At 33.9% G+C, this 71,718-nt stretch overlaps 8 protein-coding genes and 1 long non-coding RNA gene across 11 annotated transcripts; 4 read left to right on the top strand and 5 right to left on the bottom strand.

The window, feature by feature from the left end:
* Nucleotides 1-4,896: 4,896 nt before the first annotated feature.
* Nucleotides 4,897-8,615, top strand: LOC141684461 (stromal cell-derived factor 2-like protein). The gene is made up of 6 exons (XM_074489448.1): nucleotides 4,897-5,310; nucleotides 5,942-6,082; nucleotides 6,180-6,320; nucleotides 7,552-7,601; nucleotides 7,697-7,826; nucleotides 8,233-8,615. The coding sequence occupies exons 1-6, from the start codon at nucleotides 5,197-5,199 to the stop codon at nucleotides 8,314-8,316; spliced, it is 660 nt and encodes a 219-aa protein (XP_074345549.1). The 5' UTR covers nucleotides 4,897-5,196; the 3' UTR covers nucleotides 8,317-8,615.
* Nucleotides 8,616-9,982: 1,367 nt separating this feature from the next.
* Nucleotides 9,983-11,476, top strand: LOC141684860 (putative CCR4-associated factor 1 homolog 6). Of its 2 annotated transcripts, none has more exons than XM_074489996.1 (2): nucleotides 9,983-10,287; nucleotides 10,403-11,476. In XM_074489996.1, the coding sequence occupies exon 2, from the start codon at nucleotides 10,508-10,510 to the stop codon at nucleotides 11,324-11,326; it is 819 nt and encodes a 272-aa protein (XP_074346097.1). In that variant the 5' UTR covers nucleotides 9,983-10,287; nucleotides 10,403-10,507; the 3' UTR covers nucleotides 11,327-11,476. The 2 variants fall into 2 exon arrangements, with proteins under 2 accessions (XP_074346097.1, XP_074346096.1); XM_074489995.1 differs by having other exon boundaries at nucleotides 9,984-10,292.
* A 19,417-nt stretch (nucleotides 11,477-30,893) lies between these two features.
* Nucleotides 30,894-31,664, bottom strand: LOC141685602 (protein FAR1-RELATED SEQUENCE 3-like). Its single transcript, XM_074490694.1, has one exon. It carries the CDS (start codon nucleotides 31,662-31,664, stop codon nucleotides 30,894-30,896), a length of 771 nt encoding a protein of 256 aa, XP_074346795.1.
* Nucleotides 31,665-37,750: 6,086 nt separating this feature from the next.
* On the top strand, nucleotides 37,751-39,930 carry LOC141683096 (uncharacterized). Its single transcript, XR_012560110.1, has 2 exons — nucleotides 37,751-37,817; nucleotides 39,671-39,930. It is a non-coding gene; the product is annotated as an uncharacterized LOC141683096 (long non-coding RNA).
* Nucleotides 39,931-43,739: 3,809 nt separating this feature from the next.
* Nucleotides 43,740-45,203, bottom strand: LOC141687326 (F-box protein CPR1-like). Its single transcript, XM_074492562.1, has one exon. It carries the CDS (start codon nucleotides 45,048-45,050, stop codon nucleotides 43,905-43,907), a length of 1,146 nt encoding a protein of 381 aa, XP_074348663.1. The 5' UTR covers nucleotides 45,051-45,203; the 3' UTR covers nucleotides 43,740-43,904.
* A 313-nt stretch (nucleotides 45,204-45,516) lies between these two features.
* On the bottom strand, nucleotides 45,517-47,911 carry LOC141685349 (flotillin-like protein 4). The gene is made up of 2 exons (XM_074490457.1): nucleotides 46,892-47,911; nucleotides 45,517-46,202 (listed from the first exon to the last, which is right to left on the bottom strand). The coding sequence occupies exons 1-2, from the start codon at nucleotides 47,816-47,818 to the stop codon at nucleotides 45,669-45,671; spliced, it is 1,461 nt and encodes a 486-aa protein (XP_074346558.1). The 5' UTR covers nucleotides 47,819-47,911; the 3' UTR covers nucleotides 45,517-45,668.
* Nucleotides 47,912-48,543: 632 nt separating this feature from the next.
* Nucleotides 48,544-55,696, bottom strand: LOC141684491 (BRAP2 RING ZnF UBP domain-containing protein 2-like). 2 transcript variants are annotated; one of them, XM_074489499.1, is made up of 12 exons: nucleotides 55,391-55,696; nucleotides 54,420-54,535; nucleotides 54,214-54,322; nucleotides 53,951-54,065; nucleotides 53,002-53,099; nucleotides 52,492-52,598; nucleotides 52,090-52,339; nucleotides 51,916-51,969; nucleotides 51,553-51,696; nucleotides 50,123-50,187; nucleotides 49,175-49,229; nucleotides 48,544-49,086 (listed from the first exon to the last, which is right to left on the bottom strand). In XM_074489499.1, the coding sequence occupies exons 1-12, from the start codon at nucleotides 55,661-55,663 to the stop codon at nucleotides 48,925-48,927; spliced, it is 1,548 nt and encodes a 515-aa protein (XP_074345600.1). In that variant the 5' UTR covers nucleotides 55,664-55,696; the 3' UTR covers nucleotides 48,544-48,924. The 2 variants fall into 2 exon arrangements, with proteins under 2 accessions (XP_074345600.1, XP_074345599.1); XM_074489498.1 differs by having other exon boundaries at nucleotides 51,916-52,339.
* Nucleotides 55,697-60,630: 4,934 nt separating this feature from the next.
* On the top strand, nucleotides 60,631-61,260 carry LOC141685601 (secreted RxLR effector protein 161-like). Its single transcript, XM_074490693.1, has 3 exons — nucleotides 60,631-60,634; nucleotides 60,733-60,827; nucleotides 60,877-61,260. The coding sequence occupies exons 1-3, from the start codon at nucleotides 60,631-60,633 to the stop codon at nucleotides 61,258-61,260; spliced, it is 483 nt and encodes a 160-aa protein (XP_074346794.1).
* A 1,509-nt stretch (nucleotides 61,261-62,769) lies between these two features.
* On the bottom strand, nucleotides 62,770-68,548 carry LOC141686632 (3-isopropylmalate dehydrogenase 2, chloroplastic-like). Its single transcript, XM_074491670.1, has 11 exons — nucleotides 68,238-68,548; nucleotides 67,827-67,956; nucleotides 67,562-67,673; nucleotides 67,398-67,473; nucleotides 66,941-67,029; nucleotides 66,162-66,248; nucleotides 65,372-65,488; nucleotides 65,147-65,254; nucleotides 64,957-65,010; nucleotides 64,672-64,824; nucleotides 62,770-62,904 (listed from the first exon to the last, which is right to left on the bottom strand). The coding sequence occupies exons 1-11, from the start codon at nucleotides 68,452-68,454 to the stop codon at nucleotides 62,830-62,832; spliced, it is 1,218 nt and encodes a 405-aa protein (XP_074347771.1). The 5' UTR covers nucleotides 68,455-68,548; the 3' UTR covers nucleotides 62,770-62,829.
* Between the last annotated feature and the right edge of the window lie 3,170 nt (nucleotides 68,549-71,718).

Here is a 71,718-nt window from a genome sequence, read left to right as displayed (position 1 = left end):
AGATTATCAAGAACAATGGTACTTCAAATCAATATCAGGGTTTCATAAAATAAGGGTTTCATACTTAAACAGTTCAATACTCTACATGGTATGAACAACATTCTCTTTATAACCATTTACACAAGTAATCGGAGTTACTTGCCTGGATTTGCTTTCCTGAAGGTTGAACTACTGCCACCTAGTAAATCCTTTCCTTTCCCAGCCTGAATGCCCTCACGCTCCGAATCTACAATAAAACCAAAACCCTAATTAGATTCTCAACTCTCGTTCCCGGAACGATCACTCTATACGATAACTCGATTATATCCTTGACTCGAGCATACGAATATAGCTTATACATATAAGCACATAGCACATAGCATATCTCTTTTCGTAATTTTTATATCCTTATATACTTAATAATCGAAGCGCACTTGCTTATTCTTAGCTATTTCTCAAATCACACTATTATAACTCTTATGAGTACATGATTTATTCACAACCAAACATTTACGTCCATAACTATCACTTATATCTTTTAAAATCAATCAACTTAGTTCCCCTTTTCTTTTATTCCTTAATTCGAACCACATACTACAATCAAGCAAACAAATTCATAGATATTCACTTATACACCTTCAATCATCCTTTTGATCATCAAAACCAGGTTTTTGACTTTTAATCCCTATGACCTGTTCGGCATTATCACACAAAATCAACCAAATACTCACTTTAGTTCACATAAACACATAACTCATTCAAACACCATTAAAGAATCATTCTCCTTTCTTTTAATCATAAAAATTCTAACCATAATCATATATATACAATCAAATTTCTCAAAATTACACCATGCATCTTTAATCTTAGCATAATCCAGCATTTAAACTAACACCCTTTTCTTTATCAACAATAATTCGAACCAAAACATACATACACGCTCACATGCAATTCAAATTCATCTCTTCATTATATCAAACACTCATTTTCATCGATTAAACCAACTAAATTTCTTAACACAAATACAAGAATTCGAATTTCACCTAAATCACAACATGCATGCATCATCTCAAGTTTATAAATCACAAATCAATTGTAATTATTCTATACTATCTATCAACAACTATCCACCAAAATTTCATTATCAAAAATCAACTTGATTTCCTAAAATAGTAAGGGCCATTCGGCCTTTTTATCAAAACACTACATGCAAACACAAATATTTGATTTTAAGGTTCTAGAGCTCAGTTTTTAACATCATGGCTCACCACCGGTTCACCGGAGTTCATCACCGGTGGCGGTGGCATCTCGGTGGTGCCCCCATTCGGGGGTTTCCAACCATCAACCACCCATTTTCACAAGTAATACACACATGCAAACACATATCCTTATTCAAAACACAAACCTCTTTTGTTTTCATGAAAGCCGAACTCAAAAACCACCAAACCCAACTTTGATCTCTCTCAAAAACTTAAAAATAGCTACATGCATGAATGAATACAAGTAGATATCTCTATTTCTCACACAATCAGGGTTCTATACCCGAAAATGAATGAAGAACAAGTGAGAGAGAGTGAAGAGAGAGAGTGTACCGAGAGGGAGAGAAAAATCCGAGAGAGAGAGAGAGAGAAAGAAACGAGAGAAAAGAGAGAAGGAAGAGAATGGCTCGGAAAGAAAAAGAAAAGAGAAGGAGGTGGGGTGGTTTTATATTACCAAGGGAGGGTAATATGGTAATTAGGTTATTGTATATTTTGATTCTTTTTTTGTCCTTAAAAGAAAATAGAGTTGATCTGCAAATGCTTCTCTCGGAAAGATGAAATTGCATTGAATAAAAATCTTTAACACGTAGATCTCGAAATTAGCTTTCCACCCATTACTCATAATGAATTTTTGAGCGAACGATTGATTTTATATGAATTTCGCAAACTTGCTTTAATAATAACATTTTTCTCATAAAATCAATTTAAAAATGCAAAGACCATCACATAAATTCACTTATCATTTTTAAAAAGTCTCTAGGACCACTACGAAGATAACAGAATAAATCCCATATTTTTATCTTACTCGAATGATTTTATAAAAAAGCGCGAAGGTTAATTAAACCTTTATTTAAATCATGTAATTCCTTTAAAATTCACAAAAACTATCACATATCACATAACCATGCTTACAGACAACAATCTCACATATATAATCACATAACGACTCAAGTCTGATCATAGAATATATCCCTCTTTAATCTTTATCCTCTTTTACGCGTACCAGGTCACGTTCAGCCTGACGACCCGACACTCAGCGTTTCGATTACGCTTCTCATTATCTTTTCCAATCAACACGTCACTTAGGACGAAATACTTTATTTAAACATTCATTTCATTCAATCACACATAATTCACATTTTATATTCTTTAACTCTTTATTAGGACGGGTTCCGTTCTACCTGACGGCCCGACACCACAACTTAACTTTTAAGCTGACTCTTTAAATTGGAACGTTTTTATCCACGCTCCTAAACTCTAATATACAGATAAGACAATTAATCATCACGTAGTCACATAATTATAATCACATCACATAACACATACTTTATTGACTTAATTACGTCGCATAATTCTCAGTCGTCACAGCCAGCGCGCCCGCACTGATCAAGCGCGCGGCCGCGCCAGGTCGGGTTTCAAGAATCCTATTTTGAATAGAAGATTGATTTCTGGACTTCTCAGCTGATTAGGGCTGCTGTATAAATAACTTTAGGTCGTTTTTAATAATATATCAAGCCAGAGACTTATCAAGGAGAGCTGTAAGAACACCGTTTTAGCACGATTCAACGAAGATGAAGAAGATCTTATTTTTACTTGTGAATCTTTGTTCTAAGTTGTAACTTGGATGCTAGTTTTCTTATTTGTGAACCTTACTCTTGTTTCGTACTTGGTTTTATTTATTTATTATAAAGACTACGTTTATTAAACCATGCTTTCATCGGAACCCACGTTGATGATGAGTCCGATTATGGGCTAATCGTTATCGTGGGATTCTAGCGGATTTATTTATGGATTTTTTTAGTTAAATTGTTTTGATGCCTTAGTATGTGGTGATTGTATGATAGCCTAGTATTGGTTGTGCGTATTCGTCTTATGAGCGTCGCGAACTTATAAGATAGTGTGTTAATTCTTAATAAAGTGAAAGTGAATTTAAGGATTTTAGACTTGCCATGCTAGCATAGGTTCATGTAATTGATATGCATGATTCATAGGTAATTTTAACCATCTTACTTGCCCTATGTAATCAAGATAGATAACTTGTGCTTAAAACGTTATGTTGTCAAATTTTATAGACATATAGGATCTCAATATAATTGGTGTCTATTCAGCTTATATCTCTTTTGTGGATGTCTGATAGTATGGTATTTGTGCAACGAAAGTTGGCTTTTATCAATTTCGTGTTATCTGATTAGTGTCATCACCATTGCATGCTAAGTTTAAGAACAATAAGGCTATTGAATGAAGTATTTTTTTTTGAATAAGAATGAAGTATTTAATGAAGTTAGAATCCCATGTTTGTCATATATATTAATTCAGTCAATCTTATTCTCTTAGTTATAATTGTTAGTTTAATTCTTAGTTATAAACACCTCAACTTGTTATCGTCTTAGCATTGAATAATAATCATATATTGTTGCTTAAGTGTATAAATTAATTAGTTAACCAAAATTAGTCTCTGTGGGAACGAACTAGAAAAGATTCTATACTACTTACGAACTCGTATACTTGTGTGTATTATTAGCGCGTGTTTAGCGACTAACACCTGCTACTGGTGTCAGCTACATGTAGAGGATGCTATACACGTTATCTTTAACTACCAGTTCGCACATGAGGTGTGGAGTGTGATTGTGATTCAAGATATGTTCACAGTGTCTCCAAATGAGATAGTAATGAAGGTATTACAAAAGGTATTTTATAAGAATAGTAAGAACACTTGTCTTATTGCAGGACTGGTTTGCTGAGGACTATGGCACAAACGTAATAAATGGGTGTGTGAACGGGCGAATCAATCAGTGTTTGGTGTGAAGATCATGACATTAATATGTTGACATACTGGCAAAAAATAAGGGATGAAAATGGTAAAAATCGAGTACAACAACATGCGAATGATCGAGTGTGGTATAAACCACATGTAGGTTGGATAAAGATTAACATTGATGCTGCCTGCAAGCATGGGTCAAACTTTATTGGAGTTGGTTGTGTTATCCGTGATGACATGAGATGTTTTCTTCGAGTAAGAAGCAACGTGATTCTAAGTAATGTGCAACCACGAGAGTCTGAGACCGTTATTCCAAAGGAACCGCTGGACCATGTAATCGAGGAAAATCATGTGCATTTTTTAGTCTGATGCTAAGACATTGGTGGAAGCTGTTAATATAAATATAGGGCATTCCTACTTTGATACGGTTGCTACTAATTGTAATGAGTTAATTAAACAATTTGATAAAGTGTTATTGGTTATTTTTTGTGCATAGATCTACGAATAATGTAGTTCAGTTGTTAGCAAAGGGACTTATTCTACATCAGGTCTGTATGAGTGATTTTTTGTTGTTTTAGAGTTTATCACTTGTAATCTTGCTTACGAGGAGTTTTAATTTTTACAAGTACGATATTTTTAGAAATAAAAAGAACTAGATAAAATCCGGTTCGGTTTAATGTGGCTTCACCAGCCGAGGACCAAAAATAAGTCTTACACCTATATTTAAAACCGATATTCATAAATATAGGATAATCCGATCCGGCCTATTTTTAAAAAATCATAAAAACCGCAGATTAAGCCCGACCCACGACTTCCTAATTCCGACCCTCCTGTGCTCCCACCTCATTCAGAAGCAACAAATCTCCACGTCAGTTATGTATGATGGACTCCCTCTACACGTGGCACAAATTGATTCGTGAAGTTATGAGTATATACGTGGAAACGAAACCCAAAAAGCTCGAAATAAATCAAGTCAGTCGCGCTCTCATATGATCTTTAGTTTACACGTTTGTTTCTCAGATTCTCATCGGAATTCCAACCGTGGCTTCTACTTCCGGCCAAAACCATCCTAATCTCTCCCGCAGAAAAACCCACCAGTCGTCCAACAAACCCACTCCACCTTCCAACCCGACCCGAGAACCCAGTAAAACAGATCTGCCATTTTGGCTAAACACCTGGTTTATATATTTTCTATACGTAATGGCATTTTCTTGTTTTGGGGTTGCTATTTTTTTCTTTCTGTTTCTTGATTCTGATTTTAGTTTTAATTCTCCCCCCGTTTACGCATCAGCAGCTGCTTCTGAAGGTGTTGAGGTATACTCGTAGATACATACATTAGTAGTATTTTTTTCGATAATTTGATAATCTTGATAAATTAATAAAATTTTCCGATCCCGACCCTAATGTGGAGAGGTTTAACTGTGTATGTATTTGATTTTAGGTAGAAACTATTTATCTGTGTATACTGACTGATATATGTTTTGTCAGCTGTCCAATTTGGTTAATTTAATTGATGAATGTAGGTTTCCTGAGCCTAGAGGCTTTTGTAGGTATTGTTAAGCTTTATATCAAGTCAGTGTTTGATCTCTGTATACTGCTTAGGAGAGGTTTCAATTTCGGGTTTTGGATTTCCGTGAAGTGTCAATTTAGCGTCCCCCTGGAACTTACTGAGGTTTCATACAAATTAATGTGTAAAGAATAAAACTGAAGGAAAGGGATATTAGGTCATATTCAGGATAATTGTGTGCTGTCGTGTTAGGATATTGTCTTGGTGTTGATAATGGATTCGGGTTCGGGTTTAAGTCCTGTCAGTGTTGGAAATTGTTATTTTTATGTAGGATTAATATATTGTTGTAATTTCTTAGATATAATGTACATGATGTAGTTATATTTTTATATGTTACTGACTTGCACTATTATGAATCTAACCATTTGATGGTTGTAGGTTACTTATGGGTCTGTGATCAAGCTGATGCACGAGAAAACAAAATTTCGATTGCACTCACATGATGTGCCATATGGTTCTGGTAGTGGACAGCAGTCAGTTACTGGTTTCCCAAATGTTGATGATTCTAACAGCTACTGGGTATGTTTTCTAATTAATCCTACTTGTCATTTCAACGTTTTAAACATTGAGTTATTCTTTACTTTGTTTCATATGTTTTCTTGTTTATTCATCTTAGATTGTTAGGCCTATTCCTGATACGAATGAAAAACAAGGAAACACGATTAAAAGTGGAACAATCATTCGGTTGCAGCATATGAGGACCCGAAGATGGCTTCATAGCCATTTACATGCATCCCCTATATCTGGAAATATGGAGGTTAATGAACTGACTTCTTCTATTAGCTGCTCTATAGACTTTACTATTTTTGATAGTGGTCACTATATAACTGCATTATCTGTGAACCCTCTAAGATGCCCTGTAGTGTTTTTGCATGCATTATCCACATTTATATTCATGGTTACAAAAGGATCTGCTAGATGATATTTGATCAGCAATCTTTCTGGATTATATTCATTGTCTTCTGTCCTGTACATGTTGCTATCATTCAGTTGATGACATTATTACTATCTTTGCTACCAATTGCTTATATATTGTGCTTGTTCTGTTGGTCTTCTACAACACGGGCATATGAATTATGACAAATAAAGTTCAATATGTTCAACGATGACTAAAAGTTTTTAGATACTTATAAGTTTTCATGCTTGTATCTGTGTATGGTGTATGCCCTATTAGGACCTAGTTTCTGGTTAGCATTGTTAATTCAACAGTCCCCTCGAGCAAAGTTTGTGTTCGATTTTGGAGCTTCTCAGCTTCATTTAGATGTCCTATATTAGTTTCTGGACCTAATTCATCACTCTTGTTTAAACACACCCTAGTGAGTTTTCCTCGGATCTGTAAGAAATTTAAAACCAGAACAGAGTGATTGGAATCTTTTGATATATCAAAGTATGTATATTTATAATGTTATCACAGTAAGAAGCACGGTTGAGCAAGGTTCTTAAGTCCTTGCCACAGTTAGTGGACCTATAGAAATACATACGAATATGTTGCCCTGCCTGCTTCGGTGTCCATAGAGCCAATGTGATTTATATGTAAAGTATCATTTATTTATTGGTTTTCCCTTGAGCATCTTCACAGACATGCATGTATATTATATTAATCTTTATTATAGAATATATCATTGCAATTTATTTGTTCATACTTTCACTTTTAAGCTTTAACTTAATTGCCATCATATATATTGTACAAAAGTTTTAAATTAATAAAGTTATTTATTGTATTTCATATACAAGCAATCAATTAGGTGTTATTGTGTTTGTGGCATCAATGCTGTTTCGAGTGCATGTGGATGACATATCTTGAATTTTCCATTCACCATATGGCAAAAATATGTCGTTGCCATAAAAAATATATTGAAGAAAATGTTGGTCGAGAGTTTTAGGTTACCGCAGTTTGGAGCTTGCAGTGTTTTTTGAATGGGGAAGTAGAAACTAGCACTGTTACAGTTTATTGAGGATCTTGTCATTTAGGCTTCATCAATATGCAGGTGAGTTGCTTTGGAGACGATGGAAACTCTGATACAGGGGATCACTGGAAGTATGCATACATTAATTTTCTTATAGTGCTGTGTTGACAGTTTCTGTGAGTGCCTTCACTGACAGATTTTCTTTCCTGCTGAAATTGTTGTTTAGACTTGAAATTGAAGGAAGTGGCAAAAGTTGGAGGCAAGATCAGAAGGTCAGACTTTTTCACGTGGACACTCAAGGCTATCTACACAGTCATGACAAAAAATTCAGCCGGACTGCTGGCGGTCAGCAAGAGGTAAGAACTTGAAATATGCAATATATTTGTACCATCAAGGTTTCTGAAGTCCCAGCCGACTAGGAATTAGTATCTTAACATAGAATGTAGCACAAAAGAACCCCGCAGAAAAAAATTGATAAAAATAAGAACCCTCCAAAAAGAGAAAACAAGAAAAGAAGTGTGGGGATGAATGGGAGTTGGGACTATAGGCACTTTTGTGTGGCCCAAATTTCAAACACAATTTTCTAAAAAATTTCATGTAATAACTCTAATAAGCACCAGGAAAAATGCATTATTAGATCTTAGTTGGTTTTATCACACCTTTCTGATCTTGTTTAATTATTTTAGCATTTGCCTGTGGCCATTGGAGTTGCTAAACTTCCTTTTCCAGAGTTGATTAAGTTGAAACTTCTATATTATGCAGGTTTGTGGCGTAAGATTGAAACGTCCAGATAATATTTGGATGGCATCAGAGGGTGTATATCTCCCAGTTACCGGAAGCAAGTAGTGTGAGCGGTGAAGCCTTCCTCAGACGCTGAATTAATATTTCCTTGTACCTTAAATCCTGTGGCGGTTTTGGCAGTCAAGCTGCTTTATTTTAAAATCTAGTAGCACAAAAACAATTTTGGCAATTAAGTATCTTTTCACATCAAAATTCTGAACTGCATATGTATAGATTTGATTAAACAATCATAATATCTGAACTGCATATGTATAGATTTGATTAAACAATCATAATACTAAAAGAAACATTTTGCAGTGCATTTAAGGATATCAAATCAAAAGAAGTACACCGTTTCAAGTTTCGCTTGCTTGTTAATCAGACCAGTCTTTGGTTAATGCTTAATAAACCTGGTTTAAGGGGTATTTTGATCATTATTAGTGTTTGGAACGACAATTTGATTGAAAAGTCTGTTTACTCCCTCGTATTCATTCACATTTTATCAATAATTCAATGGCGATGATGAAATGCTTGTTAGGGGTGTACACGGTTCAGATCGGTTTTTGGGTAAAATTCAAACCAAATCGCTAAGAGCGGTTTTAAAAATTTGTTAACTTGCGGTTGCGAATTTGTGGTTATTACGGATCGGTTGGCGGTTAAACCACTTATTTTAAAATAATTATTAATTTGTAAAAAAATAAATTCGAAATATTAATAAATTCAAGTTTAAGTTACGTAATAAATTTACATTCAAAAATAAAATATAAACTAATGTTACGTATGGAGCAAGAATATTAAAAACATACAAAAATATGGAGGCTTGAGAAAAAAAAAGCATAAAAAAATTACACGTTAATTACATTTTCCATTTGTTTGGTTATATATCTTATAATGATTGTGAATCTTATGAACGAAATCCTAACATTAACCTAAGATTAGTTAATAAATGTGTATATTTATTAATTTATATGATATCAACTATATTTTTAAAAATATATTTTATTATAAATATATGTTGTGATTTGCGGTTGCGATTTTACGATTTTCAATAATTTAAAACCGCATCCAAACCGCGAATGAGCAGTTTTTAAAATTTAAATTCACAACCAACCCGTATTTCGTAATTATTCATAAAATGCGATCGGCTGCGAGCGATTGCACGCGGTTGAGCGGTTCATATATACATACCTGCTTGTTTTATATGGACCACTTTTGTTTGGTTTTTGTTTTGATGAGCTAAATATCAAGGCATGTATACAGATATTTTATGGCGCATGGACAGATACACACAAAGCCATGAAATAATATCATATCATAATATCTTGAGAGGCCAGCGACTACAAAATATTGTTTCTAAGCTTTTGCATTAAAAAAAATAAATTAATATAGTAATAAATTCAATAAGATGACAACAAAAAATGATAATAACGTCACCCCTTATCTTGTGTTTGTATTCCCAATCACACATATATATACATAATTCCTAAATAAAAAAAAATATATTTCTAAAATTAAAAAAAAAACTTAATTAGCATTTTTTTAAATATCTCTCCCAATCTCTCTCTCGCTGTTTCTCGATCTCTCTCCACTAGTTTCTCTCTCCCTGAATGGGAATGTAGAATTGAGATAGGTGTTTGTTTCGTTTACAAGAGGTAAACAGAAAAAGGGACCCCCCTACCTGCTTTTACCCTCGCCCCCATCGTCCCTTTTTCTCCCCCCCCCCTTTTCTTCTTTACCCCAATATCCCCTTTCAATTTCATTTTTATATACACACGACACAATCAAATCTGTATCTGTATTTTTTACAACAATTAAAATCGTTCTTTTTTATTTTTTACAGCTTCCCCCCTCTATCATTGACCTTATTTTATTCTCTTTTATTCGCCGCCTTTATTATCCCCAAACCCTAGCTCTCCTTCTCTATATATATCCCTCAAACACATATATATATGTACGTATATATATATATATATGTGTTGTGGTCTGATTGTGCGGTGATTCTTAGCAAACGATTCAAAGATTGAATCTTTATTATATGTGAGGTTCGTTTGTTTCTTTAATTGATTTGATTTCATTGGTTTTTGAGTTTTTTTTGTTGGTTTTTGTGAAATTATTGAGTTTTTGATTGATTTTGTGGTTTTTTGATGTGCAGATCTGTTGGAAATCAGAGGATTTATCAAATTATTCGTTGCGGTTTCGAAATTTGTTGCGAATTTTGGTAAAGTTCTCTGCTTTCCGTGAAATTTGTTAAATTTATATGAAAGAAATGTCGCTGTTGCCGAAAAATGAATTGATTGAAATTCGTGAGGTGTGGAATGATAATTTAGAAGAGGAGTTTGCTTTGATTCGTGACGTTGTTGATGGGTTTCCATATGTTGCTATGGATACTGAATTCCCCGGAATTGTTATTCGTCCTGTTGGTAATTTTAAAAATAGTAATGATTTTCATTACCAGACTTTGAAGGATAATGTGGACATGTTGAAAGTTATTCAGTTAGGGCTTACGTTTTCGGACGAGGAAGGAAATCTCCCTAAATGTGGTAGTGATAAGTATTGTGTTTGGCAGTTCAATTTTCGTGACTTCAATGTTAATGAGGATGTTTTTGCTCATGATTCGATTGAATTGCTGCGCCAGAGTGGGATTGATTTTAAGAAGAACAATGAAAAGGGTATTGATGCGAAAAGATTTGGCGAGCTTTTGATGTCTTCCGGGATTGTTTTGAATGATAATGTTTATTGGGTCACGTTTCACAGTGGGTATGATTTTGGCTACTTGCTTAAGATCTTGACTTGCCAGAATTTGCCTGATACTCAAGCTGGTTTCTTTTCGCTGATTAATATGTACTTCCCCACCATTTATGATATTAAGCATTTGATGAAGTTCTGCAACAGTTTACATGGTGGATTAAACAAGCTTGCCGAACTGTTGGAAGTAGAGAGAGTTGGTATCTCTCACCAGGCGGGTTCAGATAGTTTACTCACATCTTGTACATTCAGGAAGTTGAAGGAGAATTTTTTTAGTGGGTCATTGGAGAAATACGCAGGTGTGTTGTATGGTCTAGGTGTTGAGAATTGACAAATGATCAGATAAATCAAAGTACATGAAGAAAATATAGTTGTTTGTTGAGTTACATGTGTGTCCATGATGATGGCATTACATTTTGTGTACACTTACTGATAAAAAGTAATGTTTAATTTATAATTTTTCTTTGGTTTGGTATCTTCACTTTTTTTGTTCATGGTCTTCAATTTCCATATATGTTTTGTACAAATTTGCCCTTGGTACCTAGATTTTGATTAATCTTTATCTTATTTTAGTATACTGTTTGCATTGAGACAATTGGAATATTGGTTTGTTAATATATGACATCGAGACAAATATGATTCAGTTCTGCTTTAGTTGACTGATTAAGATCTGAACATACATATACAGAATGTTTTATATTCAGCTAAATAAGCTACTTGTGGTTAAGGAATTTGTTTCTAAGATGAATCAAGCTGCTTGCCTTTGTTGAGGTACATGTCATCCAATATTTTTGCTCAAAGTATGTTCTTCCTGTCTTAATGTACTGCTCTTCTTTTGCCGTTTCAGTTTGGTTATATGTTCTGTTCACACAGATGTTCAACATGATTATGTATCGTGGATGATATAATGTACTGCTCTTGTTGGGTTTGTAGTTTGACTATTTCTTGTGAAAATTAAAGAATGAGAATCACTGTAGTGGGCCACGAAGAAGGTAATCCAGATTCCAGTCTTTTGTAAGTTCTTGCTGTTTGTTGAATCAAATGAATGTTCATGATAGCAATAGAGTTTTTTGTGAACTTGGAAAAAATTAGTATTGAACAGGGGAAATGCTCTTCTTTGTTCCGTAGTCTAGGTATTGGCTGTGCAGTTTTGCATAAGTTTCATAGATTTAAATAAAAGGCTTATTGTTTCCTTATATGCCTCGAGATCAGTTCATATAGTTCAATTTGGTTTACCAGTAGTATTGTATAAGACTAGTTTCTAGTTTTCAGAGGGTGGATCTTAGCTGATATATATGATGTTGTTGAGTTCCTTTTGCTGTACTTTCAGACTGAAAACAGTACTTGCTGGTTCAAAGTTTGATCTTTGCGGGCGCTACCAACATTGACCTGCCCTTGCTTAGTTAGCAGAAGCGATTTCTAGCACCAGAACTGGCATATCGGATTTTGTGAAAAATTGCTAGAGTTAAAATACTTGTTTAACTGCAGCGAGAAAATGCAATCTAAATTTGCATTAAAACTGAACTCGAAAAGAGCTTTTTTTCCCCTTCCTTTTCAACATACTGAATATGGCATTAGAAACAAGTGAGAAGGCACCCAATCACTTCACATCAGTAACTTTGCCAGGGCAGGGATAATGAATCAAACAACAGCAGTTGAGGGGAAATTCCTGCTATTTACTAGTTTGTATTTGGAAATTAAACTAGAAACACATGATGAAGCTGCATTGAAAGCTACCTCCTGCCTATGTTGCCTCCTCTATTAACACCATCAGGCATTTCTTTCTGGTTGCTATACATGACCTTTATGGATGTTAATATGAGGGCATATAATCACTTAATTTTTCAGTTCATTAATCGCCTCAATGATATAAGTGTTAAACTCACAAGGCACCAGCCTTCTATCATGCATTGATCACATCCATTATTTTTGTCTGGATTATTTTTGTGGCTGCAGGTAAAGCACCTCTATTACCACGGAGTCGCTGAAATTGCCACTATATCAACTATCAGTGTTACTGTGTATCCACCACAATAGTGCAAGACCGGTTTTCCATCCATTTTCACTGATCTTTTGCGGTTTGAACTGCATTGGTTGATTCTCCCACGTATCAAGTCCGTTCCGATGGGCACTTGTTTTCGGTCACAAATTTTGACACTACCCTGTAGGTTGTAGCACTACAAATACCAATTATATATATATAAGCTATAAGTATTCCAAAAACAGCTATACTAATTGCCAAAAAACATTTGTAATTAATCGTGTTGGGGATTTTGGAATATATATATATATATATGTTTACAAATAAAAAATAACCACAATTTACTTCTTTTAGAAGTCGGTTAAGGTGTTTATTAGTTTTGTAAGTTCTAAAACTTTTTAAAGATCCCATTAGCATATTAGTATTTTTATTATTATTAAACATAGGTTCAATTAAGAATAAGATATCAGAGAAAACTATTAATATTAATTTAGTTCCTTCACATTGTTCATATACACAATGACACCGATAAAGTAAGCGAAAGTGTAAGACGACATAATAAGTAAATAAGTCTGTCCTTCGACATTTCTAACAACTTGAACTAAATTATAAAGTTGTCATGTGCAAATGCAAAGCTTCTATACTATACTATGGGTGGGTATAAACGAACCAAACTGTTCGTGTGAGCAGTGTTCTAAAAAGCGCATTAAGCGGCCGTCTAAGCGGTCATTTAAGCGGAATCGGACCATAAAGCGCTTCGATTTTATACTAATCGAATTATTAAGCGTTTTTAAAGATTAAGCGGCCTTATAAACGGATTAAGCGATCATTAAGCGGATTAAACGGTCATTAAGCGAATTAAACGGTCATTAAGCGGTCAAACCGATTTTGACTTGTCAAAATTTTAATTCTAAATATTAATATTTATCTTAGTAAAACAATGATCTTGATTAAAAAATTAAAAATATATATTGTTTTAAGAAAAATCTTTGTTTGTATTATAGATACTTTATTTATTTTCATTATTTTAGTATTACACATGTTATTATTATAATTCAAATTTTAAATAAATATTATTATCCGCTGATAGGCCCGCTTAAAATTCCGCTTAAGCGCCCACTTAATCGCTTAAGTGCTAGAAGGTCTCCCCGCCGCTTAGGACCGATTTGCGCTTTTCAGAACCCTGTTCGTGAGTTATTTGAGTTCGGCTCATAAAAAATTTGAATTCAGCTCGAAAATAATCGAGCCGAGCTCGAGTTTCAAATTATTCGGCTCGTAAGGTTCGCGAGCCTTATTGAACATCTATTATTTTTTTATTATAAATATATTTTTATGTAAATATTTAATATTTTTTTTATTTTTTATTTTTATCGAGTCGAACTCGAGTCGAACCGATCATATTTCGAATTTTTGTTAATATTTAGTGAATTAATTCGAGCTTTCGAGCCGAACTCGAGCCTACCGAACCTTTTACGAGCCGAGTTTCGAACTTGAAATTAAAGGCTCGGTCGAGCTCGAGTTCGAGCCTGAACTATTTTAATCGAGTTCGAGTCGAGCCTGACAGTATTCGGCTCGGCTCGGCTCGATTACACCCCTATTCTATGCATATGCATTAATTTTGATAATGTACATATATATATATATAAGGTGCCCTTCCACAGCCACAGGTGGTTCTAATAACCACCTGCCGCATTGTTACATTGCGGAAGCATAACAGTTTTGCTTCAATGCGGGTTGCGCATTGTTACATTGCGGGAGCTCACCAGCTTTGACTCAATGCGGCTTGCGCAATGCTTCATTGCTGCAAATAATTTAGTTTTATTTTTAAATAATTGTAAAATAATAGATAATAAATATATAAATAATTTTAATTGATGCATAAATTCCTAATATATTTATTATTTGGTTGTTATATTTTTATTGGGTGCCCTTCTACAGCCACAGGTGGTTCTAATAACCACCTGTCGCATTGTTACATTGCGGAAGCATAGCAGCTTTACTTCAATGCGGGTTACGCATTGTTACACTGCGGGAGCTCACCAGTTTTGACTCAATGCGGCTTGCGCAATGCTTCATTACTGCAAATAATTTAGTTTTATTTTTAAATAATTGTAAAATAATAGATAATAAATATATAAATAATTTTAATTGATGCATAAAGTCCTAATAAATTTATTATTTGGTTGTTATATTTTTATTTTGTATTTATATATTTCTATTAATAAATTCTTTATTTTAACAAACTATTACTTAAAATTCGCGAAATTACAGAATAACCCCGGCCTCCGCAATGACCCATTGCAACCCCCGCAATGAGTCATTGCGGAAGACGAGACCCGGGTTTAACCCGTTTCTTCCTGAAATCCCTAATTTCATAATAACAAAAACCTAATTTTCATCTACTCCGGCGATTTCAGGCGATTTCGAGCGATTTCAACATCTACTCCGGTGATTCAGCTACCCAGATATGATTCTCATCATCTACACACACGTATACATACACGTATACATACATATAGTTACATACTACCGCAATGACCCATTGCTGCTTCCGCAATGAGCCCTAGATATAAGTGAATCATTTGTCTGGAACAGGGGCTTGAATACTGCTTCCTTTGTTTTTCCCCGGTTTTTAATTCTCAATGCTTTAATTTCATGTGTTTTTATGATAGATGATGTTATATTAGGTTGAATGTGGTTGTTCTTTAGGTTGAATGCCGATTTTTCGGTAGGACTTAAAATAGAAAATAACGGTTCTATAAATATTTCGTGTTTAAGTTGGGTTTATATAGTATTTTTTATTGTGCACTTTGCAGTTACTATGGAGAATGAGTGCGGGCCTATTGTTGGATCACTCCTGACGATGCAGGATGATCATATTAGTACTGCCATATGGGCGGGAGGTGTGCGGGATAAGCTGGATGTACGGCAGTACACAGCTAATCATCAGCAGTGGATACTTTCGGATCCCCAGCGTGAGTTGCTGAGCCAATGGGGTTTCTCAGCTTTCATAAACAATCGTTCAGTTCCTCAAAACGATATTCGTTTGATAACGGCCTTAGTGGAAAGGTACTAATTTGTAATCAATTTTCTCATTTATTTGAATCGTCACTGGCAATGTTTGTGATGTTTGTGTATGAATGCAATTGCAGGTGGAGGCCAGAGACTAACACCTTTCACTTTCCATTTGGTGAGTTGACCATCACCCTCGAGGATGTATACATGATTATGGGCCTCCCTGTTAAGGGTCGTCCAGTTACTCATAGGGAGCTTGACGCTCCGAAGGCGTATTGGATGAGGGAATGGCAGGATGCAAGATTGGATGAGGTGGGGCGTAAAGATATGTATAGGGACGGGGTCAAGCTTTACAAATTAAGGGAACGATATGCGGAGCTACCAGAGGGGGGGCTAGAAGAGGATCTTGTGGTTTACAATCGAGCTTATCTTTTATACATCATTGGGGGCATATTGTTTCCTTCATCGAGTCGATATACCGTGCATCCGAGTTATTTACTTGTATTTATCGCATTTCAGTTTTTAAATTTTAGTTTATAGCATCTTAGTCCTTCACTTGTCCTTTTTTGTTGATTTTGCATATGAAGCCCTGTATTATCATTTATTTTCAATTTGACACTATAATTCTTGTATTCTCCTTTATTATCATGCCCTTATTTTGCCCTGTATTCTTACTTACTCTATATTTCCTTTATCGCAGGTACTTACAACTCATCCAGGATTCACCTCGGATTAAATCGTATGCATGGGGAGCTGCTGTATTGAGCTATTTGTTTAGAGGTTTGACCAAGGCTGCTCATAAGAGCACAACAGCACTTAATGGATGCACGATGCTACTGATGTTGTGGGCACACGAGAGGTTGTTACCTGGTGCTCCTAAGATTGCACCTGGGGTGGAGCTTGTTTGGCCGAGGGCTTTGGCATGGGCTGAGCCGAACCCTGATCGGAGGGAGAACCCTCACCACCATACAGGTAATGTTCTTTTTTGCATATTTACTATTTGAACTCTCCTTCGAATAAACATTTGCATGCTTTTGAACTATCCAATTCCATATGTTCCCTTATTATTTTGCTTATAGGTCAGTACCGAGGGGATTTTGACCGATTTGAGATGAGTTGGCTGACATGGGAGCCTTATCGGTTATTCTTTGACGCGGTGGACTATTCTGAGGAGCAGTATGATGTCGAGCTGATGGATGCTTCGTATATGAGTCTCGGCCGTATTCCACTTATTTGCTTCGAGATTGTCGGGTATGTCATGCCGGACAGAGTCTTGAGACAGTTCGGTATGCTGCAGCATATTCCAGATGATCCTATTGATATGTCTGCTCTGCGGAGGGACAGGTTATCTCGTTGGCAGAGGGACCAGCATATGACTACTCTGAGACAGTATCGGGATGAGTGGTATGCTTATCTTGATGGCCAGATAGAGCCCGTTGGAGAGGGGTAGTACGTGAGCATTGACCAGTATATGTACTGGTATAGGACCCATAGTAAGCTGAGGATTATTCGTTTTGTGGGTGTTGATTCACGCAAGATAGTGCCGCGTGACTGGTACTCTCAGCAGGACATGGTTGATGCGGTATGTTTTAGAGTTTAGATTAATATTTGAATCATGTATTCATTTATTTCATTGTTGCATTTTTATAGGGTGTTTAGGTAGATGATTAATAGTTAATGATTTGTGTAGCTTGACTGTGGGATGAGGACATTGCATGCTATTCACAGCCATGATCCCCCAGACTGGTTCTATGAGTGCATTCCTGAGTTTCTGATTCGTTATGATCGAGTCAACACTGAGTGGAGGGGTCCTGCATTCAATAGACCCAATTTTTATAGACCCTCACGTGCACAGGATATGCATATTGATCCAAGTGCTCCTCCTTCACCGCATAAACGTACACGTGAGGTGCATTTCATTTAAGTCATTCCAAAATCCAGTCTACTATATTGAATGTGAATATGTGTATGATCGTTATCTTATCGTGTTATTGCAGGAGTTTGCTTCTGATTCTCATGATTCACCTACACAGGCAGCCAGTAAACGTCTTCGTCAGGTACTTACTCGAGTAAGTTATTCGAGTAGTCTACTACACCGAATTATATGTAGTTTGATCGAGTTATTGACATCTAATGTAGGATGAGACTGTAGTCCCTAACGCTGCGGTTATCCCTGTACATGTCTCTCATCCTGTTCAGATTGAGGTACTTATTCATATTCGAGCATGTTATTCGCGTAGTCTAACTCTTTAGTTTTAAGATGTATATAATGTTTGATACTCAATGCATTTGTAGGTTGCTGCTACTGCTCCCCCTGTTTCACAGTCGACCCCCCTATCCGCCCCCCTGTTGTTCAGTCTGATTTTGTTCAGTCTGAGGTACTACTCTTTAGTTTTAGAACTTTACCTTTTTTACTATTGTGTGTCTTATACATATTCGAGTAGTCTAACTCTTTAGTTTTAGAGGTGTATATAATGTTTGATACTCAATGCATTTGTAGGTTGCTGCTACTGCTACCCCTACTTCACAGTCGACCCCCCTATCCGCCCCCCTTGTTGTTCAGTCTGAGGTACTACTCTTTAGTTTTAGAGCTTTACTTTTTTTTACTATTGTGTGTCTTATACATATTCGAGTATGTTATTCGAGTAGTCTAACTCCTTAGTTTTAGAGGTGTATATAATGTTTGATACTCAATGCATTTATAGGTTGCTGTTACTGCTCCCCCTGCTTCACAGTCGACCCCCCTATCCGCCCCCCTTTTGTTCAGCATGATGTTGTTCAGTCTGAGGTACTACTATTTAGTTTTAGAGCTTTACTTTTCTTTACTATTGCGTGTCTTATACATATTCGAGTATGTTATTCGAGTAGTCTAACTCTTTAGATTTAAAGGTGTATATAATGTTTGATACTCAATGCATTTGTAGGTTGCTGCTACTGCTACCCCTGTTACTCCTACTACCGAGCACACTTTTGGGAGTTCTGAGTTGACTCCTGCTACTGAGTTGACTCCACTTGCAGGTGGCATGGTGAAATTCGGTAGTCGTAGTGGTGTTATTCCTGATAGTTTGAGGATGATTCTTGATGTACGTATGTTGAATCATTCCATTTTTTATGTTTGATTCTTACAGTACGTATTTTGAATATGTGTTTGATTTGATTCTCTTGAAATGTATTTGCAGATGGACACTGATGAAGACAAGTTGAAAGATAAACTGAGGCGGGGTGGTCCTGGGCGGCATGCTGATATGACGAGGCCATTGAAAAACAAGAAGATTTTTTGGCTATACAAGCACTGGTGGGGTAATAAGAATGATTTTATTTGGAGAGATCATAGAGGCACTGCTGAGCTTACTTGGGATTATGTCCAGACCTTAAATCCCGAATGTGATTTAGACAGCAATGTCGTGGATGCCTACATAGAGTTGTTGAAGGTTAGGGAGTCCATCTCGGGTCTGGAGCCCACGGCTAAGAAGTTCTTCTTTAACATCAGCTTTTTCGTGCAACTGCTGTTAAAAGATTATTGCAAGAACTTGAAGGTAAAACAAAAAGTACTTTTTAGTTCATGTGTTACTAAGTTAATGATAATTGATAACTCTTTGATTTTATAGTTCATTTGATCTTTTATAATTGTTTCAATGTTGCAGGCCCATCCCGAAGCTGAACTTTCAGATGTGCAGTTGGCCGGTCTGCATAGTTTATATAATTCATATGCAGTCCAGCGGATTGGGCCATCAATATTGGATTGTGACTTTGCTTTCTACCCTTGCTGCAATGATGCTCACTGGTTTTTGTTCATTCTGGACATTAAACAACAGAAGCTCCTTTTAATTGATCCTCTAGCTGAATGGGGGGATAGTCTTAAGAGTATTTACTCTCGATATATATATGCCATGGTATTCTATGTTCTTCGTAATTACTAGTCAATTTACATACACTTGTCATTGTTGGTTACTAATTATATGAAACCAAACCTTTCTAGGAGTGCATAGTGCCAGCTATGTTGCATTACTTGGATCCTTCCAGATTTGATGGATATAAGTTGAAGGTTCATTTCGTACAGGAACGACCGATGCAGTCCAATACCCATGATTGTGGCGTGTACGTGTGCAAGTACATGGATGCTATACTTAATGGCATATCGTTGAGAGATGTTGTTTGGGAGCCTGTATTGGGTATTTGGACATTCCGGTATCGCATAGCTTGGGAGCTTTTAAAAAGGCTCGCTAGACGGATAAGTGACTATGGGATCCAGCAGAGGAACAGGGGACTATAGTTTATATTTTGGATTTGTTCCGGTGTTTTCTTTGTTATTGATTATGATTATTTTTATTGGATAGATGTTGCATTTAGATTTGATGTTGATTGGTTGGTTGATTTAGATTTAGTTGAAACAGGTTGGTAAGTTATAAAAATAAACGGAACCATGCCGTTTTTTTTCTTAAACTATGTAAATCACCCGCAATGTTGATGTTAGCAGTATAAAGGTCTGTGACCAGTTTTCTGCAGAAAACTGGCAAGCACTAGGTTGCTTGTCAGTTTTCTGCAGAAAACTGGTCACAGACTTCAGCATTGAATCATTGCGGGAGAGTCATCCGTCGGATAATCAAAAGGATTATCCGTCGAGTGATATAAATCCTCATCCGTCGGAGACCTAAGCATTGAATCATTGCGCGAGAGTCATCCGTCGGATAATCAAAAGGATTATCCGTCGAGTGATATAAATCCTCATTCGTCGGAGACCTCAGCATTGAATCATTGCGGGAGAGCCATCCGTCGAATAATCATTGCGGAAGACCTCAGCATTGAATCATTGCGGGAGAGTCATCCGTCGGATAATCAAAAGGATTATTCGTCGAGTTATCCGTCACTAGTTCGCATTGACTAATTTAATGTCTAGTTGACTTTGTTGATTAAATCACTTTTTTCAAATTTTTACATTAATACTGCATATTTTAAATATTTTAAGAATTTTGGTGTTGGAAAATATTTTAAAAATATTAATATTACTAAACTCACTTTTGTAACGCCCCCAAATCCGGGGTCAAGGGATTTGGTCGTCACGATGAAACCTCAATCCAAAATAACCTGTTTAATCAAAATTAAATGCCAGCGGAAGATATTTAGCATAAATGACCCCAAACTAATCCAAGATCTTTTAAGGTTACAGTTCTAGAAACAAGATATCCAAATTCCACAAATAAATTTTTCTCACTTTCTTTTAAAACTCTTTTCAATAAATTCCAACTCAAAACTAAACTCACTAGTATAACTTCGAAATGAAGTATACTAGGCCCAGATAAAATACAAAACTATAATATAATATAATATAATATAACACAATAAAACTTACACTAGCCCGCAAACCCTGGATTAACCATCTTCCAAGAGCTTCTTCTTTGCTTCCTCAAATTATGCAGCTCAACAGCGCAAGCTAATCCTCACTGGAGGTTAAATTTAAAAACAGGCAAGTATGAGCGGAAGAAATGCTCAGCAAGATCATTATAGTAAATATAGGGTCGTTTGATATAAAACCGACATCTGCATCAGCGCAGAACATTTAAAAATCATAATTGCTGAATCATAAAATTATAGTAGTGGAACCCCATAATTGATTCCTTAATTGTATTCAAAAACCCTTTTTATATTTTCCAGCGACGTGCTTCAGCAATACTTTGAATCTTGACGAGAATAAAACTCGTAAAACAGTGTTTACGGAAATATCGTAAACCACAATAACATGAAACAATGATTATGGATTGAATTATAAACTTTACTCAAAACCGAACTCTTGAAATTAATACTTATTTTGTTGTCATATCAAATTAGATATCAATACGAACTTTGATGTTAACAACATTCCATACTGAAGTCAACCCCAATCATCTGTACTAATACCACATTTGATATTTAACAACAACATAAGTGTCAGCATAAATCAGAATCTGAATCAAAACTGCACTTCACCGTTAATCCAAAACAGAAACAGTTGATAAATCATTTATTCTATGAATATCAAAACAATATCATAATTTAGATTAGGATCATCCTCCGACGGACGTACTATCACATGCTGATCAGCCCGTGTGATAGCACAAGGTCATGATTCATAGAAACGTGACCCCAAAAACACGAGTACTCAAACAAAAAGGTATAACTAGCCTGTGGCAAAATGGTGTCATAATATTTCATATGGCACTTAGAAATAGCCCTCCGTTGGACCGTCCGTCCCGGTCACTTACGCAATTATGATCCAATCTTAAAACCTTTTATTGAAATGGGGTCATAATAATCGACACGCGATATAATTTTATTCGCCCAATTCTTGGGTAGGAATATTCGCAACCAAATCACTTTTATCAAAATCCAAAACATTAATAAATCCGATAATTGGATAAGTAAAATCACTTGACTATTCTGAACATAGAATAGCAGATGAGTATTTGCATGAACATAATTATTTAATTCAGCGATATGTAAAACATCTATCTATCTTGAACTGAGAATAGGGAAAGCAATACTTGCATGATAAGATTTAAAATAAATATCACTTGAACAATAAGTGATGATAGGGATACTTGCCTTTGGGTTTTAGCAATTAGTCACACTCGCAAAGACGGATCTATTCTGACATTCTGCCTCAAAACATCACCGTCTTTATTCAACTAATCATTTGGTCTGCTGCTCATGCAGTGCTGCAACCCAAGATTCCATACTATTCAACTCTACTCTTCACCCATTCCATCTGGTCCTGATCGACTTGAGAGATCCGCATCTATAATTAAAAGATACAACTTTAATTGTCTAAACGATAATTACTCGATGAACTGCGCGTCAAAAGCCTATCGTCTACCCATACGATAGCCCACACATAAAGAAGATAGTCAAACACAAGACTCTTGACCCACGTACACACATAATTCACATAGCACATAAGCACATAACTCATGTATCACATAATTCATATAACACAGGACTCAGTTCATCAGAAGGGTCGACTCGGTACGTTTAAAACTGAAATCAGGTCAAAAATATGATTTATCGATGAATTAACGACTCAGAATCATTCGTAAAGCAAGTGACCTTTAGAAACAAAAGGATTTGGGTCTTGAAAGTATTTTTATTGAAAGCAGAATATTTTTCTGAGTCTGTACGCGTTCGTTTCATATTAAACGGACGAACGGTTTATTTAATATGAATTTTTGAACATTTTTCGGAATTAAAACGATCTCCGAATCATTTTATAACTAAATAATAGGGCTCGAACACCCGAAAATAATTTTATAAGAATTATCGAGCCTGGAAAATAATTTAAAATAATATTTTAAAGCTCGAAACTATTTTTTGGAATTTTTAAATCAAAAATAAATAATTAAATCTAATTAAATAATCAATTAAAATTAATTAATAACTAATTAAATAATTAATTATCAACTAAAATTAATTAACTAAATAATTTGGATTTATTTTTAAATTAAAAATAAATTTTCAGAATTAAAATAATGATTTTTTAGAATAAAAGAAAATAATTTTTAAAACTAAAAACTGAATTTTGATTTATTTTTAAAAGAAAATCTGCACAAACAGATTTTTGGATTTTGTAATAGGGGAAAACAGATTGAACCCGGGTTACAATTAAGTAAAACGGGTCGCTCAAGAACGAACCCGGGTCTCTCAAGAACGACCCGCCGGCGTTCATGCACTCCCAGAAACCGGCCGCCACGGAAAAATCCGGCCAACTCCGATCTCAGCCAAACATGAACCAAACGAGTTGGTTTTCAATCCTAACATGTTCTAAATTATCCCAGGATCCCAGAAATGGTATTATCGCCGAACTATAACCCACCAGTCATCAACTCCGGCTAAAAACGACCCTATTTCCGGCGAGCTCAATAATTATCCGGCCAACACTGATTCTTACTCGATTTTGCACCAAAATCAACAATTAAATTATCAAAATAAAGCTCTGGACATGGAGAATCAATTAATATCGATTATATCACCCAAACATCAAGAACAAATTCAGAAAATTGAAAACAAGAATCGGTTTAAACCAAAAACTCGAATATATGCTTCCAGGAATCGATTGCTACAAGAAAATACATGATTCTACTCCAGATTCACTAGGAAAGCTTATGCTATCATCAAAACAATCAAGGAAACATAGAATAATGAATTCGAAATTCGTCGATTCCGACGAACAAAGTTCGAATCAGAAAACTCAACCTTAATATATGATTCTGGTATCAATTTGTTTGTCTCAATCACAGCTTTAATCCAGTATCAATATCAACACCAACAGATTGGTAATCCGATTAGAATTTATGCTTCCTTTGAAGTATGTTCTCGAGACGAAATAGATAAAAGAGAAGACTGACTTATCTGTGTTGGTTTTTGATTTTTATTAAATCATACTGATAAACATTGAGGCTATCTCAGTAACTTATCTTGATAAATCATAATTCGATACTGATTTTATCTCGTAATTTAAAATCATAAACCCAAAATAGTAATTTTACAGGGAAATGTTTTTAAAATATAACTTATAATTAATTATTATTTTTATATCAAAATTTCCCGAAAAATATGTATGTTTCAAAAATACGAAAACACGAACTGTTCGAAGAGTCCTTAATTTTATAAAACTATAAGTACAAATTTTGTTAATCTATTAAAACGTTTATCGTATCGAAAATTTTACGCCGGGCCGCGCACGGGTCAAACCGTAATCCGGATTGAAAAAGTCAAAACACGGAAAATGTCTGGAATTACCAGATTAGGTTAGTAAGGAGTTTTCGGAAGAGTTTCGAGTTGTAAAAACGCAAAAACGGTTGAAGTCGGACGATTCCCGGCTTTATAAAATAATTTTGGTAATTATTCAGAAAATAATTAATAATTCATAAATTAATATAAAATCATCTAACAGTCCAAAAATTACCCGAAAAATATCACAATTATCTATATTTTATTTTGGACATATAAAAATTCAAATACTCAAATAATATCACATCTAAACACCCAAACATCAATTCCACTTATCAGATAATTCACCAAAATTCACATAAAATCACATAAATAATTCCAAATAATTATAATAATAATATCTGAAAATATGGGATATTACAATCTACCCACCTTATAAGGATTCCGTCCTCGGAATCAGCAGAAGAGAGCACTGCAGGCTTTCTAACCAACTTTTCATTTCTAAATAACCTCAATGTTTCATAATCTCAAACAAATCTTATATTCCTTGTATAATAAAACTTTTACAGGAGCTTTATTGTGCACCACTGTTCCATTCACACCCTTTGACCAATTCTTCAATATAATCACTTTTTACCGATCGCGAGAAAGAAGAACAAAATGAAAGATAGAGAGAAGAAAATAAAGATAGATAAAGAGAGAAATAAAGAAACAGATTGACTTCGGTATATGCCACTAATATTTTAATCGCATTGCAGTCCACTGTCGTCCTTCGTAATTTCATCACATCGCCTTACTTTGACTTGAACAGGATACTCAACTTAACTTGATTGGCATACCTTCGAATATTTGGAATGATAAAATCATATAATTTCAAAAAGAAGAGACTTTGACACCATGACGGAACCAAAATCTGAATTTGAGAAAAAGTATTGTTGAAATGAAAGAATAACTGAGAGATCAATATGATCAAATGAACTTGGTATTGCGTGTCCAAATTAAGACACTACTAAAGGTTGTTAACCTTCTTGTAGTCACAACACACACAAGTGATGGCGTCCCATCCAACTCCTATCACACAGACAGGTATACCTTGTGTCCCTTATAGTTAAGGTTGTTCATCTCAGTCAGAATAAAAGAATATCAAAGGAATCCAAAATCAAATTAATAAAAATGAAAAGATTTCAAAGTTGATATTTATGAAGGAAATGAAGTCTAGAGAAAAAAATTCTGGCACCAAATGAGCAAGTGGCGTCACATTATCAAGAAACTATTCACCAAATAAGAAAAGTGGAATTAATTAGCATAACTTGACAGAGCTATCAAAACCTGAAAAATAGGCTTCATGACAGCCTCTGGCACATTTAAAACACAGATAGGATTGAAAATGAGTGTTAGGGAATATATCCTCTAACAATTACTTCTTTTGAGAGATGTCAAAAGAAATTATAGAAAGAAAAGGTATTGCCAAAGTCTTAATATTTATCTTGAATTTGAACTCTTCTGTTGACTCGTCATCCGATTCTAGATACTTCTTCATATTCTAAGGATATCGATAATATCCATCATCGTCGAATCGTAGTAGCCTCGGAAGATTCCACAATAGAAGTTTGCAGCTTCCCGGAGTTCCGTCCAGCTCAACACAACCATCTCGAACGAATGCGCCTATCTTAACTTACTCGTTGGCACTATATCCAATAGTCCAACAGGAACTCGATATGAGCTCAAACGTCCTCACATAGCTATACACACTCCTACACACTCTCGTTTCTAGTCTACTATAACCTCAGCTCTGATACCAACCTGTAACGCCCCCAAATCCGGGGTCAAGGGATTTGGTCGTCACGATGAAACCTCAATCCAAAATAACCTGTTTAATCAAAATTAAATGCCAGCGGAAGATATTTAGCATAAATGACCCCAAACTAATCCAAGATCTTTTAAGGTTACAGTTCTAGAAACAAGATATCCAAATTCCATAAATAAATTTTTCTCACTTTCTTTTAAAACTCTTTTCAATAAATTCCAACTCAAAACTAAACTCACTAGTATAACTTCGAAATGAAGTATACTAGGCCCAGATAAAATACAAAACTATAATATAATATAATATAATATAACACAATAAAACTTACACTAGCCCGCAAACCCTGGATCAACCATCTTCCAAGAGCTTCTTCTTTGCTTCCTCAAATTATGCAGCTCAACAGCGCAAGCTAATCCTCACTGGAGGTTAAATTTAAAAACAGGCAAGTATGAGCGGAAGAAATGCTCAGCAAGATCATTATAGTAAATATAGGGTCGTTTGATATAAAACCGACATCTGCATCAGCGCAGAACATTTAAAAATCATAATTGCTGAATCATAAAATTATAGTAGTGGAACCCCATAATTGATTCCTTAATTGTATTCAAAAACCCTTTTTATATTTTCCAGCGACGTGCTTCAGCAATACTTTGAATCTTGACGAGAATAAAACTCGTAAAACAGTGTTTACGGAAATATCGTAAACCACAATAACATGAAACAATGATTATGGATTGAATTATAAACTTTACTCAAAACCGAACTCTTGAAATTAATACTTATTTTATTGTCATATCAAATTAGATATCAATACGAACTTTGATGTTAACAACATTCCATACTGAAGTCAACCCCAATCATCTGTACTAATACCACATTTGATATTTAACAACAACATAAGTGTCAGCATAAATCAGAATCTGAATCAAAACTGCACTTCACTGTTAATCCAAAACAGAAACAGTTGATATATCATTTATTCTATGAATATCAAAACAATATCATAATTTAGATTAGGATCATCCTCCGACGGACGTACTATCACATGCTGATCAGCCCGTGTGATAGCACAAGGTCATGATTCATAGAAACGTGACCCCAAAAACACGAGTACTCAAACAAAAAGGTATAACTAGCCTGTGGCAAAATGGTGTCATAATATTTCATATGGCACTTAGAAATAGCCCTCCGCTGGACCGTCCGTCCCGGTCACTTACGCAATTATGATCCAATCTTAAAACCTTTTATTGAAATGGGGTCATAATAATCGACACCCGATATAATTTTATTCGCCCAATTCTTGGGTAGGAATATTCGCAACCAAATCACTTTTATCAAAATCCAAAACATTAATAAATCCGATAATTGGATAAGTAAAATCACTTGACTATTCTGAACATAGAATAGCAGATGAGTATTTGCATGAACATAATTATTTAATTCAGCGATATGTAAAACATCTATCTATCTTGAACTGAGAATAGGGAAAGCAATACTTGCATGATAAGATTTAAAATAAATATCACTTGAACAATAAGTGATGATAGGGATACTTGCCTTTGGGTTTTAGCAATTAGTCACACTCACAAAGACGCATCTATTCTGACATTCTGCCTCAAAACATCACCGTCTTTATTCAACTAATCATTTGGTCTGCTGCTCATGCAGTGCTGCAACCCAAGATTCCATACTATTCAACTCTACTCTTCACCCATTCCATCTGGTCCTGATCGACTTGAGAGATCCGCATCTATAATTAAAAGATACAACTTTAATTGTCTAAACGATAATTACTCGATGAACTGCGCGTCAAAAGCCTATCGTCTACCCATACGATAGCCCACACATAAAGAAGATAGTCAAACACAAGACTCTTGACCCACGTACACACATAATTCACATAGCACATAAGCACATAACTCATGTATCACATAATTCATATAACACAGGACTCAGTTCATCAGAAGGGTCGACTCGGTACGTTTAAAACTGAAATCAGGTCAAAAATATGATTTATCGATGAATTAACGACTCAGAATCATTCGTAAAGCAGTGACCTTTAGAAACAAAAGGATTTGGGTCTTGAAAGTATTTTTATTGAAAGCAGAATATTTTTCTGAGTCTCTACGCGTTCGTTTCATATTAAACGGACGAACGGTTTATTTAATATGAATTTTTGAACATTTTTCGGAATTAAAACGATCTCCGAATCATTTTATAACTAAATAATAGGGCTCGAACACCCGAAAATAATTTTATAAGAATTATCGAGCCTGGAAAATAATTTAAAATAATATTTTAAAGCTCGAAACTATTTTTCGGAATTTTTAAATCAAAAATAAATAATTAAATCTAATTAAATAAATAATTAAAATTAATTAATAACTAATTAAATAATTAATTATCAACTAAAATTAATTAACTAAATAATTTGGATTTATTTTTAAATTAAAAATAAATTTTCAGAATTAAAATAATGATTTTTTTAGAATAAAAGAAAATAATTTTTAAAACTAAAAACTGAATTTTGATTTATTTTTAAAAGAAAATCTGCACAAACAGATTTTTGGATTTTGTAATAGGGGAAAACAGATTGAACCCGGGTTACAATTAAGTAAAACGGGTCGCTCAAGAACGAACCCGGGTCTCTCAAGAACGACCCGCCGGCGTTCATGCACTCCCAGAAACCGGCCGCCACGGAAAAATCCGGCCAACTCCGATCTCAGCCAAACATGAACCAAACGAGTTGGTTTTCAATCCTAACATGTTCTAAATTATCCCAGGATCCCAGAAATGGTATTATCGCCGAACTATAACCCACCAGTCATCAACTCCGGCTAAAAACGACCCTATTTCCGGCGAGCTCAATAATTATCCGGCCAACACTGATTCTTACTCGATTTTGCACCAAAATCAACAATTAAATTATCAAAATAAAGCTCTGGACATGGAGAATCAATTAATATCGATTATATCACCCAAACATCAAGAACAAATTCAGAAAATTGAAAACAAGAATCGGTTTAAACCAAAAACTCGAATATATGCTTCCAGGAATCGATTGCTACAAGAAAATACATGATTCTACTCCAGATTCACTAGGAAAGCTTATGCTATCATCAAAACAATCAAGGAAACACAGAATAATGAATTCGAAATTCGTCGATTCCGACGAACAAAGTTCGAATCAGAAAACTCAACCTTAATATATGATTCTGGTATCAATTTGTTTGTCTCAATCACAGCTTTAATCCAGTATCAATATCAACACCAACAGATTGGTAATCCGATTAGAATTTATGCTTCCTTTGAAGTATGTTCTCGAGACGAAATAGATAAAAGAGAAGACTGACTTATCTGTGTTGGTTTTTGATTTTTATTAAATCATACTGATAAACATTGAGGCTATCTCAGTAACTTATCCTGATAAATCATAATTCGATACTGATTTTATCTCGTAATTTAAAATCATAAACCCAAAATAGTAATTTTACAGGGAAATGTTTTTAAAATATAACTTATAATTAATTATTATTTTTATATCAAAATTTCCCGAAAAATATGTATGTTTCAAAAATACGAAAACACGAACTGTTCGAAGAGTCCTTAATTTTATAAAACTATAAGTACAAATTTTGTTAATCTATTAAAACGTTTATCGTATCGAAAATTTTACGCCGGGCCGCGCACGGGTCAAACCGTAATCCGGATTGAAAAAGTCAAAACACGGAAAATGTCCGGAATTACCAGATTAGGTTAGGAAGGAGTTTTCGGAAGAGTTTTGAGTTGTAAAAACGCAAAAACGGTTGAAGTCGGACGATTCCCGGCTTTATAAAATAATTTTGGTAATTATTCAGAAAATAATTAATAATTCATAAATTAATATAAAATCATCTAACAGTCCAAAAATTACCCGAAAAATATCACAATTATCTATATTTTATTTTGGACATATAAAAATTCAAATACTCAAATAATATCACATCTAAACACCCAAACATCAATTCCACTTATCAGATAATTCACCAAAATTCACATAAAATCACATAAATAATTCCAAATAATTATAATAATAATATCTGAAAATATGGGATATTACACTTTTGTTAACAAAAAGAGGCAGTGAGTTTTGGGTGGAGCAGAGTACCCAGCAATGAGTCATTGCTGCAGTGAGACCTCTAGCAATGTCTCATTGCTGGGTGCTCTGTCACAATTCTCTTACAATATTTTAAGTTGGATAATAAGAGTTTTGGTGTTGAAAATATTTTAAACAATATTAATATTAATAATAAGAGTTGGATAATATTTTTGTTAAAAAATAACATTAATATGTGTAAATTTAAATAACGTTAAAAGAACTAATGTACTACTTGTCAACAATTGTTAGGTTAAAACCTAAAAATTTCTTCGATCATGCTCCTCCCATAGGGGACAGTTTCTTGCATCATGTTCTCCTCCGATCGCCCCACAATAATTGCACTTTCGAGGCTTGATCTTGATCTTTGAAGTTTCCGTCTCAATTCCACTTTTATATCTTTTTATTTTCTTCCTTCCTTTAGTTTTCGACGTTGGAGGATCAAATATTGGATCATGTTGGTAGTCCTCTTGAGTTTTCGCCTCATGGGTTCTTTCTCTACGCTCTTCATCCGCAAAAGCATCTTTCAAGTATCTCTTCTCTCTATCAATCACACCCATTAAGTATTTATACCGTGAAACAGAACAACTATCGGAAGCGGCTAAATCTTGAAAAGATTTGCACAATGCATCATACCTTAATGGTTGTGATGCACCATCATTACCAATACCGGGAGGAGCATATGGAAGAGGCCCCGCAATTTTGTTGCCGTTCATTGTCCACCTACCCATGATGAGACTTTCCGGTATCTTGATTTTTTGTTTTTTGTCAAGATAACGGATTATATGTTTGCAAATCATCCCGGAATGTTCAAACTTCTTACACGAGCATTCAATTTTTTCATACATGAAAACCGTCACTCGATATTTTCTTCTGCAATTCTCCGACAGGGTAGCCTTCTCAACCAAATACAGTTTCGACATATAAGTTCCATTGTTTTTGACACTGTTCACGATGTAACATGTACTTTTCATAAGCTCCTTTTGAAACCGTTTGAACATTTCTTTCGTGTAGATTTCGGATGCATGCATTTCCAAGGATGAGTGCAAAACTAATCTCCTTTCCAATTGTTCGCTGTCATAATCGGCTTTAACCTCCTTCAGATATTGTGTCTCCAAAGCCTTTTGGGAGTTCTCAATGAATTTCTTCAAACCGGTAGATGATTGCACATATTCATCAAAAAAAAGAATTTGTAGACTCGCTTCTTGAAATTGTAGTCATGCCAGCGGAAAAATGTTGCTTCGTGTAAGCACCAATCCATTGAGTTCTAATAGCATACATGTCATTTAACCAAGCATGATCCTCAAGATCGTACTTCTCGACTAATTGCTCCCATTTACCTTCAAATTATGTAGGTGTCAACGACTTGTACACACATGCATTAAACTCTGTCTTGAACTCCGAATAATTTGTGTACAAATAAGACAACTTCTCGGGAAACTTACTACTTATATGCCATGTACAATACGTATGCTTTGTTTGTGGCATAGGCATGACCTCGACAATGGCATTTCCCAATGCAATATCTTGATCAGTAATAATTGTTCGAGGCGGTTTATTGTCGACGGCTTCCAACCATGACCTCAAAACCCACTTATACGATGCCTCAGTCTCATCCCTTACAAGTGCAAATCCAAATAGTATATTTTGATAATGGTGGTTTACGCCCGTAATAGGTATAAAAGGCATACAATACCTATTCGTCCGGTAAGTTGAATCAAACGTAACCACATCACCAAAATTCTTGTACGCGTTCAAGGACCGAGGATCAACCCACACCAAACCCCGTACACGATTCTCATCATCTACATCCACCCGATAAAAGAAATTACCAAAACTATTTTCTTGTAGTTCTCGTAACAAAAGTAATCCACACTCCGCATCACCTGAATCAAACACTCGGCGCCGAATATCACGTATGACATTACGTACGTCTTGATTAGAAAAACCAAGATTTTCAACACCCCCCTTTGTCTCGCTAAGAAACTTCATTACTTTGCCCGTCTCAATTCCCGATTTGTTAAACAACTCAATCAATGATCGCGTCATAGGATCTATGTTGAGTGATCTTTGAAAAAATTGAACTTTTTCCGGCAACACCAATTTATGATTGTGTTCTAAATCCACCGAACTAATTTGCCATTTGTCCATCTTCACTTTGTGAACGACACACATTCGAGCACCACAATTTGTTCGTGGAATTACCTCTCTAACTCGTTTTCCTTTACTAAAATCCAACGGCGTCGCTCCTACCCTTCCACATTTTCGACAAATAAACAAACGGTATGATGGTTCATTTGTGTTTGTTCGCTTATGAGTATTCCTAATTATTATCTTGAATCCCTCTTTTCGTCCATAATTCCTATAAAATGCTTCCGCATTATCCAATGTATCGAAAATCTTGCCGACATAAGGCACAACATCGTTACTACTCTTAAATCCATGATTCTTTTTCTCAACATTTTTCTCATCTTTTACGTCATCAACATTTTCACCATCAAAATTATCACCACCAACGTTATCATTAACATTATCACCGCCAACATTATCACCGCCAACGTTATCATCAACATTATGACCGCCAACATTATTACCACCAACGTTATTATCAACATTATGAACACTAACATTATCAACATCAATATTATCACCACCAATATTATTCATATTATCATCACTATCAAGATTAACAGTATCTTCATCAACAAATAACTTACGACGAGCTACGGGGTTTCGTCTAACGGGGGTATAATAATCGTAATTATCATTTTTACTAGAAGAGGAACTACAAGATTTAAATAAAAAAGAAGCCATCAACAATCGAAAACTAACCTTTTGAGATCACCTTCAAGAATGAGTAAATTGAAAGTAAATTTGAAATTGTTGAAAGTATATTGTAAATTGTAAAATGAGTAATAAGAAGTAAATGTTGAATCAAACAAAACTGTCTCCAGCAATGAAACATTGCTGGAGTGACCCATTAAATATAACCACCAACCAGATTTTGGAGCCATTATAGTCGAGTTCCTGACGCAATGAATCAATGTGGGAGTACTCTCGCATTGACTCATTGCTGCAGTAGTTCCTGCCGCATTGGGTCATTGCGGCAGATTAGTCAACAGTCTTACCCCTCAGCTTCCGCAACATTTTTTTTTGTGCCTAAATTAAATTTTTGGTTTTCAAATACTATTTCTGAATTTTTATGATTACAATATTTTGTGAGTTTTATGTTTTTAAAAATTGTCATATATGTTATTTTAGTTAAAAAATCAAATTATCAATTTTAATATTAAAATTTATATTATTAATTTTATACTTTTTTGTGAATTCATACTTAATTTTTGTGCAAATATTAAATCAATATCAATTTTTGTGAATTCATACCTAATTTTTGTTTCTAAAATTTATATTAATAATTTTATACTTTTTTGTGAATTCATACTTAATTTTTGTGCCATTATTATTATAAGTTGACTGGTCAAAGGTTGGACCGACATACCGCATTGGCTCATTGCTGCAGAATCACTTTCCGCATTGACCCATTGCTGCAGTCGTTCCTGCCGTATTGGGTCAATGCGGCAGATTAGTCAACAGTCTTACCCCTCAGCTTCCGCAACATTTTTTTTGTGCCTAAATTAAATTTTTGGTTTTTAAAATTCCAGTTTTCAGCCTATAAATAGTGCTTTTGTAATCTCATTTTTTTTCATTCTACATTTTCTCTTCAACATTTTCTTCTCTATTTTCCGAAAAATGGTTTTCTACTATGATTGGGATAATAACAAGATAATTATCGATGGCGTGGCTTATGACGGGCCGGAAGGAGATGAAGACATGGCAATAGCTATCCGCCGTATTCAAATGGCGCTTGAGCGTAAGAAAAGAAAGGAAAATGAGGCGAAGGCGAAGGCGGAAAAGTTGAAGAGGAAGAAGGACGACGATAAGGGTGATACAGACGGTTCTTCCAACACCGTTAAAACTTGATCATTCTCATCGGAATAAAATATTTAAGTTATTATGTATTTTGTTTAAGAAAATATTTGAATGTACTCCTTTTCTATTTGAATGAAATAAATTATTTAATATTTATCTTTCTTGTATTGTCGAATTTAATTTATCAATTTTTAATTTATAATAAACAAATATAATGTTAAAAATTAAAAATGTGAAAAACTAAAAAAATGAATTTTTATCGAATTTTCTTTGCCTATAAAAAATATAAAATAACTTAGTCTCTAAAATGTTAAAAATTTCTTGGTAACAAATTATATAAAAATTTCTTGTTATGTTATCATGCACATATTAAAAATGTGAAAAACTAAAAAAAATGAAATTTTATTGAATTTTCTTTGCCTATAAAAATTATAAAATAACTTAGAATAACTCGGCCACCTACCGCATTGTGTCATTGCGACCCCCTCAATGAAACAATGCGGCAGGTGGCTCTTCAACCACCCGCTCACGTGTTTTAAATATGCTGTGGCTGTGATTTACACCTCCCGCATTGACACATTGCGGGAGGGGGGGATTTTTTTATTATTTTGTTCTTATTTATTTAAAATGGAAAAATTGTATAATTTTTTTTTTAATTCAGTATAACTTCATTATACAGTACAAATGTGTTATTATACATAAATTTGAAATATTTAAAATTTAAATTAAAATAGTTTAATTAGAATTCACTCAAAAAAGTTCAAGGCAAACAAGTATGATTGTTTATTGATCGAAAGGTGTCGTCTTCGGAAGACGACATCTTTAGATCAATAAATAATCATAACATTGAACATTTCAGTTATCATCTGTGTTTTTTTTATTTTTTTCATTAAAACTAATATTTTAATTATTTTTCCGATTATATATCTAATTAAATTTTAAATTTTTAACTCATTATACAATTGATAATATAAATGGGAAGTAGTAATAAAATTAGTAAATATAGAAACAAGTTGTTGTTCAAATTAGTTATATACTTTTTAACTCCGTTATTATCGGAAACAAATTAAATCATTAAAATATAATTTTTTGTTATTTAAGAAATTAAATAACTGCTTCATTGTTTCATTGCGCTGTTGCAATGAAACAATGCGGGGTATTGTTGCATTGAAAAAATGCGGCAGCATCTGCAGCAATGTTTCAATGCGGAAGGTGATTACTACAACCACCCGGGGTTGTGGACCAAAACCCATATATATATATATATATATATATATATATATATAAACGCCTTTACTCCGTGAATAACCATGGAGAACCGTGGAGAATAATTGTTTTTATTATAAAATCTCATCAAAAATTGTAAAATTTCATTTTAAAAAATATAAAATTCGATCTTAATCTAGAATAAAAAATATAATAAAAATATAATAATTAAAATTTGATAAAATTACTTGATTTTAATTTGATTCTAAAATGAAATAATTTTTAATAAGTGTGATTCTACTATAGAACCAATTTAAACTTTTTTAATAATTTCAATGATATTTTAAATAAAAAATTGTGTAACTTCGATTTTTAACTTGATAATTAAATTTTATAACTATATATGATGAATAATAAAATAAATTATATATTTTATAATTTTTAAATAATGGTTCTCCGTGATTCTCTATATATAATAGGGTAATCCGTAGAGTGCTACTCATATATATATATATTACAGATTTAGTTGTTAAACAAAAGAAAATGAGTTAAAATTCAATTTTATAAAAAATCATTTACAAATATAATTTCACGATTATGTAAACATCCATTAGCAAGCAACAAATGAATTTTTTTCTACTGAGCACACTATTCTAAAGTTTGCTTAAAAGATTCATTGGTGTATACAAATAGCTTTGATATGTTAAGTATATAATTAACATATTATCTTGTCGAACACAAAAAAAAAAACACATTATAATTTACTATGTGGATACTAAATTATTTGTAGTGATTTTTTTGACCGGAAGTTGAATGCTCTATTGGTTGATAGGTTTATCATCTGTTTTGCGCTTAAGAGTTGTTTCTTCATCATACACCCTTGCCTAGAGCTGGCCAAATGGGCGGGTTTGAACCGCTCATTCGGGACCGGTTCGTACGGAAACCGTAAAAAATTCGGACCGAACCGGGCCGGTTCAAACCCGCACAGCTCGGTAAATTAGGTGAACCGAACACGAATACCAATTTTAGAACCCGGGACCGCACGAGCCCGCACGAGCCCGCACGAGCCAAACCCGCACGAGTCGCACGGCAAGCCAGCTCGCACAGCCCGCACGAGCCCGCACAGCACGCCCGCGGGTGGGGGTCACGCGCCAATTTCTGCTTCTGTTTGTTGCCTTGAGTTGTTGCCTGTTGCCTGTTGGTGTACTGAAAGGCGAATTACCATTTAATTAGTAGTATTAATTCAGCTTATAAACTATAATTACCATTCTGTTGAATTGTTGCCTTTTTATTAGTAGTACTAATTACCATTTAATTTTCAACTTACTACTAATTCAGCTTCTATAGTTTTATTCGTGTATTATATATATAATATATTGTTTATTCGTTTTGTAAATTCATTTTTTTAATTCATGATTGTAATTTTTTTAATTGATTATTGTAATTTTTTTAATTGATTATTGTAATTTTTTTAATTGATTATTGTAATTTTTTTATTTAAAATAATAAAATTAATTGATTACAACTATAATATTTTGAATAAATTATGTGAGATAATAGAAAATAATGTTACATTTTGTTATTTATTTTTTATTAATTGATTACTAATTTCGAGTTATTATTGCTCGAGTTTTTTTATCAGAGTTAGTTTATCTTTTCTGTTCTTTGAAATGGAACTTCTTTATCTTTCTTGGAAGTTCCAGTCAGGATCTGAATTATGCAATGCAGCCCGCACACGGCTCGCCCAGCCCGCACACACGGCTCGCCCAACTCACGAATCCAACCCGCACAGCCCGCACACACAGCTCGCCCGCGAATTTGTTCGGTTTGTTCGGTTCGGTTACGAGCCCTGTTTTAACGGTTCAAACCCGGCCCGAGCCCGGTTCGTAATTCAGCGGTCCGGTTCAGTGTTTAAATACGGAGTGTTCAACCCGTGTGCGGCCCGGCCCGGCACGCACAGACCGCACATGTGGCCAGCTCTACCCTTGCCTCTCTTTTATCTTCCACATTGCATAATTTAGCAACACAACAGGATAGCGTCCACTCGGGTAATGTTCATTCATTTCCTCTAAACCTCTCTTAACTGTCTTGTAAATGAATACCACCATTTCTGTCAGCTTTTTCAGCTCGACATCTTCTTTGCCCCCCATCGATCTCCTGCAATGCAACAATATTTATATACTACTAGTGTTTTCCTAATTAAGTTTCACATATTTAATAATCTTGGTTATTGTTTTCTTTTCTGCCCTGATCAATTGACACTGCACATTTTGAGTTTACCATATAATTGTAAAAGATTGGTTTCCTGGTTTTAAGAGCAGATCTTTGCTAAAGTATTTGTTAGTTTCGTAGTACATCTCCAATAGGCTCTTCATCTTAGCTCTTAACTCTAAAATTGAGTAGCCAGAAGAAAAATGTTATTCCACCATGTTCTTAGTGGATCTTTAAATCACTAACAGAAACTCCAAGAGTTACTCTCCTTTTTCTTTAAAAAATAAATTATTATATAAAATCTTAGTTATTTAGGATACAATTTGATCTTTATATTCCAATAAGACTCTTTAATTCTTATCTCTATCATTCCTTTTATCTGTTTTAGTGTATATTATTAGATGTAAATAGAATAATACTTTGTAGATTGCATTTCAATACAAATTAACATAAAACTAAAAGAGGAAGCAAAAGATACTCCTCACTGTTGAGGGGAGATTAAGAGGTCATAATAATCTAGGGAGGGTTTAGAAGGTTTTTGGAGATGATTTTTGCTTCAATTTCCTCAAATTTTAACCAAGGAGAGAGTAAAAGCTCTTGGAGTTGCTATAAGAGTCTCTTCTCAATTTTAACAACCAAAATCCATTCTAAACTATTATTTTATTATATATTCATAACTACATTCTCTTTCACTTTTCACTTTCTTTTGTACTCTCATAATTAAAATAATAAAAAATGATTTAGGAGTGATTATAAAGAGTATTCATTATATTAAAATTTTAAGAGACAATAATCAATAATAATATTTATAAAGAGTGAACTAGAGATGCTCTTAAGTTTATGTTTTTTGGGCTAGTCAAGGCTTTGTTTTGTTATGGTATCGCTGGATTTTTATAACTCCAGTTAATTAAGCTGCGTGTGCTTGTAAATTTAGAGCTATTTTCCTAGCAATGTATGTTTCATAGTTTGACCCCTTATTTCTTCCATACTGTTCGTCTGGCACTATTACTTGGCTGGTTGAAAGTTTAATAGTCGTAGATACTTAATTTACCTTATATATAAAAATTTACCTTATATATAAAAATTAAGTACACAATGTTATCAGCCGAATGTAGTTTCTGTATAATTTTTTCGAATATTTGAATGTTGCTAATTCGATTTGTAATTTTGCAAATCATATAATTTATAAAGACCGGTGTTTATGTTTTGTTGTAGTAATAGATATATGAAAGGAGCCCAATAATGGAATAAAGCCTGAAAGTTAAATAGCCAGATTTTATTAGATTATTGATAATTTAAATATTGCTTTACTACATCCATGTGCAATAATAAGTTAAAGCAGTGCTCCTCTTATTCCTTATTTTTCAATTCTTAGTTCTATTTGCAGATTTTTGAACAAATAAAAGATGAAATAATTTTAGGAAATTTTCACCATTATTTTTTGTGTTTGTACTTTTGTTGATCTTTGACTTGATAAACTATAATTTTATTAGAAATGTCAAGTACATGTTGTTTAGTAAAATCATTGTCTGTTGTTGATGCATTCAACCATGCATAAATTGTTGGTATCTGCTGCTTAGTTTTTACTTTTCAAATTGTTAATGATTTATATGTTAGAAATTTATTTATCAGATTTACATGAAAATTATATGTCCTAACTTACTTTATTGGTTTTGTCTTTATTTTTTAGGCAAATATGCACATAAGAGTATCAGATTTTGGAGCTGATTTTTGTTGGTTCAATTTATATTTCTCCCTTGCTTTGTCCAAATTTAAATTAAACTTAAAGATATTTAATTATTGTGTTATCAATTGTTAGTGTGTAGAAATGATGCGGTTGATTTCATAAGATATAAATTAAAATTGTAGTGCGAAAAGGGGTGACATATTTGGATTTGTGGCTCAGACAGTTTTTATCCATATATTTTAGTGTTCAACTTCATTCTTTCACTTTTTTGTGGTGCCACTTTTTTTTCATTTGCAAGTCTTCATTTTAAGTCTTTATTTACGTTAAAAATGTCAAAAAAGAATAAATGAGACATAGGATGGGGAGTCATGTGAAGTTGTCATTATGGAAGTGTAGAGTTTTAAAAACAATTTTTCTTAGTATGATTTTTAAAGTTATCGAATATACTATTTTACAATAACCACCTCTCCAAATAACTTGTCTAATTAAAAGTATTTCATAGCCTATACTTTGTATGAGTCGTATCGTTGATATAATTGATTTGAACAAAAGTAACTTACCGTTTTTAACCATTTGTAATGTTAAGCTTTCAATTATTGGCGTCAATGTATTTCACAAATTTAGGGACATGAGTAGATGAAGCCATATCCAATGAAATTTTGCCTAAATAGGTAACATAGAATAATGAATTTGTGAGTTTTTACATTGTCTTAATTTCTCATGCAATTACAATAATATTTGAAATTGGATTTTGTTTAAAATGAGACGGTTCCTGCTGCAGCCACCGGTGGCAACTATTTGAGCTACAACCATGACTTATATAAAATTATATATTTTTTAAATACAAATTACACATTCTTTTCTATTAAACATATTTTTTTTTACAAAATTAAAGATTACATTTTTTGCACTTATAAACAAAAGATCATATTCTTTAAAAAAATCTCAACTTAGCATAAAAAAGACAAAATTAAAAAAATACATTTAATAAGTTTTTTATTTTTCTATTAAAAAATAAGAAACTTAATTTATTTATACATATAAAAAGATATTTTATCAATTTGTTTATTTATTTAATATTTAAGCCCCGGGCACACATGCCAGTTGTATATATGTTCAGTTGTTCACAAATAACATAACATTTGTTTGTCTCCTAATGGTTGATTAAGATGCTGAAGGTTAGATTATGCTATAACTTACTAAAGATTTTTTTTTAAAAAAAAAGTTATATGTATTTATATATAAACATTGGTCTAATTTGAAATAAGAAATTGGAGCAAACCAATGTAATAATTGACGTATAACATTGATACCTTGTGAACATATTAATCTGTGGCGATAGAATTATATATATTTGGGCAAGTACTAAAGGCTTTGTAAAATCATGATTGGCTGCTTGCGAGTAGATACACCTTGACATGAAAACTTTTAAGCTCTACGTCTTCTTCGTCCACTTTCTCCTGCAAGCATGTAATAAGTTCGTTGATCAAAATGAATTTAGAAGCAATTCGCAACATAAACGAATTATACTGTCCAAGGATCATACTTTGTCAATTCTTATGTATTTTTTCTTGTATTATGTAGGCATACTAATGCATTCACACTCGAATTCTAACCGTATAAGATTAGTATCACCGGACCACAAGACTACGGGCAATTGTGATAGAATAAATGTGGGTTATAAACACACCTTGAGGTGCTGCACAATGTTGAGAATGCTGGAAGCAGCACCTTGTAGCTCCGAGTGTAGTGTTTTTCAACAATCAATTTGCTGAAAACAGCATGATGAGGACCATGACATGCAAATATGCAATCGCTTAAGTATGTGTTTCCATCAAGAAAGATAAGTAGGATACATTTCAATATTTCTTTCCACCAATACAGAACAATACTAGTGGCATTATAGTACAATCCTGATATCACATACCTCTCGAAGAGAACGAGTCCTCGACATCCCCTCCAGCGCAACGCAACTAATTAACGGCTCATCTGCACTGCATCACAATGTCAAATGAGGTTTATAAATAACAGTATCAACTCCTGAGACTCTATAGACCTTGTGGAGGGAGGGGCTTTAACACATGTCATAGACAATACCCTATCACATGTCATATTTTTTTCGAGCTGGTAGATGAATCACATGAACCGTACAAATTGTATACGGACTTTTTAGCCAATAAAATATATACAGAGTGACAGAGAAGAGGAATATAACAGTGTAGTATAACTTTATATATATTTATCTAGTTGTCATTAGAGTGAAGTTATATAATTAAATTGTCATCCTAATTTAAGTTTTGTGGTTTCACTCTCAACTTCTTTTACTCAACAACTTCCTTAACTCAGACATGTAGTTCACAACTTCAAATCTTCAAGGCAAGACAAAACAATTAAAAACATACTAAAATAGTTGTAAAAAATAAAAAGCGTGATCGATTCTTGCAGGAACCCTTGAATTTTCTTTCTTTTTCAAAGACTAGGAAGTGTAGTGAAGTTGCCCTGCTTTCTTCTCCGTCACCTTCTACTCATGACTGCATTACAAAATATTGAAGGCTACATGCTTTCCTCCAATCTTAACCCACTGAATTAGTTATATAAAGTTAATTACAGATCAGATAATATAAGGCTACAAGAATGTGTATTAAAGAGTAAAGACTCACCGGATACATGTTCATATACTACTACTTCATTTTCTCTTTAATATAAAAATAATGTAACTTCATCTTCGTTGATCTAAAGCTTAATTCATTGAATACATGGATGTTGTTTACACTACCTGGATTAACATGGTATCATAGCGGAATTCGATCAATCTCATCTTCTTGAACATATTCTAAAAATATACCATCACAATCATTTCAGGTGCTTTCTATTATTTTTTTTCTCAATTATTAGTGTTAATTACAAGCTTGATCGTTTGATTCTGTTCATGAGATTAGTTGATTATTTATTCGGTGATCTCTAAATTTCAGTAAAATCTAGTTGATATCTTGATATTTCATCATTTTTTTTTTCTGAAATTCACAATCTCTCTCGATCTCAATCTCTTCCCGATCTCTTTCACGATCTCTCTTTCGATCCGTGTTTCTTCATATCTCTAAACTTGATATCAAAACTGTATTAATCATGGCTGGTGGTTCTAATACAAATGCCAGTTCTAATTCTGATCAAAATACGAATACATCTAATGAGCAAGTAAAATTATCTAGATAAAAAGTTGGTGAATATCTTAGTATCAAATTAACCAGATGTCACAAAATGGTATTACAACAAACTTCCCTTCCTATCATGCCATAAACTGAAGCACATTAACGTCTAAACTGGAAGCACAAGAGACAACACCAAATAACAACTTTGCAGAAGGTTGTGGCACTGCATCTGTCTCATGTCTCAACTGTGGTAATTAGCCTTTAATATTAATCACTAAGGGTCAAGATATGTAGTAAGTTACAAGAATATACTAGAGAATTCTAAGACAAATTCATGGTGACCAAGACGGGCGGGGATGTTGTTTTCCAGGTTAATGAAACTGATTCCTATTTCCTACACAAACCCCCATATGATCGTCACAGTTATATTGTAATCAAATTAATCTTCATTTTCGAAATATTTTACTAATATTTGCACTTTCTTCAGTGGAAATGATATTCAGATATTTCACTGCTCCTGGTGTGCTCAGGCGTAATGTTGGTATTGGGGTAACACGCAATGAAAAAACGTCTGTGTTTGAAAAATGTAGTTGATACAGAATTACAGGCACTAACACTGCACATAACTGATTAACAACTACATCTACAACAGAGTATATTAATAGACTTTGTTAAAGAATCAGCATGGGGACAATGCAAGGTAAACTGACAGAACTGAATATCATGCTTTGTGATGATGCACATATATCATCTCACGTGCTCACAATTACAGAACCATGCATATGTATCTGATAATATACATCAGAACCACAGAACTAGCAAAAAAATTAACAGAAGCTCAAGTAGTTGTTTATGCAAAAGCCCTATACACTTAAAGAAAATCACACTAAAATGTAGGGGAACGATAGGCATGACTACAATCATATATTTAACTGTCAACTTATGGTAAAAAGCATTAGATTGTCAAACTAAGGCAAACTTACATCTTAGTCACTTACCAAAAGCAAATAGAAAGAAACTACAATAACAAAGATACTTCTACTAATCCCATCATTCACCAGTATGATACCATAACTCACGATGCTTTGCTAATTATTATCTTCACCGGCATTCCAGTTGACTTGTTTGAATCCCGGGACTGAAACTAGGCTCTCTGTGTACTTGTAAATTTGATGCATATAAACTGAAATCGGGACAACTCTAGCCTTTTTCTTATCGGAATCATACAAAAGCCACTCGTCATCATCAGTCCTTAGCAAGAGATCCCCAGTGCGGAAGTAGCTATAAACATACTGTACTGAAAGGTCTAAACCAACAGTAAACATTAGAGTCCAAGACGCCTCAACTCCACCACCACGAAGGCATGCCTCATCATCCAATGTCCACATATTAATCTTATCATTCGATGTACCCCTCATCGATATTATGCAGGCAATTGTATAATTGAACTCAATGATGCGAGCATCAAAAGTACATACCGGAAACTTAATAGCACAATTCAGCACCTCCTTATTCAAATCAAACGCCATCATACCATACATCCCCGTACAACATAAGAATCCATTAACACACACATCAAAAAAATCATCATAAGGAATATCCAACGGCTTAGGCACCATTTGCCAAACATTCCTATTACTCGAATACACCTCAGCAGAAAAAGGAGGCGACACAACCCTAACAATTTTAAAGTCATTATCTATCGGATCAAATCCAAATCCCAAAGCCTCTCTACGAATATCATGACTTATACTAAACGACGGAACAACTTTAGATTGTTTAGTAGCAGGATTCCAAAGATAAGTATTAGTTTTACGATTAGCAAAAGACGAAAAAAGCCAGTTATGATCAAGAGGTGTTTCGGAGACAGCAACAGAAACACAAACAATACCATTAGCAGAACCAACAATTATACAATCAGGCACAGACTCAAACTCACCTTGAGAATAAGGAAAGTTGAGATCAGCCACAATTTGACGAGAATTGACGTGGAAGAGTAAAATTGAGGAATCACTTTCTTCAGTATTGAGAACGAGAGTTTGATTAGCCTGGGAGCTTGCGATTGATTGAAGGAGCTGAGATTTGACGAAATTAGGGTTTGAAATTAGGGAAAACCAGGTTTTGGAGACTAACTGGCATCGGAGTATGGATTTAACAGGGAGGCGTATGAGAATCTCGTTGATCAAATCATCGGTTAATATCTCCACGGCCGCACGGGAATTAGTTATCGCCATTTTTGAGTTGAGGGTTTTAGGCTAAGCTTTCTGTTTTAGAGTGATATCCCTTTTAATGACCAACTATAAATTCATTTTTGATTGTCTTTTTTTTTTTGAAAGAAAAATCAGTCAGATTATGTACACATATGAGGCTTCGTCCCATTTAATGGGATGGTTGAACAGAATTTTCATTTTTATGGCGCATTTGTTCAAACCTGGACCACTTTTTATGTTGTTCTTAAGGCCCAGAGGACAGCCCAAAAATATGTTAAAGAAGCCATGAGTTTGTTGTGTAATTTAAGAGAAAGATGGTTTGTATTTGTTTCGAAAAGAGGAGAAGAAATAATATTGGTACTCTCAGGATCCCTACTCTCTTAGCATGCGTGATATATATATATATATATATATATATATATATTAGCAATAACATCCACAGCCTGCTGGTGCTTAAACAGAAGATTGAGAAACAGTTGACACTTGTGAATGAATAATAATCAAACGTAATGCAATTTGAAGAAAACAAACACACAAATGAAAGCCCAAAACTGGGAAACTAAAGTTTATGCAAAATCCGTAAATCAAACCACTACTGGGCAAGATAACTAAATACTTATTAATGCTTATTGTCTACTAAGTTTAAGCCTTGCTGGAATCAGATGGCAAAGTGGCTAGCCAAGTTGGTGGAAGCATCCCAGTCTGATCATTCACCGTCTCAAGCAATGGGGGTAGCATTCCATACAAACCAGCTATCTCTTTCATTGCACCACCACATCCAGATCCCCCAGATGAAACACCGTCACCAACACCATTACCATTAGCCCCTGTCCAAATGTTAATCTTTGGCTGCAGCCCGCGAACTGCCTCAGCATTAAGCTTCGCAATATCCTTGAAGGTGCCTCCATGGATCATCAAGTAATCTCTGAGAGCAGAGTAGTTCCCTCCAACTTGTTTGAGGAGGTTTCCAAGGTAGAATCCTTGTGCTTCTGCTACTGCTGCCATTCCTTCTGCTTCTTTCATTTTTGAGTAGAGATCAGCCTCTGCTGCTCGTTGACGAGCATATAGGTCTGCATCTGCACTTGCTCTCTGTGCTTCCGCACTCTTTTGCTGTTCGAACAGAATTGCTTCAGCTGCTTTCTGTTTTTTATACAGCTCTGCATTTGCCTCTTGAACCTATATTACATTAAAATATCTACTTCAGTAGTCAAAATATTGAACAACTAATATGCAAAATACTGTTTATGCTCATGAAGAAAACGGAAAAGTTAATACACACTTTGGAATACTTGCAAAATTAATATCATGTTAATATCTGTATCTATAAAAAACAGTAAGAAAGGGCAAAAGGAAGTTACTCGATAAAAACTGTTTGCATGTGCTGGAATTTTGCTGGAAGTTACTCGATAAAAACTGTTATACATAATCTATAACATTATTATGATTTATGAAAACATGGCCGAAGAGAATTTTTCACAATGCTGCAGCCTAACATATTTATTTATAGATCAAGATCATATATCACCAGGGGGCAACTTATCATATCAGTATGTATTCTCAGTAATTCCCAGATATTGCTATAAATTACAAACGCAATCAGCACTTGACCACATACTTATCAAGGAACCAATTACATCTTAATTACATGTACGTGCTCAATTTGTAAAGTGGCTAGTCACCATTCATTCTAAAATCTCAAGGTTTTTATAGGAAGGGCCTTTCCAGGATCAGTCAGTCTAAAACTTCAAGGTTTTAGAGGAAAGCTCCTTCTAGGATCTTATATCACTGTTCTAACAAAACCACTATGCATACAACTATACAAGGCATATAACAAATCATGAAGTCAAGAAAATAGAGTTACTAACCTGTATGTCATAATCAACGTTTGCCTTACTGAGATCTTGAGCCCTGAGTTTCTCAGTCCTAGTCAAAGCATTCTTCTTCTCCACCTCCATCTGCAGAGTTGCTTCCCTTAAAGAAACGGCCTTATCTGCCTCCACCTGCGCCATCTTAGCAGACTGAGACCACACTGCCTTCTTTGTTGCCAACTCTGCATTCGCTTGCTCCACCTCTGCATCCCTCTGATTCTTATATATCTGCACTTCAGTCTTCACCCTTATCTCCTCCTTATTTCCTTCTCCTTGCCTCCTTGTTGACATAATCTTCGATTCAGCATCGATCTTTGCTGCATTCTGTAGCGTCAGTCCCTCTCGTTCCTTGGCTCCAATTGCACCCTTCATCTTGGCCTCCGACACATCAATCTTAGCCTGATTAGCCGCCTCCATCTGAGTCTTCTGGCCTAGATAAGAAAAGTACTCATATCCAGGAACATCCACAAGCTGTTTCACATTGGCATTATAAATATGAAGACCAAACTGATCCAATTCAAGCTGAACCTTATCAAAAACCTCTTGTTTAAACTGCTTAGTCCCTTTAAAAATCTCCTCCATTGTCATGGAAGCAGCAAGAACACGAGTCTCGCCCTCAATAACGCCCATGACAAGCTCTTTAACATGATTAGAGAGCTTGTCATGAGCAGAGACCAGTTTGGCATACTTCAAAAGACTATCATCATCACCGACACGTGGGCCGATGGTGAAAACAGCAGGGAGAACAAAAGGAAGCTTCTCAGCACTCATGGCTTGGACATCAAAGGTGTAGTTAACAGGGGAAATGTCAACTTTGATGCATTTTTGGCCAGGGAAAACCCATTTTTTCTGTGAAAGTAATATGTCCTTAATTCCTAACCCAGTGATCACGAGGATCTGTGATGGTCCAGCAACCTTAAGCATTTTCAATGATATTGTTAATTCCTTATAACTTGCAAGTGTTTAGCAAGAGTGATCAATGATAAATATAGTATATGATAAAGATGACAAGGCCTTTTAGTCACATTTAAATTCGTTAAGTAGTTAGTGAAGATAATAACCCAAGGGAAAGTTGTTATGTTATAGATGACCTCGCCGGAAAAGTAGTACTCATCCAGACTTTAATCTTTCACCACCATACTATAAAGCCGGATCGTTTTCATATTTTACCGCAAATACAACTTCCACCATCATTACTATTTTTTACTAGTCACAAAACTACATTTAATAAATACAAAATTACGATTTTGTAATTTAATACAAATTTAAGTACTACAAAAAACAATCTCTAACGCTACCCAGAACAATTTCAATTATCTATCAGGAAAAAAAATGCATATCTAGTTAAATTTGATTGTTAACCGTTATTTTACAAATATTTTCAGAAAAATAATATATTCACAATAAAACTTAAAAAATTAGTATTGTTTGATAATTTCTCTTAAATCTAAACCATCGTCAATAAAAATAACATTACCTTTAAAAATATAGCCAACTATTTTTAATAACCTCGTTGGCACACAACAATTTGTCTTCGTGTTGTTCAAAAGAAAAAAATAAAGGAATACAACATTTCACATATTCAGCATATTTAAACCGGTCATTATTTTACAGTTATATTTTAACAAACAATGCAAGCCAATACAATCTCCAAAAGAAACACCGATTTTCTTGATTCTGTGACATAGGCAATCTTGGGAACCACTACAAGAATAATCAGCTGTTTCTTTATTTGATTTCTATATCCACTTTCAAACCTAAATGCACATTCAGTGAAAACATTGCAAAACTAGGGTGTTCCAGTATTCTTCTTCTAAACAATATACTCCGTAAGACATAGTCTAATTAGAGGAAGAAGTCAACAAGATCCCCAGGACCCTAATTCATTCTAATCCCTACATTATGACAACTAAGCTATCAGATGGTTGAAATCTACAACAATTTCTAAAGCACTCTTGCTCGTGAACCCCTGTATTATCCAGCCATATTGAGCCAACACATCTTTAACCTACAACATCAGACCTCCAAGTTTAGCCACTTCTTTGTGAATTATTCTTAGGACGAAGTTTTATTGGTTTATTTAAAGATCTCTCCGCTTGAATCGGCAGTTCTTCATCCTTGACTTGTTTTGATGTTGACAGGTGATCTTTGGGTGTATTCGCATCCTCCAGGACTAACATTAAATTCATAAGCTGCAGAATATACAAGTTGATTGTTAAATATAATAAGCAGTCTGAGATCAAGTCAAAACTTAAGCCATCACAAATGGGATCCAAGTACCTGCTCTTCCAATTCCTCTATCTTGTCATCTTTCTTTTTCGTAAGCATTCTCTTCCTTAAAATGAACAAAACAAAATACAAATAAGAAAGTGAACAATATTTCCAAGGGATGAACAAATGTAATTGTATCTAGGATGATTTTATTTGTGTAGTCGCCAGTCGCTAGAGGTAAAATAGGATTGCAGAGGAAGTTATGGATGAAAATAGCTACTTGATTGATGTCAGGTCAATAGGGGCAGCATTGATAATGGCAATCAGTTGGAAGTCCATGAAATTCATCAACTGTTGCATGAGGATATGGTGCTGGCCCCTGGGTAAAGTTGAACAAATTGAGGTGGTTGGAGATGTGGAAGTTGTGGAAATGGACTGAGGTTTTCAAGAATAGCTGGGAAGTATGGATCTACCGAGTCCCAGTTCTGGAGAAATGTCTAATATGGGCGAGCAGTACTAGTGATCAAAGTGGAGTAATTTACGAATAATTGATGTTATCTAGTGGCTATCCTGGCAATGTTTAGAGTCTCTAATCTAGTATTGTATAATTTTGATTGGTAGTATTTTTTACTAGAGACCCATGTCTTCATGTTGCAGCAAGTTATTAGAACCCCGTGTAAGTGTTGCAGAGAGTGGTCTTAGGGTTCTTTCTATCTAGTGGTCCAGTCTCCAGTATTAGGGTCTGGTGTGTTAATGGTAATTATTCCTCCATTATCCCTTGCATCTTCTTTTCTATTAAGATTAATTAATATCAGCCTATCTATAAAAGTAAAAAAAATGACACCTGAAACATTTTTATATATACTTCAATAAATCTCTGTTAGTTATTTAAATGTTGTCAAAAAGACACCAAGGAAGAGACAACAAAAGTTCGGATTCTTATTAAACTGCAAGAAACCTAATGTATCTCTCAATCTCAAATATTCAATATAGCAAATATGTGGATCTAGATGCTACCTTTCTTCAGCTTCTTGTATCTTTTCAGTCCAGATCGCTTTGTTGCTCACAAGATTTTTTTTGATCTACAAGTGATACAGAAAAAAGCTATTCAGTTTCTACCAAAAAAAAAAAAATCACCAATCAGAAAGAATACTATAACAGATTGCACTTTTTTCGATGGTTCGAGTTATTACAAAAATAAACCTCAACAATATATTTTTTAATCAAAATCTAAAATTCGGGTATGAAATAAAATAAAAACCAGAAACTACATATCAACAGACAGCTTTAAAAAATCCAAACCAATTACAATTTTACACAATCAACCGTTAAACTCAATAAGAAACAAAGAAAATCAACAAGTACGCTTGAGTAACATTTATATATATGGAAATGGTTTTAAAATATTGGGTTTGATTTGGAATTTTATAATTTACAATAAATTACAATATTAGACGGTACAAATATATTACAGAACAAACAATACATGGAACTTTTACAATACTAACAGGTTCATTATTTAAACAGAACTGGGGTTCTAAAGTTCCTATTTATACCTATGTTCAGTATAAAAAACAAATTTTAAAATATAATCGTTCGACCTAAGTTTAAATAAGATAAAGTGCAAAACATGAACATATAAATTTCAAAATTCAAAACAAACACACACACATAATTTTGGAAAAAAGAACAACTAGGGTACAGTGTCTGGGTAGTAACTTACTTCCAAATTCACAAATCAAAAAACCAGAATGTTTTTTTATACTTTTGATCGGACCAGATTCAATCCCAAAGACCCAAACAGAATATTTTTACACAGCAGTGTATACAACTTCATATATATTATATACACACACACACACATATGCACAGTTTCAAAATCAACAAACACAATCAATGGAGTAATAATGTACGACCCAAATACTCTGCATACGCGCTGATGACCAAACAGGAGTGATTTTAGGAAAAGAACACTAAACATAAGCAGAGAATGAACACTTCCTTTTTCCTCGGCCAGGAACTTATAAAGCAAAAATACAAATTGTAAATTCTCACTCATAGAAAAAGCCTTCCAAAATCAACAAGGACAGTTGAATATAATTTCTTAAATAATTTTTTAATAAAAGTTGTTTTTTATTAGTATATAAATTGTTATTTACTTCTAAATCTCTTGATGTTTTCGAGGGAATCCTTATAAAACAAAATTGAGAGGAATGTTTCATTTTTTTCCATTTAGATAGTAAAAACTTGTCAGTTACATTTCTTGCAGCAAGTAACTCTTACTTCAAAACATATTACAGGCACAAATAATTCCATGCATACATATAAATATATAATAATTATAAAAAAATTCCTAAACATAAATAACATGCCCAGTAAAACAAAAATTAACAGACAATGAATTTTGTTTTTGAATAATACCGAATTTAAGACAAAATAACACTCACATCCTCTTGAAACTTCTTCTCTTCTTTAACTTTGTCCAGCTTGGCTTGCATCTTCTGTTTTTTCAAATTCTGATGTGATGCTTTCTCAACTCCAGAACATCCTGTTTCCGTGTCTTCAAATTCTTTCAGCAAAGACTCGAAATACTATTGATGAACACAATGGCAGTTAATAAGATTGACCAAATAATTCATCAGCCTGACTGATAGTTATGGTAGTATTACATACAAAGTCGAATTTCAATCAGCTTAAAGCCTTAAACCTTCAAAAAGTAAAGATTTCAATGATTTTGCAACATCAAGTAGATTGTCAAGCTCAAGCAGGCTGTCCTACAGCACACCATGGAAATAAAGGAAGAAACTTACCATCTTTTGGTTCTCAAGCTGGGTAGTAAGCAGCTCCTGATACTCGTTAACGATCTGCTCATAACAGAATAAATACTGTGTAAATTTGAGAAATTGAAAAGCACAAGGCAATACTGGTTTATTGCTTATAGAGGGCAGAGTATATGTTGGTGAAACTAAAAAAAGGGTTTGTACAGCTTCAACTTTGCTGTTTAACTGAGCCTCCTCAAAAGCAGGATCTGAACCACATTCACAAATTCCATAACCATCATCACCATGTACACAACGGTGATTCAACTCGACCAGCTTTCCATCAGTTTTTGACTGAATCAAACGGTGAACATAGTTATCTCCCACATAGTCCCACACACGTTGTGTTTCCAATTCAAGGGAGTAACAGTGTTGTGTTTCTTTCCAATGTCTTATAGCATGCCCTTCTTTGTACCTACCTAGTCCATAGTTACTTGTCAGAACAACTATGGAATAGAATTTTCAATGTACTTGCATTAAGTAACTACATTCCAGCTGTTGTATTAATGAAGGAATATTAAATATAATGATTCAGTGATCAGATGTCAATCGGCCTGTAATAATTACCTTCCACAACCTACAAACCCACAGATAACACATATCCATACATTCTCTGATGTTTGGCAGATAAAACATTTCGAATTTTCAGGCTGCTGCTGACAATATCGACATACCTACAATAACAATACTGAACTAATTCAATACATAAGAAACTGTGGAACCAATTTTTCTAATATATTTATTATAAACTGAGGTCTGAGGTACAAAACCTAACTAAAACCCTGATTGTGATTCTAAATATGAGTAAAATCGTGTGTTTTGGGTAATTTAAGGAAGAATGCAAGAGTATGGCTCGTTAATGCTGCAGGGCGACAATTTAAAAATACAACGGATGCAGGATAATATTGTAGCGGATATCTAATTCTGAAGTCACCTTATAACCTAAAAGGGCTCTGGTGCTCACAAACTACAAGTTATTAAACTTAGTAAGAACTTAAATATTGAAACCTATTAAACTCTACTGATTGCTTTAAGACTATAAAAAGGCAATAATTAGGAACGGGTAAATCTTCTTACCGGACAGGAAGAATCTGTCCATTTAGATATGCAGGAGCAATGGAAAGAATGATTGCATATAGTTGTGAGAATCCCACTCGTATCCTGGTCCAGTCTTTCTGCAAGATGCACAACCATAAGAGCCGATATATATACATATATATATATATATCAAATCAGAAGAAACTATTCCGTGCATGGTAAAAAATTAAAAATAAAACATGAAATTTCTGAATTCTATAGTCTTACTAGGCAATAGGCATCACTTAACAGTGGAGTTCTTATTTCGTCATGATTACGAGTAGAGCCCTCTAGTGTATGTCAAGACAAAAACTCCATTAGCCTTCAAATCTAAAAGCACCATGAATTCTTACAGGCCTCGCGCATTATATATAAGCACATCACATCCAGAAGTGAGAAGGAAACAAATCCTTGACTTAATGAGAGGTCTCCTCTTTGCGCAGATAACCTCTTCTTAATCACTCTCAGTATCATGATTTAAATATCGCTTAATAGATTGTGCTCCATAGGAGTTAATAAAATCCCTATAGCTTGTAATGACCCTACTGCCTAGTTACACCTCACCAGTTCTCATCAGAAGCTTATTATTTTTTAAAGTTCATAGAAGAACGTCAAATTGTCAATTTGGGCAATATATTTTCTATATGACTGGGATACTTGAGCCAAAATTTAATGGAATATTACTTGGTTTCTGTATAAATAATAAAACACATGAGGTTAAATTATTTCTTTAAAAAATTAAAAAGTATATTAAACTCCAATCAATATTAAAATTATCCAGCTTAAGTAATTACATTGTGATCAAAACAACAAGATAAGTTCGAGGAAATGTACAAAACTTGCATTAAGGACTGCACATTAAGGTAGGATCCCTCTTTGAAATAAGCATGCATCTCTTGTTACTAAGCTATATACATATGCAGTTTATATGTAAGTTTAAAGATAATACCAAGACAAACCGGACAAGATGGCTGCTCAGTGGAGCTGACAGGTGAAGCCTGTGCATGTTCTACTGAACCTGTGTATTGAACATCAACTGCGAAAAGCATATGACAAGCCTCTTCCTGTATCAGAATACCAAATATTATAAGATACTAGTACAAAATGGCCTCACGTTATTCTTATTTTTTTAATTCTTAATATTGATTTTTTACTATTAGTTTTAGGTTAAAATTCATATTTGAAGTTAGAACGAAAAAAGAGTATAATAACCTCGAGGGAGGAAAAATGTTTTCCATTAAAATGCTTGTAGAAAGAATCAGTTGAATCTTGCCCGTCAAACCTTATCAGAACACTGTATTTATCCTCCATCCCATCAGTCCTGAAATGCATAATAATGGCATCCAGGTCACATGGAAATCCAATAGGATACAACATGGACAAATCAACATCGCAGTATTAGATTTTTAAATTCATACCTGACAATCCGCATTTCCAGTATATGTTGAACAAAAGAACCACAGAACTGACAAAAATCAGCATATGTCATGTGATTTGGCACCCCAAGCACACAGACAAGAGGTTTTCTTTCAACCTTGCATCACAGAAATATACATGAAGACACTGTCAACTAATTAATTACTCAAATATTATCACATGGCAAAATATTTTTCACGCTGATACCTATCCAGTATCATGTTTAAAATAAAAATCTCTTTATATCAGCCAGCCATTAAATAAACTTAAGAATTGTTAAATTCAACTAAGCACAAAGCAAGTTTATGTCATTTAAACAAAAAAAAGGATATAATCTTAGGTGTGTCCAAAAGAGCCCTCGGTAGAGGTTTCGAAAGTGATGAAATTGGCCACAGTAGAGCACTTCTAGAAATACATAGAGCAAAATGGAGTTACAACAGAACTGATTGTGTAAGTTACAAAACTCAATTCAATTCAAGAATCCCAAACACCACAAAATTTTGGCTGAAACCTACGAGTGGCTGTGTCCATCTGTTTATTTGGCAAACATTAATAATCATGTTTGTTATAAACTTATAATAACTTAATAAGCTTCCAAGTAACACAATATCATAATTGTACAATTTGTAGATGTTAGTGAAAGCAAATCAAGAGCCCAGCCTAATCCATAAAGTGAATATAAACAGCAAAGTCAATTAAAATCATCAACCAGCAACAGCTACACCTAATAACCTGAACAGTATTCATTAAACGACAAGACACATAGTTTTTAATTTATACAAATAGCTTAATCTATGGACGCAATTGATGATATAATATACAATAGACAGAAAGAAGTGAAAACGTGTCCTGTCAAAAAAAAGTGAAATTGTGTGTGAGAGAGGGAGAGCGGGAGAGAGAGAGTAAAGAGAGAGCGGGAGAACGGGAGAGAGAGAGAGAGAGAGAGAGAGCGGGAGAGAGAGAGAGAGGTTACAGGTAAGGATGATGAGACGGAGTCGTGGCGATAAAGAAGCATGACGCCTCGAGTCTCTTCGATTCTAGGGTTACCAGAAGAGAAATTGAAGGACTGGGTGAGATCGGAGATGGATAATGAATCATCTAGCTCTTCAGCAGAAGGTGTGGAGATAGCAGCAGCTGCAATTGCACTTGTTGAAGTTGATTCAGCCATGGTTGCAATTTGCAAAGGAGCTATAGAGATGACAACTACAGTGTGATCAAAATTGTGTAGTCTTGTGTTATGCACCATTTCCTATATATATCCTCATATCGGGTACCGCAATCACAAAATGCACCGAATCAAATTAGACTCATCCGATCCTTTGACCAAAAAAAAAGAATTTAGACTCATCCGATTTTAAAACTAAAACTAACAATATTCACTGTGTTATAATAATGATCGTCAAATATTATTGAGAAAAACTCGCAATATTTACTAAAAAATACTCGCGATACTTATCAAGAAATAATTAATTTAATATTGAAAATTTGTCACGAAAATCAAGATTTTGTTAAGTTCACTAAGAAAACTTATCTATTAAGTTTTCTTAGTATAGTTGATAAAACTCTATTATATATAGAAGCATTGTCTAGTCATTTGTACTTGAACAATCACAGAAGAATTAATAATACTTTTGAGATCTCTCTCTTTCTTTCTTACTCTATAGTTTAGAGTTTATTTATATCACGTTATCAGCACGAGTCTCTGCCAACTGAAGCTTGATTCTTGAAAGAGGTACGACTTATTCTGACCCACGAGTCTCTATCAACTAAAACTATTTCATAAAAGAGAATGGCGGATCTTGCAAAATTAGAGTTTGTTACCTTAGATGTTTCTGGGGATAATTATCTCTCTTGGGTAGTCGATGTTGAATTACACCTTAGTGCTAACGGGTTAAAAGACACCATAGAAGCGGGAAAAATTTCAAGCGTTGAATAAAATGCCAAGGCTATTATTTTTCCATTCATGAAAATTTAAAATCTGAATACTTAACCGTCAAAAACCCACCCACCCTTTGGAATAATCTCAAAGATATATTTGATCACCAAAAACTTGTTCATCTACCTCATGCGCGGTATAACTTGTAACGCCCTTTAGACCCGGAGTATAAGTCTGGGGGTTACTAGCTAATCACCAAACCTGTACAATCTGATTAACAAATAATAAAGAAATGAATCTAAACCCCTTTAACACTAACCATGATCTTTCTATCTTATCTTAACCCTAATGTTCTTGTTTTCAGGGACCAAACCTACATCTTTGATGCCAAACCGAATATCCTGTAGAACTCCGTGAAAGAAGGCGGTCCCTCATGGGTCAAATCATCCATCTCCCAAGTAGCACTCATCAAAACTGACTGTAACCTCTGCCTCATAAAGTAATCTGGTTGTAGGGTAGCTAACGGTCCTCTGTCTCTCTGGTCAAATAAATGCATAATCTCCCTGCATTGAGCTCTCTAATACTCCACATCATCTCTCATAACCCTGTACTCATGGTATGGTACCATATACGGTTGTGCCACCTGACCCACTGACTCCTGTGACGGAACCCTCGGTATACCTGCACTCTGTTGTGGTAACCCCAACTGTAAATCCACATCATGCTCTCCCATCCCCTCGACTGGAATCATCTGAAATACGTCTGGCTCTGGGGCATGCACTGGTATAGGAGGTAACACTGGTGGTGGTGGTGGTTAGTGGTTCTTGTTTTCATACTTTAACCTAAAAAGATCCTAGTTAGTGTTAAAGGGGTTTAGATTCATTTCTTTATTATTTGTTAATCCGATTGTACAGGTTTGGTGATTAGCTAGTAACCCTCAGACTTATACCCCGGGTCTGGAGGGCGTTACATGACTGGCTTAACATAAGGTTGCAAGATTTCAAATCTGTTGCTGAGTATAATTCTGCCTTATTCAAAATAAGCTCAAAATTGACCTTGTGTGGTGAGAATATTACTGATGCTGACATGATTGAAAAGACGCTCTCAAACTTTCATTCCAACACTATGATTTTGGCGCAACAATATCGGGAGTGCAACTTTCAAAAATATAGTGAGTTGATATCTCTCCTTCTTGTAGCTGAAAAGAACAACGAGTTGTTATTGAAAAATCATCGGATACATCCCACAGGCTCTGCCCAGTTACCTGAAGTACATAACACGTCATTCCGGAAGAATAGACGTGGGAAAGGGCATAGAGGAGGACGAGATTACGGACAGAATCGTGGACGCGGAAATTTTCGTGGTCGGTTTCGTAATCACTAATCAGTATAACTCTGGTCACCTGCAGTGGCAGCATAATGGATACAACAACAACTCTGGCCACTAGAATTGGCAGAATGAGATGCCAAATAAAAGGAAGGCACCACCAGAAGGGGATACTAGAGATATCTGCTTTAGATGTGGGGCCCATGGGCACTGGACTCGTATTTTTCGTACACCCAAACATCTTGTAGAACTTTACGAGTCATCCAAAAAGCAGAATGGATAAATGATGAAAACAAACTTGGCTAGCTATAATGATGAACCGATGATTAAGATCACAAATGAATTAGAAAATTGTGTTAATATCTACTATGGCCTAGATGACTAGTTTTCATATGCACTTATTTTATTTCATGTGTCGCATCTACTTGTTTCGACATCTACTTCCATGTACTTGTTTTATGTTCTTGTTCTAGTTTTTTGTACTTTGTTTATCTTAATAAAGTCATTTTTCACTTATATATATATGTACACAACACAAATATGGGAGACATATGTATTGCTGACTGCGCAACTACTCATACAATTCTACAAAACCCGAAGTATTTTTCTCAGTTTACTAAAACTAACTCACAAGTATGGACAATTTCGGGTACATCTAATATAATCGAAGGTTTTGGGAAGGCAATTTTTTCTCTACCGAATGAAACACAGCTTCATATACCAAATGCCATATACTCTAGCAAGTCAACTAGGAACCTCTTAAGTTTTAAGGATATTCGTCTTAATGATTTTCACGTGAAAACTCTAGTGAGGGTGGAAAATAATATCTCTAAATCAGTTCATCTACCTCGGGCTATAAGAAAATCTTGGAGAAATTACCATCAGTCTCTTCTGGGTTGTAAACCACACAAATAATGGCCATTGAGTCTTACAATGTCACTATTCCCAAAATCGTTGGTCCAAAATCCCTTATTATGTGGCATAATAGACTTGGTCATCCAGGAGTCTCTATGATGCATCGTATTATAGGAAATTATACGGGACATCCTTTTAGACACCATAAGATCATACCACGAGATGAACTTCTTTGTTCAGCTTGTTCTCTAGGAAAATTAATTGTTCGACCATCTCCTGTTAAACTTTAAACCGAATCCCCCAAGTTCTTAGAACGGATCCAAGCTGACATTTGTGGTCCCATTCATCCATCTTCAGGCCCAGTTAGATATTTCATGGTTTTAATTGATGCATCAACCGGATGGTCTCATGTATGTCTATTTTCTACCCGAAATTTAGTTTTTGCCAAACTGCTTGCCCAAATAATAAAGTTATGAGCCCAATTCCCTGGCCATCCTATTAAATCAATTCGTTTAGATAATGTTGTCGAATTTACATCCTCAACTTTCAATGATTATTGTATGACGGAAGGAATCTCAGTCGAACATCCAGTAGCATACGTACATACCCAAAATAGTTTGGCAGAATCTTTGATTAAAAGACTTCAACTTATCACTCGTCCCTTACTTCTTAGAGCCAACTTACCTACATCTGTTTGGGGTCATGCTATATTACATGCTGCGAACCTAATAAGAATTAGGCCATCCTCCTATCATAAACAATCTCCCCATCAACTAGCACTTGGTCAAATTCCTAATGTCTCTCATTTTAGAATTTTTGGTTGTGTCGTATATGTTCACATTGCCCCACCTCAAAGGTTAAAGATGGGACCGCAAAGGAGGATGGGTATATATGTCGGTTTTGATTCACCATCTATTATAAGATATCTTTAACCACTAATTGGGGATGTTTTTACTGCTCACCATACTGATTGTCATTTTGATGAGTCAATATTTCCGACATTAGGGGGAGATAAATTATTGTATAAGATAAACCCTGACTTGACATGGAAGATATCAGGATTAAATATTTTAGATCCGCGAACTAATCAATGCGAATCTGAAGTTCAAAGAATTATTCATATGCAAAGTATTGCTAATCAAATGTAGATGCTTTTAGTGATTCTAGGCATATTGTTAAATCACATATACCTGCCATTAATGCCCCGACAAGGGTTAAAATATCTATTCATAAATCAGTTTCCGAAGAATTGATTAATAATTCAAAACCACGCCAGAAGCGCGATAGACCAATTGGTGCAAAAGATGTTCTACCACGAAAACGGAAAACGATTGAACATGCCTCTGAAGTGGAAAATGTTCCAGACAATACCCCAGAAGTGGTATCACCTCCTGAAGAGGTTAAAACCTCTGAAGTGGCAGTGAAAAAATTACCAGAAGTGGTATTGCCTCTAAAAGAGAATATTTTCCCTGAAGTGGCACATACTTCCGTAAAAGTAAAGGTACCTGAAAGTTATGAGATCTCATTAAGTTATGTACATAACGGATAATTATTGGATCGTGGGAGTATTGAAGTTGATGATGTATATGCTTTTTCCGTGGCATGTGATATTATTATGAACTCTGATCCAGGACCACAAAATGTGGAAGAATATCGACAAAGAGATGATTGGCCAAAATGGAAAGTTGCAATCCCGGAAGAATTGCAATCCTTGCACAAGAGAAATGTATTTGGACCTGCAGTCCGAACACCAGCTGGTGTGGTCCCCGTTGGGAACATATGGGTATTTGTACGAAAATGAAATGATAGAAATGAAATTGTAAGATATAAAGTCCGGCTCGTAGCCTAGGGATTCTCTCAAAGGCTTGGATTTGATTATCAGGATACTTACTCTCCTGTGATGGATGGAGTTACTTTTCGTTTTCTTATAGGTATGGCTTGTATGAAAAAATTGGTAACACGTCTAATGGACGTTGTGACAGCCTACCTATATGGATCACTTGATAGTGATATCTATATGAAAATCCCTGAAGGATTAAAATTAGATGAGACTAAGACTCGTCATTTATAATCAGTTAAATTACAACGATCAATATATGGACTGAAACAATCTGGTCGTATGTGGTACAACAATCTTAGTGATTACCTATTGAATAATGGGTATGTTAATGATAAAATATGTCCATGTGTGTTTATTAAAAGATCTCAAACTGGTTTCGTTATTATTGATGTATATGTGGATGATTTGAATATTGTAGGTACTTCTAAAGATATTACTAAGGCTGCTAATTATTTGAAAAATGAGTTTGAGATGAAAGATCTTGGAAAGACAAAGTTCTGTTTAGGTTTAGAGGTGGAACATTTATCTTCAGGAATATTTGTTCATCAATCAACCTACACAGAAAAAGTTCTTGTTCGGTCACTTGAAGTTGAAAAGGATCTATTTCGTCCAAGAAAAAAAAGATGAAGATCCACTTGGACCAGAAGTTCCATATATCAGTGCAATTGGCGCTCTTATGTACCTCGCAAGCAACACACGACCTGATATTGCTTTTACTGTCAATCTATTAGCAAAATTCAGTTTAGATCCAACTAAAAGACATTGGGATGAAATCAAACATATATTGAGATATCTTCGCGGGACAATTGATCTTGGATTATTCTTTCCAAATAATTCGAAATCACAGATGGTTGGATATGCAGATGCTGGATACTTGTCAGATCCTCATGTTGGACGAACAAAGACAGGTTACTTACTCACATATTGCGGTACTGCTATCTCTTGAAAATCTACAAAATAGACCATGACTGCAACTTCATCAAATCACACAGAATTACTAGCAATCTATGAAGCAAGTAGGGAATGTGTCTGGCTACGATCCATAATCCAACATATTCGGCATTCATATGGATTATCAAATATTACAGACGACCCCACTATTTTGTTTGAAGATAATTCAGCTTGCATTAAACAGTTAAAGGAATGATATATCATGGGAGATCGAACAAAACACATCTTACCAAAATTCTTCTACACTCACGAATTACAAGAGAATGGAGATATTGAGGTACAACAAGTTCGATCATGTGATAATCTGGGGGATATACTTACGAAGTCACTACCGACATCAATATTTGAAAAGTTACGAAATAATATCGGAATGCGAAGATTGAAGAACATATTACATCAAGATGTCAATATATGAGATATTTTATTCAGGGGGAGACCATACTCTTTTTACTTCGTCAAGGTTTTTATCCCACCGGGTTTTTCCTTGCAAGGTTTTAACGAGACAACCAATCTTTGAGAAACTCACATTTGAAAATCAAGGGGGAGTGTTATAATAATGATTGTCAAATTTTATGAAGGAAGACTCGTGATACTTACTAAGGAAGACTCACAATACTTATCAAGAAAGACTTAATTTAATATTGGAAGCTGGTCACGAAAATCAATATTTATTAACCTGACCAAGAAAACTTACTTACCTATTAATTTTTCTCAGTATAGTTGATAAAACTCTCCTATAAATAAAAGCCAAGCATTGCCTAGTCATTTGTACTTGAACAATCACGGAAGAAGTAATAATACTTTTGAGATCTCTTTCTTTCTTACTCTATAGTTTATAGTTTATTTATATCACATTGTATTTTTTTAGAATTTTCAGAATTTTATAATTTATGCCAATATTTTGTTTAGTATTGTTAGTTATTCTTCAAATTTTTAACTTCATTATATAAATTTTAGTCACCCTGTACATGGCTAACTTGGCATCATTGTCCTTATGCCAACCTGCTGGTAAAACTGATTTCTAGTTTAAAAGAAAATGTGTTGAGAAGAAAATTAATGAACTGGTAAAGAGAAAATTAAAAGAGTAGTTACTTGATGAATAATTTTGTATAAACATTATGTGGGAGATTTTTGTTGTATTGTTTCTGAGAGGTTAAAGTTGAATGGCTTTATTTTGAAAGTGAAGTAAAGAATTTGAAAGAAATATGGATGAAAATATAGGCAGCAAAAAGATCATCAACTGATGGAATTTGGCTAGTTTATCATTCAAACTTCCATTATTGTGTGATAAACAGCTATGTTTCATGTTACAACAGCTTTTGACACATTTGTAAAAATTGAGAACTAGTCAGACTATAGGTTTACAAAAATACAAGGGAGAAGATGAAAAGCAATGCAAAATGAAACACCAAGCACATCCTTTCCTAAATAAACCAAGAAAAAATAGTACATTCATTTGAATGATCCGGAAAAAAAAACGAAAGTCAACTCTGCAAAATCTTCAAAAATGGCACTCTATTGAGCATTGAGGCCCGCCCTTGACACTTCGTAAATGGGGAATTTATCATACAGCAGCAGGAAATTTGGATTCTACTGACTTGAGTACCTCTTCACCCATCTCCTTGCATCCTACCAATTTCTGCAAGGGAAGAAGAGTACATACACATTACCGTCGAAGTAGAAAGCTAGGAAACACTGTACAGTTGAGGCGGAAATAGAGTAAAGAGAAATGAATTGTAGAGCAGATGTAACTGGAAATACTGTAAAAGATAAACCAATAGGAATTGCATTTGGTGGTTTAGTTATTGGCTTTTAGCTTCCTTGTTTATTGGGGTATGCCCCTCTTAAACCTTTGGTGTTTCTTGAGCAATAGATTCTTTTATTTACCAATAAGAACTCATTATGCTGAATTTTTGTAATTTTACTTGTTAACACCTTGTGCAACTATAACATATTTCTTTTGAAGTTATGCTCAATCATAGGCACATTTATTATTTCAAGCATTTATCATTTCCGTTTTTCCTTGCACACACAGCCAGAAGAAATATCTCTAATTTGCAACCGAGGAAGTCCTGACAAACTTATAGCATATATACAAACCTAAGAGCAAGTACATTGGTAATGCTAATATACGTATAAATATTGCGATATATTGAAATCAAAAAGTGATTTTTGATGTTAAATAGAATTGTGCTCCAATGTAGTATAGTGTTAAAATGTTACAAAATCTATCCAAATAAAGCTATATTTCAACTACCTAATCTTTAAATGCACAGATATGTTTGTCACTATTACTTTAATTATTCATTTCCCTCCATATATCCACTTGCATGCTGATGTGGTAATTATAACAACATCTATACTTGGTTCTTTATAAAAAAACCAAGTATAGAATTTTGCTACTTTGCATCCATATTTGGCATCCCATTCGAGCGGAATTTTTTTTCTTGGGTGCCATATTATAGAACTAGTACCACTTTTGACACCCCTACTGGACTTGCTCTAACATAAACTCTGAAGGAGAATGATACGTAGAAAGGGCATTCCATTCTTTTTTAGGTTTATTATAGAAGGAACAACCAAGTGAATCAACAAGGACCCTACTTGATGCCACCATTTTATGTCATAAAAGAACTTCTCTGTCTCAACTGGCCATCCAATATAGACTACAAATGACAATCTAACGAAGAACGAAATTTTGTACAGTGTTTATAACTACAAACTGCATTTTGGGTTTCTTTTGGCCCTTCTGGGACTGGAAGCTAAGCACACTTAATAAATTCTAATTTATCTACACAGACACAACTCAATTAAAGCTTATCTAGTCAAGATGCAATGCAACAAAATAGTGATTCAGAGTAAATAATGCCCAAGTCATGGCAGAACTACAATGAAGAGAAATTCTAGCAAAACCAAGATCTTCAAATATGTATATTGCTAGTAAATGAATCCAATTAAATCAACTTAACATGTTTATATTACTTAACTCCTCATTTTGCATTTCTTTTGTTGGCACTTGATACCGGTATTTGGACAACAAAGTTCAAAAAAAACATCCAAATCAGTTCTCTGATTACTCTTTCGGACTACTCCCCGATTGTACTCACTTTTCAGGGACTGTAACTGAGTAGAACTGATAGCTGACTTTTTCAACCATGCATGGGCTAATATTTTAGTTTATGACAGGTAAAGATTATGTAAGAATTATTGCTTCTCTCCCATGACTAATAATGTGAAGTTCTGTATCTAACAGAAAATGCCAGAATCTTGTGTTTTAGTCATTTATGTTCTAAGGCTAAAGGAACCAAAACAAGTTTAAGGATATTTTGGCACCCCAAACTGAAATAAAATAGTTATAGCTGCAATTCTTTAGTAATAAAAAAACTTTCTTAACTGAAGCACATACATTTCCAGCAGAGTAAATATCACCAGTGCGAAATCCCCTGTTTAGAGTATCCATCACTGCAAGCTCAATTCTTTGGGCCGCCTTTTCCTCTCCTAGGCCATATTTTAATAGCATGGCAGCACTTAGCACTGTTGCCAGAGGATTTGCTTTATCCTATCAAAAAGATCCTAGGTTATGGAACTTACCAAAAAAACTACTAAACCCACGTGTTTCATCCATCAAAACAGTTTACAAGATACATTCATAACGTAAAAAAAAGGAGTACTATAATGCTGGGAATCTTACCATTCCAGCGATATCAGGAGCAGACCCATGTATCGGTTCGTAAAGCCCAGGACCCTACAAATTTCCACAAGGATAATATATATTTTAGATATACTCAACTGTAAGTGACAAAAGGTTAATGAAAATAAAATTCACTTCTCAAATTAATAAAATGATAACATAATATGCAAGGATTGCATATTTCTCATACCGAATCGCCAATACTAGCAGATGGGAGCATCCCAATGCTTCCAGTTATCATCGAAGCCTCGTCTGACAATATATCACCAAATATGTTGTTGGTCACAATCGTATCAAACTGCAGCAAAACATAGAATACCATCTTAACTCTTGAACTATATATTGTCATGAGAGGATGATCTTGTGATACAACAAAATGTAAAATTATGCCTTCACTATTTTATAGAAAAACTACCTGTTTAGGATTACGAACAAGTTGCATTGCAGCATTGTCAACATACATGTGTGACAGCTCAACATCAGGGTACTGTGAAGCTATCGCCGTTACTCTTTTCCTCCAGAGCATGGACGCCTGGAACAGGAAGCAAAATTGTTAAAGATGCAACTTATCAAGAATTTTACAATTTTAAGGGCACATATCTGGATTATTACATGATATATAAAGTTTAAGATTGTTGAACATAGTTCTACTAATAAGAAAAGCATCATAAAGCTTAATGATATATATAGCATCCTATACTCAGTACATTGGTAGAGGTATGTGACAGCACTAGATTTGGTTCATGGAAAATCACATTACCAACCCAACGAAGTCATTGCTAGGCAGCACATAAAGTAATAACCGTGGCACAACCGTTCTATAAACTAGGCAGTGAATGATTCTTGTAATTGTCTACCACCATTTTATCGATGGTTTTTAGTAAATAGTGGGTACGAAAGGAAATTGCCTGTTAGTTGTTTTAACTCAAAGGTGCAATGTGTTGAGTACTCGGAATAAAATTAAGTACAATGTCACAGAGGTGGTGCCATACAACTCATCCTAACCAATGCAATATACGTTTAGCAATTTTCTACAACAAAGGAACCCAAGAAATATAAAGAATTAACATACTACTCGGACTTCAAAAGTAACAATCATATTATTATTTCTGAGTAGTACATTATACTACTGGATCTTATTAAAAGAATACTACCACATTTTGCAGTAAAATTAGAGGAAAATAAAATGAAGACCATATCATTACCTCTAGAACATTTGCTTTATCTACAGAACAAAGTTTACAGCTACGCTTCCGAGCAGTTTGAAACGCGATGTGAGCAATGCGATCAATCTGGCAGCCAAATAATTTAAGTTACAAAGAGCACTTCAGTATACTGAAGATAATAAATATAGACTACTGCAGGCCAAGGAATGGTGGAACCTCTTGAGTGTGTGCATGTGTATGCACAGACGGAGCTAGGGTGTGGCTGACGGTGGCATCCGCCAACTCCAGAATATTTAAAAAAATAGGTTTAGAAATTTCAAGTGTAAAATGTTGTAATAAGTAAACTTCTCCCCTTTAAAATTATATAATTTTTTTATTAAAATTAATGACGGCATACAAAATTTGTATAAGAACATGAAAATTGAAGAATATTTACAAATATGTAATATTGTGAAATTTTTGTAATCAATATAAAATTTACATATAATTTCTTATGCATTTTTAGTTATAAGGCGTAAAAAAAAATCCCTCGAGATCTAAAGATCCTATTTCCATCCATCTCTGTGTGTGTGCGTGTCTGTGCCTGTGACTGATGTGAGGAAGTGTTCCGACAACAAATGCTTATTTACTATGCACCATGGATCATTCAAAATCATATAAAAATTGCACAATATCAATTTTGGACTCAAAGCTGTGACAGTGTTACTCTGTATCATATTCCAACTAATATCATGTTTAATGGTAAGAAATGCAGGACATAAAATTAATAGCTTGGCATTTCTTACAGAACTTCAAAAGCAAAGTGATCCATAAATCACCTCATAAGCAGCATAAACCTCAGTGTTAAAACCAATCTCATCACCACTATCGTTGGTGCCAAAACCCCTTGGTTTTCCAAAATAAATACCTATCGTCAGAAGCAAAATACAATGAAAAGCATAAACATGATGACAATTGCTCAAAATAATCAATTGAATAAGAAAATTCGGGTTTAGGTACTTCTGCTGAAAACAATGTTCACAAAAGGACTCAAAATTCAAGATTTTTCAATCCCAGTTCGGCTTCAAGTATTTACATTTGAAGCACGATTATTAAATTATTATTGTACTCCAACAAAGTCTCCATAAAAGATTATGCAATTATCAAACTCTCAAAGATATACAGAAATTTCATCAATATAGTCACCCAGACAAATTAAATTTTTGTTGTGTGCCATAATTGACTTCAGAAAAAAAACAAATATGTAAAAACAAGCTCAAGCCGATGTAGACTAACCCCCGGTGAGCTCCCTGACAACCATCAAGTCAACACCTTCAGCCACCTCCTTCTTCAAAGTTGATGCATCTACTAACTGAGATTAAAGGGAAATAAAGAATGAAAATTCAGGCTTGAATCAACCACATCCAAGCAGAAGATGATCATGACGGAAGAAAATTCACCTGTGGTAAAACTGAAGCTGGCCTCAAATTTGCAAAGACCTTAAGACCTTCACGTAGCTGCAGCAATCCAGTCTCGGGCTTTAAGTGCTTCTCATTGTTGTCCCATTTGTAGCTTACAACCAAAAATATAAAATCTTTTAGTTGAAAGAATCACGATCAATCAAGTGCTGAGTTGTGAATACAAGCAAGGTTAATGATCATTGAAGATGACGAAGCTCATATAACGACCCTTAAGTAAAAATTTAAGTTAGTAATAAATAAGTACCCTCCAATTGCTCCAAGAAGAACAGCATCCGAATTCCTAGCTTGGGAAAGAGTCTCCTCGGGTAAAGGAACACCAGTCAGGTCCAAAGCAGCACCTCCCACCGGCATCTCCTTGAACCCAAACTCAATCCCTTTCATAATTGCAAAGAATTAACCTTTCAATCAGCAACCCATTTCAATTAAAGTTGACCAAACTACTCACATTGCATTAATTAAAATCTCGGTAAATCCGATAATCAGCAAGTTAAGGACTTAAGGGGGGGGAGTAAAGAAACGAGCTTTGAATCTTGATAATGTGACAAATAATAAAACCAGCCAATTCAACAGCTTTTAGAATTTAATCAAATAGTAACACAACACAAACTCGATAAATTAATATAATTTATGATGAATTAAAGAGGTTTGAGTGTACCGTCGAAAGAAGCGGCGAGCTGGAGAACATTTTTGGCGACGGAGATGACTTCAGGACCAATACCATCGCCGGGAAGGAGAGTGATGGAGTAACGTTTGGTGGGTGTGGCGGCGGAGCAGTTGATTGTTGAAAGCCTTTTGGTAGTTGAACTAATCAAGTGATGTTGTTGAGGCTTAAAACCTCCAAGATTGTTTACTTGTAGTGATGCCACCGCCATTTTCGACTGTTTGGGGTTCGTAGCAGTGGTGTTAGTTTCTTACTGAATTTTTACGGCTAAAATGCTAGATTTTCCGGTCTAAATGTATTTTCCTATTATATATTAATATTTGTTTCGAAATTCCGAAATCGGCAGTGTGACTCACAGTGAATGGGAGCGTTATGTTTAATAAAATATAAAAATAATTAATTTATTATATTAAATATATTAATTTGAGAAAATAGTACAGTAATTAATCAAATTATAAAATTGAATTGGTGGAACATAATAAAATGAATAATCTGTTAATTAGGCGGTAATTTTTATAACAGAGATTAATAAATGTAATTAGACTGCTTTTTTTTAGATTAAAATTTTTTCTTCTTTATATGGTTTGTTTTTATTTGATAATAATACAGTTACGGAATACAATTTACTGAAGATTAAAACGACTGAAACGATGGTCAAAACAGGACAACTTGTGAAAAGAGTCCACAACTTTACTATCACAATTTCTTAACAAACATCAATTTGTTGCTTATATAATAGAGATCAGCCTTAACAAATACTCTCTCCCCCTCAATTAACGCTCCAGTTTTCAAAACTTTTTTTTAAAAATAAAAATGTAATATTCGCATTTTATATTTAAAAAAAATTGAAACTATATATTATAATAAACTTAAAATGTGTATAAAACATGAGAAACCCGGTAAATAAATGAGGGGGACACATTTTAAACACAATCGATAATATATTTTGTTTTAGCGTGATGACATTATGTTGACCAACTTATTACATTTTCGTTTTAGTCCGGTTCAATAAATATTTTTTTAGCTTGATCGGTAATATTTATTTTTTTATATAATTTATTTTTAGAAATATTTATTCTTTATTTAACTAATTTTTAATAAGATAATTTTATTTCCTAAATAAATTTTATGTTTTTCAGAATAATGTATTTTTCAAAAAATTGTACTTTTTATACTTATATATTTAGTTATTATTATATTCTTATATTTGACATTGATAACCTAAATATAACATATATGTTATAATTTATTTTATTTCTTTCATTATTTGATTTTTTTCCACATTATAAATTTGTAAATAGAATATTTTAATCATATCATATAATATATTTACATAATTAAATTTTTATTTATATATATTTTTTCTTAATGGTGTAGAATTTGATCAAAAATTAGAAACTTGTTTGGATTTGCATCTACCGGCGTTTGTAATAATATTTTATAATTTGTCGGTTCTAGTAATGATTTTGAAAAAAATAATTTACACTTAATTGTCATAGTACTTTTAAATATATTTTATTAAATTGCTATTTCAATTTTGAATTGTAATAATTTTTTTTATTATTATATTTTTCCTAATTTTTATGTTTTATAGGATTCATGTGCTATAAATTTTTTAAAAGACAAACTATAATTTTTCCTTAAATTTTATAAGATTTCTGTGCTCTGAATTTTTTAAAAGATAAACTTATACATTCCATTTTTTAAAAAAATGATCTAATTTAAACTGATTAATAAATACCTTGTTAATTCTTACTTAGATTTATTATTATTAAGATAGTTGTTACTTGTATTATATGTAAAATATTTTAAATATAATTTTATATCATTTAAGAATATGTAATTATAGTTTAATTTCTTAATTAATTACATATTATGTTTGTTATACAGGTTATTAATGAAATACATATACTATATAATATATTTTATTAGATTTGTATTTTAACTTTAAATTTTAATAATTTTATTATTATTATTATTATTATTATTATATTTCTTCCTCATTTTATTGGATTGATGTACTCTAAGGACAATCGTCAAAATTGCATCTTGCTGTATTTATGACAATATTTCATAATTTTTCGGTCCTAGTAATGACTTTGTAAAAAAAAATACTTTACATTTTTTTGTCACGGTACTCTAAATTTATTTAAATAGTTTGTTTTTCAATTTTGAATTAGATTATTTTTTTATGAGTATTATTATATTTCTTCCTATTTTTTATGTTTTATAAAATTATGTACTCTAAATTTTTTAAAAGATGATCTATAATTTTTCACTTTTACAAAATGAAACAAAATGCCTGTAATATTTATATCTAAATATATTCTAATTGTGTTTCTTATTTTATATGATAAAAATTGAAATTATCTTTTTTTTATTTTTTTACTCAAACTTATCCATTTCAATTATTTTTAAAAAAATGATCGACTTTAACCAGATTAACAAATAATTTGTTAATCTTACTTAGATTTATTTTTATTAAAATAACTATTTCTTGTATTATATATAATATTTTTAATATTATTTGATATCATTTAAGAATGTGTAATTATAGTTTAATTTCTTAATTAATTACTTATCGTGTTTGTTATACAGATTATTAAGTATTATAATGGAATATTATAATAAATTAAATAAATATAGTATATATTGTATTTTATTAAATTTGCATTCAATTTGAAATTATAATAGTTTTATTATTATTATTATTATTATTATTATTATATTTATTCCTTATTTTTATGTTTTATTGGATTGATGTACTCTAAATTTTTTAAAATAAATTAAACACATGTAATATTCATACTTAAATATTATCTAAATGTGTTTCTTATTTTATAATATAAAAATAAAATTATCTATTCAAAAATATTTTAAATCAAACTAACATATTTCTAATTTTTTATGTAGTCTGTTTTTAATTTTTATTTCAGATTGGATCAATTGTTTAATTTTGCTTAGCACGGCCAGGTGAATATTATATATTATTTTGTTTAAACCAAGTTTATTGGACAGATTATTATTTTATTTGTATTTATATAATTCTATTATAAATATTAATCTATTTATGAGAGTGTGTTATTTTAAATATTGTTATAATTACGGTGACCAGACCGACTACCAACCAAACTTTCACTATTTCGTCTTTAATATAATAGTATAAATATACTTTTTGTGAGCTATCTTTTGTAAAAAAATAAATAATTAAAATAAAATAACAATTACACAATTAAACTTGTATGTACAAACATTTAAATAGTATTTACAAAAACAGAAAAAGTAACTAAAATTTATATTTTTTTGAATGAAGCCTTTCATTAAAACTCAAACATCCGACAGTAATGTCCCCAACACACACGGGTGGAGACGAATAATCAACAAAGCTATTGAACGTACAAGTGAGCTAGATAACCTAGCTAGCAAGTGAACTACCATGTTTGCATGCTTCCTCATAAAAATAACTGGCACACCA

Source organism: Apium graveolens, chromosome 9, assembly GCF_009905375.1.
Source record: "Apium graveolens cultivar Ventura chromosome 9, ASM990537v1, whole genome shotgun sequence".
NCBI lineage: Eukaryota > Viridiplantae > Streptophyta > Magnoliopsida > Apiales > Apiaceae > Apium > Apium graveolens.
The sequence above is the reverse complement of the archived record's forward strand: the minus strand, read 5'-3'. Positions and strand labels throughout refer to the sequence as shown.

What these genes read in the sequence shown, in the direction of transcription:
- LOC141684461 (XM_074489448.1), top strand. Translation starts at nt 5,197, where the DNA reads ATGGCATTTTCTTGTTTTGGGGTTGCTATTTTTTTCTTTCTGTTTCTT. An exon ending in ATGATTCTAACAGCTACTGG is followed by an intron (nt 6,083 to 6,179) that starts GTATGTTTTCTA and finishes TATTCATCTTAG; the next exon opens with ATTGTTAGGCCTATTCCTGA. An exon ending in CTATATCTGGAAATATGGAG is followed by an intron (nt 6,321 to 7,551) that starts GTTAATGAACTG and finishes ATCAATATGCAG; the next exon opens with GTGAGTTGCTTTGGAGACGA.
- LOC141684860 (XM_074489996.1), top strand. Translation starts at nt 10,508, where the DNA reads ATGAAAGAAATGTCGCTGTTGCCGAAAAATGAATTGATTGAAATTCGT.
- LOC141685602 (XM_074490694.1), bottom strand. Translation starts at nt 31,664, where the DNA reads ATGCATGCATCCGAAATCTACACGAAAGAAATGTTCAAACGGTTTCAA.
- LOC141687326 (XM_074492562.1), bottom strand. Translation starts at nt 45,050, where the DNA reads ATGGCGATAACTAATTCCCGTGCGGCCGTGGAGATATTAACCGATGAT.
- LOC141685349 (XM_074490457.1), bottom strand. Translation starts at nt 47,818, where the DNA reads ATGCTTAAGGTTGCTGGACCATCACAGATCCTCGTGATCACTGGGTTA. An exon ending in ACGTTGATTATGACATACAG is followed by an intron (nt 46,203 to 46,891) that starts GTTAGTAACTCT and finishes AATGTAATATAG; the next exon opens with GTTCAAGAGGCAAATGCAGA.
- LOC141684491 (XM_074489498.1), bottom strand. Translation starts at nt 55,663, where the DNA reads ATGGTGCATAACACAAGACTACACAATTTTGATCACACTGTAGTTGTC. An exon ending in AGCTTGAGAACCAAAAGATG is followed by an intron (nt 51,697 to 51,915) that starts GTAAGTTTCTTC and finishes GTTCATCAATAG; the next exon opens with TATTTCGAGTCTTTGCTGAA. An exon ending in ATACAAGAAGCTGAAGAAAG is followed by an intron (nt 49,230 to 50,122) that starts GTAGCATCTAGA and finishes GTTCATTTTAAG; the next exon opens with GAAGAGAATGCTTACGAAAA.
- LOC141685601 (XM_074490693.1), top strand. An exon ending in AGTTCTGTTTAGGTTTAGAG is followed by an intron (nt 60,828 to 60,876) that starts GTGGAACATTTA and finishes CAACCTACACAG; the next exon opens with AAAAAGTTCTTGTTCGGTCA.
- LOC141686632 (XM_074491670.1), bottom strand. Translation starts at nt 68,454, where the DNA reads ATGGCGGTGGCATCACTACAAGTAAACAATCTTGGAGGTTTTAAGCCT. An exon ending in GCTCGCCGCTTCTTTCGACG is followed by an intron (nt 67,957 to 68,237) that starts GTACACTCAAAC and finishes CAATTATGAAAG; the next exon opens with GGATTGAGTTTGGGTTCAAG. An exon ending in AGGTTTATGCTGCTTATGAG is followed by an intron (nt 66,249 to 66,940) that starts GTGATTTATGGA and finishes TTTGGCTGCCAG; the next exon opens with ATTGATCGCATTGCTCACAT.